Genomic DNA, 72,089 nt, shown 5'->3' with positions numbered 1-72,089 from the left:
ATCATTAAGTTGGGTGTTGTCTCACCGAGTACCCACGCACATCCTAGGCACTTTCATCTCATTTGTGATTTGATCATAAAATGAGTTAATATTAAGAATATCATAATGGACCAGTTCACTAAGCCTTATACAGCAACAGTGTAATCACCATCCTGATTGCATGGGCATCAGGTACAGGGATGATTGGCTTTAGTGCAAATGAAAGATTGAAAGAATAGTGTCCTACAAGTCAATCGCATGGAGATGTGATGGGACATTTCTTTATTATCTTCCTACTCATTAGCATGACATTAGTTATTTTATTTATATGAGGTATTATATTTTATCATTTACTGCATCATATTTTTATGATTATAATAAACTCCATAGATTAGAGCAATGATTTTAGGGTCATGATGAGATCATGTCAGTGAAATTTAAAATCTTAATAGCCCCAATATAAAATATTTTTAGTCATTGGATCATCGAGTCGGAGATTAATGGCTCCGATAAGACTGGTACATCCTATGTATGCTCGATGGAGAGGGTAGTTGATCTCACAACCACTTATGTGGTGACACTAATACAAGGATATAAGTACTCATTAGAGAATGAGTTCACTGAACAGACCCATAGGAAGAACATCTGATGGAGCCTTACAGCATGTCAACAGATGGTTCTTTAGTGGGAGTGGTGCATGTGATCCTTTGACCTGAGATCACCATGGTACCTTATGTACATGAATCCTTACTTTGGTTTATTCTCTAGCACACCACTTTGAGATATGTGTAGGATATTCTGAGTATGGTGAAGTATGCATGAAGATTGTGAGTGATCAATAAGGAATCGATCACTTCTTGTAGGAGGAGAGAATATCCTATGTGATCTCATAAGATGGTGACTCTGAGAGTCTCTGATCAGAGAGAGGATGAACAGTAGAAATAATTTCTACTAGTTCATCAATCGAGTCATCATCATCGGATCGAGATACATATGGTTAGGTATTTGGGTTTGACATATTTCTATATCCAAAGTCTTTTCGGGATGTTGGGTGATCGAAAGATTGAATTGCATGGTAACTCACCATGGAAGGATAATTTTAGTATTTTCATCAAATTTTAAATCTTTCAGATAGTCATGACACATTGCTAGACGTCAATCTTGACTTGTGGACTCATCAGAATTAAAAGAATTTAATTTTAGAATCAATTAGGAAGAGTCCTAGTTGATTGAGACTCTTGAGCTGATGTAATCCAATCAGATTAGGGTTTCATCGAGAGTTTGGATCCACTGCTGGCTAGATTTGGAACCCAATAGGTCATACACAATAGAGATTTGATCTTGATCCAATCAATTTAAATTTATTATAAATTTAATGGGTTAATTGAAGTTTTAGCACATGAATTAACCCAAGTTCTCAATTGGATTCAGTGCAAAGGTGTTTGTGCTAACCTAGACTTGTTGCCTTGACCTAATATGATTAGGTTTCAACCATCTAATTAATTAGTTGGTTTTATCTAGTTTTATGGAAGTGTTCCATGTGGAACCAGTCACCTCCATGCCAAAAGCCATGCTAGGATTAATTGTCACGCCCCATTTATTTTGGTGTTAAGAAGGAACAGTCCTTCTTAACATGGTATCTTAATTTTCTTACATGTTTCATGTATTCCTTATTTTTGTGTGCCATCAGATGGCACCTTGGGATATGGGATGTGGAAGATATGGAGGATTCCTTCTCTAAGAAGGATCTCCATGCAAAAAATAAATGGGACGTCCCTTATTTTTTGGGCGATGAGAGATGGAGAGTCCATTTCACATTGGACTCTTATTTCCTTCCATTTTCTCTCCATGCATTTTTAATTCATCGTGTCATCAGATGACCCTTAGAATTATGGGTGCAGAAGAGAAGGAAGAGTCCTTGTCTAGCAAGGAAACCACACACCAAAAATATTATGGGCGCCCCCTTTGTGCATTGAATTTTTTGAAGAGCCCTTAATGGAATGGACTCTTGGTTTCACGCCTTTTCTCCTTATCCCATGCACCAAGAGTTGGTGTATTAATTTTTTCTCAGTAGAGGAAGAGTCCTTCTACTGGTTAACCTCTTTAGTTTCCACACCAAACTCTTTGGATTATACAAAAAAATTAATTGGAGCGTGTAATAGTTAAGGGACACCAAGAGTTGGCATCCCATGGAGTCACCCCATGTTTTCTTTTTAAAGGGGGTGCTACTTCTTGGTTGGATGTGCTATTTTTTGCTGAGGATGGGTGTAGAAATGAAAAGAAATAATGGGAAAAAATCTGAAAAAAAGATAAGAAAAAAAGGGAGAGAAAATGGAAAGGAAGGGAGAAGGAAATTGGAAAGCATGTAATGCTTGTCCAAAAATCAAGTTGTTCAAGTATTAAATATCTGATTTATTTTTATGTAGTGTGATACTTTGGGAAAGAATTCTTAGAGTGGTCCTAGTGGAGGTCATAAAGGCTTACAAGTGTTGGTGCAATCTGTTCTTACGAAGGACTATCGACAGCACACTTAGGAAGAAAGCTGCAGCACCATGATGAGTTAGGAAGGGTCCTGATCAATCCTATGTAGATCATCATTGGAGGGCTTCTGCTTTGGAGTCTCATGAAGATCTCAAAATTACTAGTTCATGGTCTTCATGGTGGTATATGACTTCTGGTCTTCTCCTGATATACATATTTTTGTGATTTGATTGTAATCATCAAGGGGTTCCTAAGGTTTTGTGTTCTGATGGTCTTGTTTAAATGTTAAACTTTATTTTCATTTATTGAATGTATGTTAAAAATTTTTGAAATCTATATTCTGTTGCATCTCCAGAACCCAACACAAAGTGGTTGTCATATGTGTTGGCAATTCAATCTCATGTAGGAATCTTTCTTTCATGAGTATTAGACTGATTCAAATCAGATTTGAGTTAGGACTCCTATACTTGTTGGGTCATAAAATTTATCTATAAATAGAAAGAGTCTCTACCTATGGATGCATAGCAAACAAATCAGATTGAGAGAAGAGAGAAAGAGAGAGAGAGGCTGAGAAGAGAGAAGCCCTTCTTCTCCTTCTTAGCCTCTCCCCTTTTGGTGCCGCCCCTCCTCCCTTGGGCATGGGCCCTCCTTGGGCATCCCACCTACTGGTGTGAGGTGTCACACCAGTATATCTCTTCCCTCATTTTATTGCGTTGCGAAGGTAATTCGATCAGAGTTCATCCTACTTTTCTGCGGTGTCTAACGTGCATGCGAAGTAGAGGGTCTGCACTTCTAAGTCTCCAAAAAGTTTAATTTAGATTATTTGAGATTTGATCTTTGGTTCTACTACTAATCAGATAATAATTTAATTTTTATTCATGTAGACTAATAAAAAAAATTTTAGATGCAACTTGGATCATCCGAAGAGAAATAATTTTCCTTCCCTTCAATTGGTATCAGAGCAGGTTTGAAATACATACATGCATAACTAAATTTTTTTGGATTAATTACATGAGATATAATTGATATTTTTTATTGGATATTAAATCTAACTTAAATCTATTTATATAAAATTTTTGATCTAATTTTGATTGGATTAGATGAACCTAATTAATTACTAATTAAGATTGTTATAAGTTTATTATAACAGAATTTTGCTGCTGTTAAATTTTGATGGAATAACAATGTGAATTAAAATTTGTTTTAAATTTATTTTAACAAAATTTTAATATTATTATTTCTATTATAAAGTAGAATTTATTTTAGATCTAAATTGAATCTATTTTGATGGATATTTAGATTTGAATCCTATCGAAATTCAGTACTGTGCGAAAATAAATTTGATCAAAAATTTATTCCTTATGCATTCATGTTTGCATCTAATTAATTTTTTATATGATATCAAATTTAAAATTAATATTTTATAATTAGTATAAGATGTATCTCAGATCTGATATGATGTATATAATGCATCAAATCTAATTAGATTAGATGAAGAATATGATTGATAAGATAAAGGATATGTTCATGACATAAATAATTTTATCAATAATTGCATGTTGATATGATTATATATAAAATTAAATTTTAGATCTTAGTAGCCTAATACTTGAATTGATGAGATTATCAGATCGTTCGGTCATAGGAGATTGAAGAGATTAATCTCTCTTTTGTCTATTCGATGGGTTCTCTTATTACGTGTAGGGATGTTATTGTCAACCAGTTTCATGAAGAAGAAAAATGAACAAATTTTTATATATTATTTTGATTATAAATATATTTAGATTAAATTTAAAATAATTTATGATTTATTATAATGAGATAAAATTTAGATATAAAATTATTTTAGATCTAAATTGTATGTTACATAAGATGTAATCGATATTGATCTAAAAGTTGTCATGATGCATGAGATGTATATATGAAGTTTAGATCATACCTATGCATGTTTAATTATTAAACATATTATAAAAATTTATTTTTATGTATTAAAATATATGGTATGCTTTATCTGAAATCCTTGTAGAATAGTTCTACAGACTAAAACACACATTTCACACACTTAATTATGAATTAAGCTTTGAATAATCTAGATTTGAGAATTAAAGATCATTAAGATACCACATAAAATAATGGGCAATGGGTTAGCTTGAATCAAGTCCTTCTAATGGGTTAGACCTAGGATTAGAAATATATATGGATCAAATAGAGAAATTGGTTAAATCTAATCAAGTGTTGAATTAGATTAAATCAAAATTTCTCTAAATCAATCTCAATAGTTGAAGTTTGTTCAAGTCCATGTATTTGACTCTAATAAATGGACCATGATCATGGCTCTGTGGTTGAGCTTGAATCTTCTAGTGGACTAAATCAAAACTAATTAACCAGTTGGTGTCTAAAGTAAGTTTAGCAGATTTGATCAAGTAATTTTTAATTGAGAGTTATTCACCTAAATGCATCTACGATGAGTTAAGGGCACATCCCTCCCACTGATCTCACTAACCTAGCCAATATGGTAGATTATGTTTTGATTAGGTCACTAGTTGATTCGTGCAGACCCATGCCATTAAGGTGAATCAATGTGACTGATTTAGGTATCTTTAGACTAGCTTGTATTTAATCCTCTATATGACTTGGTGAAGTCAATTGGAGGATTTGCAGCTTGCAGGTCGACTTCTTCTCTTATTCTCAGATTAATGAAATCAAATTCTCTAAATTATTAGGTCCATAAAATGATAAAGTTATGAGATAATTTGGTCATAACCTTCTATTAAGGTACGTGATAATGAGTCCAATTTTCTAAATAGGTATTGGAGGTGCTACACGTCCGGTGTCTATTACGTATTGAAATTATCATTCATCATATGACTATCATGATGTACTTTCAGATCAATGCTCAGGTTGATCGAGCCACACTCAGACCTGGATATCCGTTTGTTAAATGTACTTAGTGTTGTCATATTAATAGTTGGACCTAACCAAAATTTTTAGGGAAGGTGCCACACGCCTGCTGAAGGGATGCCTGCGGCAAAACCTATTTGCTAGAAGTTGTTTGGAAAAATAATTGGTTATGAACCTACTCATGGATACACTAGAGTTGGCCGAGCCACACTCGAGCCCAAATGTAGTCATTGTGGATTCTAGTACCCACTAAAAAAATAGTGTAATTCTTCGAGTTGAAAGTAGAGACTACCAATTCATAAAAATAGTGAGAGGATATTTAGACTAAAGTCCATATCTTCAAAATTAAAAATAATTCATATACTAATAGACTTATATTTTTTTTCAGTTATGGCCAACACACTATATCTCTATTCACTGTTGGACAGCGACAAGCTCATCAGACCCAATTTCGATAGCTGGTATCGAAAGTTGAAGATCATCTTGGAGTACGAGAGAATTTTGTACATCCTTACGAATGAATCACTTGAAGAACCTACAGCCAATACTTCTCATGCCGTGAGAGATACTTAGTGAAGTGGCTCAATGACTGCACGACTGTGTATTGTGTGATGAGGGCAGCTATGAATGATGAGCTTAGCCATAAGTTCGAAGATGCATAGCCTGAGGAGATCATTCAAATATTGAATGAGTCCTTCGATACCCCTGAGGATGCGGAGAGATACAAAATCTCTTGCACAGTATTCAATATCCATATGCAAGAGGAGACTTCAGTCACCAATCATGTACTATACAAGATTGAGCAGATTGAACGCCTTAGCAAATTTAACTTTTCATTGCATGAACAGTTAGGCAAAGATGCTATCCTCAATTCACTATCAAAATCCTACCTATCCTTTCTCAGTCATTATAGAATGACAAAGCCTGCAGTGAACTACCATAATTTGGTAGGGTTACTGCAGACTTTTGAGAAGGGTCACCAGCTCCAAAAGGAGCCAGTGAATTTAGTGGGAGGTTCATCTGTAGGGCGTCAATCCTCTAAAAGAGAAAAAAAGAAAAAAGTACAGAAATCCCATGCCACCGATCCTAAGTAGAGTAAATTATCAAAAATTGACAAGAGTCAGGCAGAATACTTCTTCTGCAAGAAGCTAGATCATTGGAAAAAGAATTATCCTGCTTATATAGCCACCCTTGACCCAAACAAGCCTAAAAACAAGAGAAAGAAGTAAATGGTTGTTTCGCAAGATACTTATATGATAACATCTTGTAATTTCTCTGTTTATGATACTACTACTAGGGTATTGGATATTAGAAGTCCTATTAATATATGCAATTCATTGCAGGGACTACAGATAAGTAGGAAGTTTCGAGAGGGTGAGCGGTTCCTTAACGTTGAAGATAAAAGTTGTTGGTGCAAAAATCCGCTTGCATCGGAGAAGCTGGAGTCGAGGGAGTCGCGATCGCCGTCGGGACCTGCAAAAGAAGTCTAAACCGGAGGTGGGGTTGCTCCGGCAAGACCCTCCGATGCTCAAGTCAGTTCTCTACCTCAACAAGAATGGAGTGCTCGAACGAAAATTTTAGCAGAGTTTCTCGGTAAAAATAAGAGCTTAGAGAATAACGTATCTGGGGTCCCCCTTTTATAGGCAGAGGGGGCAACAAACTGATAGCGATGTCTGTAACCGTCTGGCAGTGGGCCACCCAGAGTCAGGAGGAGTTTGTTGCAGAGAGTAGTGGAGTGGACCCGTGGCTATCACCGGGGCATGCCACGTGGAGTCTGCCACGGGGAGCGGAGCGGCGTTCGTTATCGCGACTTGCCAGAGGATGGAAGAATCGTGCGGTATCCATCGTAGGAAGTGGAGCAGGATCGTGACCACTATTATGGCCTGTCAGGGAGTAATGGAGCCGCGTGGAATCCATCACAGGAGGTGGAGCAGAGTCGTGGCTATTGCTGCGGCCTGCCAGGGGGTCCAGGCCTATCGGCCGGAGTTCGGTTGGGGTGTCTGGCGGAGAGAGGTGGCTAGCCATCCATCTGAGAGGAGCTTGGAGTCTGGCTCTCGTAGGAGTCCGGATGGAGTCTTCCTTCAGTTGAAGTTAGGGACGAAGTCCGGCTCTCACAGGAGTCCGGACGGAGCCTTCCCGTAGCTGGGGCTGGAGATAAAGTCTGGCTCCCATAAGAGCTCGGGCAAAGTCTACCTGCAATTAGAGTCAGGGGCAAAGTCCGACTCCTGTGGGAGTCCGGATGAAGTTTACCATCAGTCGAGGTCGGGGATGAAGTCCGGCTCCCGTAGGAATCCGGGCGGAGTCTTCCCGTAGCCGAAGTTGGAGACGAGGTCTGGCTCCCGTAGGAGTCTGGGCGAAGTCTACCTGCAATCAGAGTCAGGGGCGGAGTCTGGCTCCCGTAGAAGTCCGGATGAAGTTTACCATCAGTTGAGGTCAGGGATGAAGTCCGGCTCCCGTAGGAGTCCGGGCGGAGTCTTCCCGTAGCCAGAGTCGGAGGCGAGGTCTGGCTCCTGTAGGAGTCTGGGTGAAGTCTACCTGCAAACACAGTCAGGGGTGAGGTCCGGCTCCCGTAGGAGTCCGGATGAAGTTTACCATCAGTCGAGGTCGGGGATGAAGTCCGGCTCCCGTAGGAGTCCGGGCGGAGTCTTTCCGTAGCCGGAGTCGGAGACGAGGCCTGGCTCCCGTAGGAGTCTAGGCGAAGTCTACCTGCAATCAGAGTCAGGGGCGAAGTCCAGCTCCCGTAGGAGTCTGGAAGAAGTTTACCATCAGTCGAGGTCGGGGATGAAGTTCGGCTCCCGTAGGAGTTCGGGCGGAATCTTCCCGTACCTGGAGTCAGAGACGAGGCCTGGCTCCCGTAGGAGTCTGGGCGAAGTCTACCTACAATCAGAGTCAGGGGCGAAGTCCGGCTCCCGTAGGAGTCCGGATGAAGTTTACCATCAGTCGAGGTCGGGGATGAAGTCCGGCTCCCATAGGAGTCCGGGCGGAGTCTTCCCGTAGCCGGAGTCGGAGACGAGGTCTGGCTCCCGTAGGAGTCTGGGTGAAGTCTACCTGCAAACACAGTCAGGGGTGAAGTCCGGCTCCCTTAGGAGTCCGGACAAAGTTTACCATCAGTCGAGGTCGGGGATGAAGTCCGGCTCCCGTAGGAGTCCGGGTGGAGTCTTCCCGTAGCCGGAGTCGGAGATGAGGTTTGACTCCCGTAGGAGTCTGGGCGAAGTCTACCTGCAAACACAGTCAGGGGCGAAGTCCGGCTCCCTTAGGAGTCCAGACAAAGTTTACCATCAGTCGAGGTCGGGGATGAAGTCCGACTCCCATAGGAGTCCGAGCGAAGTCTTCCCGTAGCCAGAGTCGGAGGCGAGGTTTGGCTCCCGTAGGAGTCTGGACGAAGTCTACCTGCAAACACAGTCGGGGTGAAGTCCGGCTCCCTTAGGAGTCCGGACAAAGTTTACCATCAGTCGAGGTCGGGGATGAAGTCCGGCTCCCGTAGGAGTCCGGGCGGAGTCTTCCCGTAGTCGGAGTCGGAGGTGAGGTTTGGCTCCCGTAGGAGTCTGGGCGAAGTCTACCTGCAAACACAGTCAGGGGTGAAGTCTGGCTCCCTTAGGAGTCCGGACAAAGTTTACCATCAGTCGAGGTCGGGGATGAAGTCTGGCTCCCGTAGGAGTTCGGGCGGAGTCTTCCCATAGCCGGAGTCAGAGGCGAGGTTTGGCTCCCGTAGGAGTCCGGGCTGAAATCTGATAGTTGTAGGAATCTACCGTTGGAGAAGTTCAGCCGTTGATGAAGTCCGGGGGAGTTCGGATTGGAGTTAAACCTGGCTGGAAGAAGTCTAGAAGGGATTCAGGGAGTAGCTGATAGTCGTACAAAGTCGGCTGGCGATGGAGCTTAGTGAGTGCTTAGGGCGGTTTAATAGATGACTGGGGGAACTCATGTTGAAGGAGCTCGGGTGATGTAGTGGAAGTTCGTCCGTCGGGAAAATTCAGTCAGGGGAGGTACCGTCTGCGGTCGACAGTCGGAGGAGTCTCGGGAGGGTCAATCCTGTTAAGAACTTCGGCTGAGGGTATTTTATACCCAACACCAGTCCCCCTACTTTTGAGTTCGAATTTCGAATGAAGGAAGTACAGAAAGACTGTCACAGCCGAAGTCGCTCCCTCGATGTCTGCACGCGATCATCCTCAGATATTTTGGCATTTAATGTGCGTGCGTCGGAGTCTTTTCAAATCGAGGCGATCCGAAGTGGCTCTTTTGGAACCTGCAGCGGAACGGTGCTCAAGGCGTGGCACAATAAAGGCACTGTCAGTCGTCTGCCACTTTTTAACCTTCCGCTGTGGTGAGTGGGACACGCGGTGAAAAGAGACCGGCCAGAGGGGATTCGCAATCGTCATTACGCCGTATCTCAGGGCTTATTTAAACTCGCCCTTCCGCCTTCAGGGGCCCTATTTCGCCTGAAAGTTCTATCGGTGTCTGTCTTTTCTTCGAGAGTCCTGACCCTCCTTGGCATCTTCTTTGGCCCTAGGCATCCTTCGAGTCATCCCTGTCCTCGCCCCTCTGCATCCTTCAGAGCGATCTAGGTTAGTCCCAGAACCTTCATTTTTCTTCTTGCCATTTAGGGGCCTTTTCTCCTCCATTTTCTTCTGTCGTATTCCTCTGATTTGGTCTCTCGCAACCCCTCGTCCTTTGTCCCGTCTGATTTCTTCGGGATCTTTAGGATCTTCATTTGAAGTTATTCGAAATGTCTTCCGGCACCTCCGCCTCTAGCGGCTCCGGGAGTTCTTCCGCCTTAGCCCCCCAGGAGCCCCACTCTGTAGATGAACCCACTTCTGGGACTGGGCTTCGCCCGATTTTTGCGTCGGGTGTCATTCCCTGCTCCCTGACTCCGAATGAACTCCTACTGATAAGGGTTCAGTATGGAGTTCCTTCGGAGTACGACCTGAAGTTTCCTGGCCCCTCCGATTGGGCTAGCACTCCTCCACCCGATCGTTTCTGCCTGTATCAAGAGGCCTTCCGTGTCGGACTCTGGCTTCTGCTTCCACCCTTTGTCGTCGCCCGTTTTCGCTTCTTAGATATCTCTTTAGCTTCAGTTGCTTCAAATTCTTTTAGGTTTTTGATAGGATTCCTCTCCCTTTGCCACGTAGTCGAGGTTCAGCCATCCCTCTCTCTGTTTAGGCATTTCTATACCTTCAAGCGTCACCCTTCGGTGAAGGACTGGTGGTATTTCTCCCCTCAGTTTGGCAAGAAGGGGTTGCTGAAAGGTGCTCCCTCTTCAATCCACAACTGGAAGGGGAAATACCTCTTCGTCCACTGCCCAACTTTGAGGCTGGACCTACCCCCTTGGGGCTCTCTGAGGGACTCTGTCTGTCGGGCTCCCAGTCTGGGGGAGGACGACCTTCAGGCCACCCAGAAGCTTCTTGACCATTCCGCTCCTTCCCTTCCCAATCTTCTGAAGGAGCAATTTTTGTTCAACATCGGCTTGAGCCCCCAGGATCCTGCGAGTATTCCATCTTTTCTTTTCTCTTCTTTTCTTCCGTCCTTCTTCTCTTCTCTTCTCTTTTTTTTCTCTCTTTTTTTTTTTTTTTTTTTTCAGGAATGGACGTCGAAGCAGCAGGGATGCTCGCCAGGGGCCTTAAGGCCCACAAAAGAAAAGGTGCCGCGGCCTCCAGATCAGCAAAGAAGGCCAGAGTGGAGGAGACGAGCTCGGTCGCACCTGTCCAGGCGGCCCTCGCGGTCGATGTTCCTTCGGACGTCGAACCATCGGCCCCCCAGGCCTCTTCAAGGAGTCCCCCCACCGGGGCTCCCATTTCGGGGGTCCGTTCCACAGAGGCACCCAGAATCGAGAGGGGGAGGAGAAGGAAGTTGGTGGCCCGCAGGGCGAGTAGCCGCCGAGCCATCGTTGAAGAGTCCCTTGGTTTCGAAGAAGAGCCGGAGAATCCCTTCAATGACAGGGACTTGATCAAGCGATTGATCGATGGCTGCATTCTGCCTGAAGTCGTCGAGAGGATTGACCGTGCCGATCTTGAGCAGCGGGTTTGGGACTCCCTAGGATCCTTTCTTGAGGTAAACAAGTCTTCATTTAATTGGCTTTCCAACCCTTGTTCGATCCCCTAGCTGCCCTTACAGATTGGGCACCAGCTCCTTGCTAACATCGAGGTGACGAACTGGGCGAGGGACGCCATCCAGGCGGAGGAGCATCGTCGGGCCGAAGTTGCTCGCCTCAAAGAAAAGGCCGCCGAAGTAGTTACCCTCCAAGAGGCCCTGGAGAAAGAAAAGCAAGCCCGGGAGGAAGAGAAGCAGACCTCGGAGGAGACGGTGAGAAAGGCGGAGGCCGAGGTCGCCAATTTGGCAGAGAAGATTTCGGTCTTGGTCTCGGAGGCCAGGGGTCTTGCGGTGGAGGAGTTCAAGGCCTCCGCGGAGATGAGGGACCTGAACATCCGATTCGGCCAAGAAGCATTCATCAAGGGGTTCGAGCTCTTTCAGGAGAAGGTGACCAGAAAATTTCCCGAGCTCAATCACAGCTTCTTGGGCGAGGAGTCTGAAGATGAGGCCGGCCCCTCTCCTGTTGCTACTGCTGCCGCAGCCCCCCTTCCAGGGACACCGAGCTCCCCAACTCCTACCGCTGAGGTCTGAGACCTCCGACCTTGTATTTTTCCTTTAATGCAATTTTCCTTTTCCTTTTGTCTTTAAGAAACATTCCATCAACAAAGTTGAATTTCTCATCGTGGATGGCTTCTTCTTTCTTCCTTTCTCCTTTTTGTTTTTCTTTCTGTAATGAGATGCGCCTTGATGCTTTGGTCTCCCGATGGCAGCGTCCTGCCGAAGTACTTCCCCTGCCCCAGAGAATTCCGCTGAAGTCCACGATCCAGCGGCTGAAGAAGGAAGTTCTTCATTTGACAAAAAGATCAAAGAAGATAGAAGGCGAGCTCCGCAGGTTGAGGGAGGGTCACTCTGAAGCCACCACGGAGGCCATCCGCTTTCGAAATCTCCATGTGAAGGGGATCATGGAGTACAGTCGGAGGAAGATAAACTTCGCAAAGGAGCTTGAGGAACACAAGAAATGCACCAGCGATCGAATTTGGGCTCAAGCTGCCAAGATCAGTTCTCTCAGGGTGGAACTGTCAGCTGCGCAGGAGAGGATTGGCCAGCTGGAGGAAAGTTCATCCCGACTCTTGGCTCGAGCCGACGGCGATCGGGAGTGGTCGAAGAAGGTCTCTGACCTTCAGCAACAGCTTCAGGATGTCGAGGTGGGCTACGACGTGCATCGGGCCGGCTGGCGTAGGCAGGTGGATGAATATAAAGGGAGACTCAGGGTGGCGACCGACGAAGTTGTCCGTCTTCAAGGGCAGCTGGCTGGCAGGGCTCAGCTCGCTTCCTCTCGGGATTCCAGCGAACTCCAATCCCTGAGAAGAACTGTAGAAGAGCTTTTTGTCACCCTTGGAGAGAGGACGGCTGAGGTGCAGTAATTGAAGATCCAGCTGGCATGCGAGCAGCAGGTCATCAAGGATGCGGAGGCAGAATCCGAGGTCCTGAGAAAAAGGCATCGAGAGGCGGAGAGCGAAAGCCAGCGATATCATCAAAGATACATGGAGATATTAATGAGAGAGAGAGAATCGGAAGCAGAAGTCGGACGTTTAAGGGATTCCCTGGCGAGGGTCGAAGCCGAAAGTCTGAGGTCGGAGGAAGCTGGACCCCCTTAGGGCTCTTTTTGTCTTTCCGTCTTCCCATGTATATATTCTTCTTCTGTCGTTTCATCGTATTCTTGTCGTTTTGCTTTTCTTTCTTTAGCCTGCTGGCTTTGTAGTGTATCTTTTGTGAATGAAATGAAAAGAGGATTTTGTGTTACCTCGTCCACGTGTTGTATTAAATTATCATCCGCCGAACTTTTTTTGTCTTTAAGACTTGTCCGACGTCGATGTTGTTTGGAGGTGCCCAATCATCGCCATGCCGATTTGCTTCTCTTGTCGTCCATGGCCGCAAGCTCGAGCTTGGTGGTCCGAACTCCGCATTACCTCGAAGGTGTCGTTGTTTTCTTGACCCGTGTCGAGAGCCTTCTTAGAGGCCGGGAATGTTTGGTAGGAACTTCCCATCTTTGTTGAGACGAGGTTCCTTAGGTCTTTGGTGTGGTTTATTTTTCGTCTGTTGCCGGCGTAATTCATCGCTTTTCTTTTTAATTTTTCTCCTCTTTTCGAGTGAGGGCCCTCCCCTTGCTTTTTGAGGGGTCGCGTAGAAGCGTAGAGGTGCCATTAAGGGAACTTTTCCCCTTATCCAATTTTGTTGGGCAGCCGGGTCCTTGTCATCATTAGGGCAAGGTTCTCCCTCCTGTGCCCAGCGGGGCTGTGGGGGCACGTAAGGGTCGTTGCAAAGGCCTCTCCCCCCATCCGGTCTAAAAGAACCGAACCTTCGACTTTGCTCATGTTAGGACGAGGTTCTCCTCCTGTCCCTAACAAGGCTGTGGGGTCACATGTGGGCGCTATTTGACCTCTCCCCCCATCCGATCTAAGAGAAACCGAGCCTTCGACTTTGCTCATGTTAGGGCGAGGTTCTCCTCCTGTCCCTAACAAGGCTGTGGGGGCACATGTGGGCGCTGTTTGACCTCTCCCCCCATTCGGTCTAAGAGGAACCGAGCCTTCGACTTTGCTCACGTTAGGGCGAGGTCCTCCTCCTGTCCCTAACGTGGCCGTGGGGGCGCATAAGGGCGTTGTAGGGCCTCTCCCCCCATCCGGTCTAAAAGAACCGAGCCTTTGACTTTGCTCATGTTAGGGCGAGGTTCTCCTCCTGTCCCTAACATGGCTGTGGGGGCACGTAAGGGCGTTGCAGGGCCTCTCCCCCCATCCAGTCTAAAAGAATCGGGCCTTTGACTTTGCTCATGTTAGGGCGAGGTTCTCCTCCTGTCCCAACATGGCTCGAGGGGCATCCAAGGGCCGTTATATGGGCCTTTCCCCCGATCCGATCTTAAAATAATCAAACTTTCATTTTGCTCATGTTAGGACGAGGTTCTCCTCCTATTCCTAACATGACCTTGTTTTAATTGTTTGAAGGGGTTATCCCCAATCGTAACAAATCCATGCCAAAAGGGAAAGACATGCAAAGTTGGAAGGAATTTTGATTCAAAGCAAAGTCATGAGCAGTACATTTACAGGTTTTTCAAGTTCCATGGTCGTGGAAGGTCTGCTCCTCCTTGAGGCCCTCCGGTGATGGTGTCGATGGTCTCGATTGGAGGCCGATCTCCAGGCTGCTCCTCCCTCCTTGGCGGTTCAGATTGCGGCAGGACCCTTGGCCGATCTTCTCTACCCTCAGGCCGGTGTCGAATGAACCTATCAAGTCGACCTCACCGGATGAGCTCCTCGATCTCGTCTCGGAGCTGGATGCATTTCTCTGTGTCGTGGCCGTGGTCGCGATGGTAGAGATAAAACTTATTGGGGTTGCATTTTTCGGGGTGGGTGCACATCTTCTCTGGCCTAGGGAGCTGCTCCCTGACCTCCATCAGTACCTGGGTCTTCGAGGCATTGAGGGGGGCGTAGTTGCGGAACCTTCCCGGTGGAGAACCCTGCCGAACCCCATGATCCGGACTTCTCTGCCTACGTACCCAGGGAGGAGTATGGACACGCTTGTGCCCAGGAGGGGATCGAGAATGTGGTCGAGCTTCTCTCGGCCCTTTTTCGACTGCGGGCCTACTCGAGTCTCCCGCCTGCCGCTCTCTTGCAGTCTCCTCATCCTTCATTTTGAAGGCTTCTTTCGCTCGGATGTACCCTTCAGCCCGAGCCAACAAATCAGCAAAATTCTTGGGGTACTTCTTCTCCAGGGAGAACAAAAGGTCATTCTTCTGAAGGCCGCCCTTCAGAGCGACCATTGCTACCGATTGGTCCAAATTTCGAACCACCAGCGCTGCGATATTGAAACGGTTGATGTAGGCCCGAATGGACTCTCCCTCCCTCTGCTTGATATTAATGAGGGACTCCGAACCCTTCTGGGGGTGCCGGCTGCTGACAAAATGGGCCATAAATTGGTGGCTCATCTGATCGAAGGAAAAGATGGTACCCGACTTCAGCGTCGAGTACCAGTTTCTCACCGCTCCCTTCAAGGTGGATGGGAAGGCTTGGCATAGAATGGCGTCGGATGCGCCATGAAGCAGCATCATCATCCGAAAGGCCTCCAGATGATCGACCGGGTCTGAAGTCCCATCGTAGCTTTTGAACTGGGGGAGTTTGAAGTTTGGCGGGATCGGTTCCTGCATGATCATTTGAGAAAAGGGGGGGTCAGTGCAAATATCCTCACCATAAGCGGGAGGAGCGTGGCGGAGTTCTTCGATCTGCCGGTTCATCTCCTGGAGTCTCCGATCCAAGAAATCCTCTCGACTTCGGGTCTCGAGGGTCCTCTGGCAGAATGGGGGTAGAGATCTTCCAGGGGTGGAGTCATGATCCAATTGAGGGCTCTCCACCCTCGGGTTCGTCTTCTCAGGAAAGATGGGGCGGCTGGCCCAAGTGGCCAGTCCTACCATCAGATTCTGGTGTTCCGGTGACACTCTTTCCAAGCGCACTGACACCTGCGGCTGCTGCTGCTGCTGCATGGCCTGCACAGCTTCAGTGAGGCCTCTGACCTGCTGTGCCAGTAGATCAAATTACTCCATGCTGACCGCTATTGCTGGAGGAGGAGGAGGAGGCTGGGAAACTGGAGGTGAGATCGGAGCCTGAGATCTGGCCGCGGAGGTCGTGGATCGTCGTGTGGATGCCTTGCGGGGAGGCATCGGGCAAAGACCAAGTGGAGGAAGGAGGAGAGGGCACCGAAAAAGATGCTTGGGGGCAATCCCGTTGAGCGCTCCTTTAAGAACAAGGGTACTGCGAAGACACAGCCCCTTCCTCTAGCGCCAATCCTATTGGTGCAAAAATCTACTTGCATCGGAGAAGCTGGAGTCGAGGGAGTCACAGTCGCCGTCGAAACCTGCAAAAGAAGTCTAAACCGAAGGTGGGGTTACTCTGGCAAAACCCTCCGACGCTCAAGTCAGTTCTCTACCTCAACAAGAATGGAGTGCTCGAACGGAAATTTTAGCAGAGTTTCTAGGTAAAAATAAGAGCTTAGAGAATAACGTATCTGGGGTCCCCCTTTTATAGGCGGACGGGGCAACAAACTGATAGCGATGTCTGTAACCGTCTGGCAGTGGGCCGCCCAGAGTCAGGAGGAGTTTGTTGCGGAGAGTAGTGAAGTGGACCCGTGGCTATCATCGGGGTGTGCCACGTGGAGTCTGCCACGGGGAGCGGAGCGGCGTCTGTTGTTGCGACCTGCCAGAGGATGGAAGAATCGCACGGTATCCATCGGAGGAAGTGGAGCAGGATTGTGGCCATTATTATGGCCTACCAGGGAGTAATGGAGCCGCGTGGAATCTGTCGTAGGAGGTGGAGCAGAGTCGTGGCTATTACTGTAGCCTGCCAGGGGGTCCAGGCCTATCGGTCGGAGTTCGGCTGGGGTGTCTGGCGGAGAGAGGTGGCTAGCCATCCGTCTGAGAGGAGCTTGGAGTCCGGCTCTCACAGGAGTTCGGATGGAGTCTTCTTTCAGTTGAAGTCGGGGATGAAGTCTGGCTCTCACAGGAGTCCGGACGGAGCCTTCCCGCAGCTGGGGCTGGAGATGAAGTCTGGCTCCCGTAAGAGCTCGGGCGAAGTTTACCTGCAATTAGAGTCAGGGGTGAAGTCTGGCTCCCGTGGGAGTCCGGATGAAGTTTACCATCAGTCGAGGGCGGGGATGAAGTCTGGCTCCCGTAGAAGTCCGGGCGGAGTCTTCCCATAGCCGGAGTTGGAGACGAGGTCTGGCTCCCGTAAAAGTCTGGGCAAAGTCTACCTACAATCAGAGTCAGGGGCAGAGTCTGGCTCTCGTAGGAGTCCGGATGAAGTTTACCATCAGTCGAGGTCGGGGATGAAGTCCGGCTCCCGTAGGAGTCCGGGCGGAGTCTTCCCGTAGCCAGAGTCGGAGGTGAGGTCTGGCTCCCGTGGGAGTCTGGGCGAAGTCTACCTGCAAACACAGTCAGGGGTGAGGTCCAGCTCCCGTAGGAGTCCGGATGAAGTTTACCATCAGTCGAGGTCAGGGATGAAGTCCGGCTCCCGTAAGAGTCCGGGCGGAGTCTTCCCGTAGCCGGAGTCAGAGACGAGGCCTGGCTCCCATAGGAGTCTAGGCGAAGTCTACTTGCAATCAGAGTCAGGGGCGAAGTCTGGCTCTCGTAGGAGTCCGGATGAAGTTTACCATCAGTCGAGGTCGGGGATGAAGTCCGGCTCCCGTAGGAGTCCGGGCGGAGTCTTCCCGTAGCCGGAGTCGGAGACGAGGCCTGGCTCCCGTAGGAGTCTGGGTGAAGTCTACCTGCAATCAGAGTCAGGGGTGAAGTCTGGCTCCCGTAGGAGTTCGGATGAAGTTTACCATCAGTCAAGGTCGGGGATGAAGTCTGGCTCCCGTAGGAGTCCGGGTGGAGTCTTCCCATAGCCGGAGTCGGAGACGAGGTCTGGCTCCCGTAGGAGTCTGGGCGAAGTCTACCTGCAAACACAGTCAGGGGCGAAGTCCGGCTCCCTTAGGAGTCCGGACAAAGTTTACCATCAGTCGAGGTCGGGGATGAAGTCCGGCTCCCGTAGGAGTCCGGGCGGAGTCTTCCCGTAGCCGGAGTCGAAGATGAGGTCTGGCTCCCATAGGAGTCTGGGCGAAGTCTACCTGCAAACACAGTCAGGGGCGAAATCCGGCTCCCTTCGGAGTCCGGACAAAGTTTACCATCAGTTGAGGTCGGGGATGAAGTCCGGCTCCCGTAGGAGTCCGGGGGGAGTCTTCCCGTAGCCGGAGTCAGAGGCGAGGTTTGGCTCCCGTAGGAGTCTGGGCGAAGTCTACCTGCAAACACAGTCAGGGGTGAAGTCCGGCTCCCTTAGGAGTCTGGACAAAGTTTACCATCAGTCGAGGTCGGGGATGAAGTCCGGCTCCCATAGGAGTCTGGGTGGAGTCTTCCCGTAGCCGGAGTCGGAGGCGAGGTTTGGCTCCCGTAGGAGTCTGGGCGAAGTCTACTTGCAAACACAGTCAGGGGTGAAGTCCGGCTCCCTTAGGAGTCCGGACAAAGTTTACCATCAGTCGAGGTCGGAGATGAAGTTCGGCTCCTGTAGGAGTCCGGGCGGAGTCTTCCCGTAGCCGGAGTCAGAGGCGAGGTTTGGCTCCCGTAGGAGGACGGGCTGAAATCTGGTAGTTGTAGGAATCTACCGTTGGAGAAGTTCAGCCGTTGACGAAGTTTGGGGTAGTTCGGATTGGAGTTGAATCTGGCTGGAAGAAGTCTGGAAGGGATTCGGGGAGTAGCTGATAGTCGTAGAAAGTCGGCTGGCGGCGGAGCTTAGTCAGTGCTTAGGGTGGTTTAATAGATGACTGGGGGAACTCATGTTGACAGAGCTCGGGTGGTGTAGTGGAAGTTCGTCCGTCGGAAGAATTCAGTCAGGGGAGGTACCATCTGCGGTCGACACCCGGAGGAGTCTCGGGAGGGTCAATCCTGTTAAGAACTTCGGCTGAGGATATTTATACCCAACAGAAGTCTTATTCCAGTTCTGGCCTTGAGAACTTTGCATCTTGTCTTTGAGTCCAATAGTATCATGTTAGATGATTATCATTATTATCCCTCTTTTATGATAAAAGGCCTTTTGACCAAACTTGGTTACAATTTTATAATAAAGGATGATTTTTATGATATCATTATGAATGATACTGTAATTATGCATAGACAATTAAAACATGGCATATACATAATATCACGGTCTGTTAGTATAATGTACACAGCCAACAAATGTCCTAAATTAGATAATGTCAGTGAATCCTACCTTTGGCATTGTTGGCTTGGTCATGTGAACAAGAATAGGATTGACAGGTTGATCAAGAAATATATCCTTGAGATAGATGATTGTGAATAATTACCAACCTGTGAATCCTATCTACTTGGTAAAATGACTAAGTCACAGAGCCAGTGATGTCTTACATCTAATACATACTGATGTATACGAACCTATGAACATAAGTGCTAGAGGAGAATACTTTTACTTCATTACATTTACAGATGACCTATCAAGATATGGGTATGTCTATCTTATGAAACATAAGTCAGAATCATTTGAAATATTCAAACGATTTCGTGTTGAAGTATAGAAACAAACTGGAAAGAGTATTAAGACCCTTTGGTTAGACCAAGATGGAGAATACCACACCAGCGAGTTCCTGATATATTTGGAAAAAAATGAGATTCTCACACAGTGGACCCCTCCTGGAACACCACAACATAACAGGATGTCAGAGAGGAGGAATCAAATCTTATAAGACATTATCCGATCCATAATGGACTTTATGAGTCTGTCAATCTCCTTCTAGGGATATGCTCTAGAAACTGCTTGCTACATTTTGAATAAGGTGCCCAGCAAGTCTGTCGATAAAACTCCATATGAGATATGGACTGGATGTAAGCCGGTGCTTTCACAACTTAGGGTCTGGGGGTCTCTAGCTTATGTCAAGCATTTAAAGATAAATAAGCTTGGACCTAAGTCTGATAGATGCTTGTTCGTAGGATACCCAAAGAAAATTAAAGGGTACTACTTCTACCTGCTGTAGAGCAAAAGGTGTTTGTCAGCAGTTGGGCAGTCTTTTTGAAAAAGGAGTTCCTTGGTGAAGGAACTAATGCCTATAAAATTGAACTTGACGAAGTTCATGAGGTGGAAGGACCAACACACACAGATTGGATTTGATTGGTGAATTGAATCTGGAGCCAATAGAGGCACCATTAAGGAGATCCGGTACAGTATCGCATTAGTCAGACAAATACTATAGTTTTCTGATCTGGGATGATGATCCTATCGAACTTGATGAGAACGATAAGGATCTGATCACCTATATGGAGGCCATGCAAAGGCCCGACTCTCAGAAATGGCTTGAGGCCATGAAGTCCGAGATGGAGTCCATGGAGATCAATAGTGTCTGGACACTAGTTGATCTATTCGAAGGGATAAAATTCATAGGGTGTAAATGAATTTTCAAGAGAAAAAGAGGAGCGGATGGAAAGGTAGAGACTTATAAAGCCCGTCTAGTTGTTAAGGGTTACCGTCAGTATTATGGTATTGACTATGATGAGACGTTCTCTCCTATGGTAATGCTCAAGTCCATCCGGATTATGCTTGCTATCCTTGTACACTTAGATTATGAGATCTGGCAGATGGATGTCAAAATCGCTTTCCTTAACGGGAAGCTGAAACAAGAGGTGTATATGATACAACCTGAAGGGTTCACATCCACAGATGAGTTGAAAGTGTGCAAGCTGAATAGGTCTATTTATGGACTTAAGCAGGCATTTAAGAGTTGGACATGTGTTTTAATGAGGTAATCAAAATGTATGGCTTCGTTAGGAACGGAGAAGAGCCTTGCGTCTAGAAGTGGACTTGTGATTCTGTAGTCATCTTCCTTGTGTTGTATGTGGATGACATACTATTATTAGGAAATGACATCCTGACTTTGCAGAGTATGAGCTATGGTTATCATCACAGTTCTCCATAAAGGACTTGGGAGAAGCATCCTACATCCTCGGGATGAAGATCTATAGGGATAGATCTAGAAGGTTACTTGGATTGTCCCAATCCACGTACATCGATACCTTGTTGAAGTGGTTCAACATGGATAATTTCAAGAAAGGCTATCTTCCAATAGGCCATGAAATTACCCTTTCCAAGAAAGATTATCCAACAACTCCTGAGGAGAGAGAGCGTATGAATAGAATACCATATGCTTCGACAGCGGGATCTATCATGTACGCTATGATATGTATGAGGCTGGATGTGGCCTATTCACTAGAGATAGTGAGCAGGTACTAGTCTGATCCGAATGAGAAGCATTGGAAGATTGTGAAAGTAATTCTTAAGTATTTGAGAAATACTAAAGACCAATGGCTTATCTATGGAAATACTGATCTGAAACTTGTGGGATATACTGATTTCAATTTTTAGTCAGATTGTGATGACAATAGAAGCATGTCGGGCTATGTATTTACCTGAAATGGAGGAGCTATTTACTGGAAGAGTTTCAAGCAACATACTGTGACTGATTCTGTATGCGAAGTAGAATACAATGTTGTATCAGATGCTGCAACATATTCTGCACCGCTATCACCTGATGCGAGAGATCGTGAACTGAGGTGACGTTGAGCTTTAGAAGATCGACAGAAAGGAGAACATAGCTGATCCTTTCACTAAAGCTCTCAAGATCAAAGAGTTCGATGATTTCAAATAGAAGATGGGTATAAGATACTGTCCCGATTGGTTTTTAAGATTTGACATCTCAAGATTTGGTCTATATTGAGCTTACAGTGATGTCCATGATGAAAAATGAAGTCCAACGAGACCAAGATCATCTCAAACGGAGTCCAGATGGCCAAGATACGTGCAAGAGAAGTCAGCACAGAACTCGAGGCGGCGGAGGACCACCGGTGACGGGCCGGCGGAGTGGCAGTGGCACGGCCGCGCACGGCCCAGGCACAGAGCCCGTGGTTGGGTGCAGCAGGGTGTGGCCCAGCGCGCACCGCCCCACCCAGGCCCGAACGTGCGGGGTGCATCGTGCGCTTAGCCCAGGTGCGCAGGACGCACAGGCTAACCCAGGCCCACGCACGCCCTGGGAGCCCATTTGCTCGATCCATCGTGGACCGGGTGGTGCACAAAGGAGGGATGGATCGTGTGGGTATTTTTTGTTCGTTTCTTATGATCCACGATACTATTCTATGGATCGGTGCACGATCGGAGGGCATGGGTTGATCCCGATCTCGATCCAACGGCTGAAAAATTTTTTTGGGCTTGATTAGGAGTCTTTAACCTAATCTAATTAGGTTTTAAGGCTTTTAAAAGGCCCTAATGCTTAATTGAGATAGTGTGGTGTCTCGTTTTTCATGAGATCATACGATAACCAGAAAATAGAGAATCCCATGAAGAGAGAGAGCATGCGATGTTGAGAGAAAGAGCAAAGAGGCTTTTGGACAGCAGACAGCGGTCGCTTCAGGGGTTCAGGGGGGTCTTCATAAAGAGAGAGCTTTTGTGAGGAAGAACTTTCTGTGAGGGAGAAATTGGGTGTATGAGAGTTGAGGGTGAGATCTCTTCTTATAATATTTTTTTTCTCATAGTGAAGTTTGCATACCCCATGAGGCAAGCATTTTTTTGGCTTATCTACATATTTGATTATTTTCTATTTATTTCTTCTTTCTTTTTGCTGCATCATGCGGTATCGAAAAGGTCTTGGAAGGTGGTGTCCTGGCCAGACATCCACCCTATAAGTGGTATCAAAATGAGATGGTACAAGGATGTAGATTGCAGCGATGGTGAGCAAGACTAAAGATGGAGAAGACAAGATCAATCAATATGAAAATCAATAAGTTTGATGGAAAGAGCAATTTCTCCTTGTGGCAGGCAAGGATGAAGGATGTGCTCATCCAGCGTGGGTTGATCGATGCTCATCTTATGCGAGGACAAGCCGACCATCATGGAGGTGCAGGATTGAAAATGGCTATAGATGCAGGCAGTGAGTACCATCCGCATATACCTAATAGATGAGATGGTGATCCATGTGCTTAGCGAGACTTCTCTGACAGTACCGTGGTCGAAGCTCTAGGAGTTGTACATGACGAAGTCTCTCATCAACACTCTTTTCCTCTAAAGACAATTCTATCAGCTGCAAATAACTGAGGGACAGAGCATACAGGAGCATCTAAGCCACTTCCAGAAGATCCTCACCAACCTCCTCAACGTTGGTGAGAATGTTGAGGAGAAGATCAGAGTGCTAGTTTTGCTGGCGTCGCTTCTTCCTTCGACGAGTCCTTGGTGACTGCTCTTCTAGTGAGGAAGAGCACCATCAAGATGGATGAGGTCACCACAGCGATACTCCATAGCAAGGTTCTCAGGAGGGAGAATCTGGCTTCAAGCTCAGGTGGTGGTAGCTCAACTTTGGTGGCTTCTGGAGGAGTAGGAGGTGGTAAATGGAGCAACAGGAGATCGCGATGAGGATGGTCTAAGTTCAGGAGAGACTTGAGCAAAATCAGGTGTTACCGGTGTAAAGAGTTGGGGCATCTAGCCAGAGATTGTCCTCAACTCAGAAATCGGATGATGGCTGCTGTGGTGACGGCCAGTAGTGATTCAGTGAGAGATGTCCTGGAGATATCTGATAAGATATCTACTTCTTCTCAGTGATGGATATTAGATTCTACATGCACCTATCATGTATGTTGCAGAGAGGAGCAGTTTGACTCCTTAAAGAACAGTGAGGGTACTATTTATCTGTCGAATGGATCGAACTATGCAATCAGAGGCATCGAGATGGTTAGCTGGAGGACACATGATGGTGTAGTGAGGAGATTAGGGGAGGTCCTATATATATCCGATTTCAGACAGAATCTTATCTCACTGAGTAGACTGGATTCAAAAGGCTACAGGACGGTAGCTGGTGGAGGAATCCTGAAGGTGCTACGCATTGATAGGATTATTCTGGAGGGAAAGAAGGAGAGGAGAGGACATTATTACCTAATGGGGAGCCCAATGCAAGGTGGAGCTTCAAGAGCCAGGAGGAGCTCAGAGCGAGGTGGAGCTCCAGGTGGAGGTGGATCGGATATGAGACAGGAGACTCAGGAGGATGAGAAGTGACGTCACAAGGTGAGATTCCTATTACCACAGGATGATACCTCGAGTAGGTCTCAGATCAAGAGGAGCATAGCATACGATGGAGATGAGATCGAGCAGCCTAGCTTGACTCCCATATTTGCCCATCCATGATCAGCAGATGATTGCCCCAGGGTATGGGGGTGAGGAGATCTAGAAGCTCTCAGAGTTAGAAGAAGATCGAATATCGAGTCAAGATAGAGATTGTTAGGATTTGATATCTCGAGATTCGATCTACATTGAATCTACAACGAGGTTCGTGATGAAAAATGAAGTCCAACGAGATCAAGATCACCTCAAACAGAGTCTGGATGGCCAAGATACGCGCGAGAGAAGTCAACATGGAATCCGAGGTGGCGGGGGACCGTCGACGGTTAATGACAGGCCGACAGAGTGGTGGTGGTGCGGTCGCACATGGCCCAGGCACGGCAGTGCACAGTTGGGTGCGGCAGGGCGCGGTGCCTGGCCCTGGCCTAGTCACGCGAGGCACGGCCCAAGCCCAAGCACGCAGCGCTTGGCCCAAGCCCAAGCGTGCGGGATGTGCGGGCCGGCCCAAGCCCATGCGCACCTTGGGAGCCCATTTGCCCGGTCCACCATGGATCGGACGGTGCACAGAGGAGGGCATGGACCGCATGGGCATTTTCCACATGTTTCTCACGGTCCATGGTACTGTTCTGTGGACCTATGTACAATCGAGGGCATAGATTGATTCCGATCTCGATCCAACAGCTGAGGAAGTTTTTTAGACTTGATTAGGAGTCTTTAACCTAATCTAATTAGGTTTCAAGGCCTTTAAATGGCCCTGATGCTCAATTGAGATAGTGTGGTGGCCCATTTTTCTGTGAGGTCACGCGGTAACCAAGAAACAGAGATTCTCTTGAAGAGAGAGAGCACACGATGCTGAGAGGAGCAGAGATGCTTCTGGACAGCGAACAGTGGTTGATACGATTGCGATGTTGTCGTTAGGACACCATGATTATCAATCTAATTTTGATTTTAATAAATATTAAAAATATATAGAAAGTAGTAAGTCAGATCGAATCTACAGAAAAAATAGAATTTTGATTTGAAATCTTTGATTTTGCAAAAAAAATAAAATTTTGAAGAAAATAATTTAAGTCAGAAAATATGAATTAAAAGTATGAAAAATAAATCTGATACTAAGATCTACTAACTAGAACCTAGCATCTACTTATAATAAAAATAAATAATAAAAATTTAAAAAGTATAAAATAAATTGATACTAAGATCTACTAATTAGATCCTAGCATCTAATTACAAAAAAAATAAAAGACAGGAATTTAAAGCATAAAAAAATAAATTTTATATTAATTAAAATTAAAATTTAAGCATAAAAAATTAAAAAAATAATAAAATAAAATAAAAATAAAATTATAATAAGGATCTGAAGTTGATCAGTCCAGTTTTGTCGAGAAGATGGTTGATGATCTCTTCTTCTTCCATCGTACTCTATAGAGCGAATCGACTTCTCTTCTTCTTCTCCTTGGATCCCTAAAGCTCTAATATTTTTTTTTTAATTTTTTCTTAACTTTTCACTCAATTTTTCTACTCTCCAGACTTATTCCTGGACTTTCTATTTATAGGTAAATTTTTCATATTTTTTTGGTAGGAAAAGGAGTCCTAAAATCCTTAGAAATCATATTAAACACTTAAGAATTTTTCTGGCCGTCGGATGGAGCTTGGACCACCCAGATCTGATCAAAATCAACATTTTGAATCCTTCTCATAGTTGGATTCGCTCTTAGCCATCCGATCATGCTCCAGATTGAATTTTGGCCGTCAGATGGTGTAGTTTAACTTTTTATCAAAGTCGGGAATGATGCTGGCTGTCCGATCTGGTTCAGATTGAATTTGGACCGTTGGATCACGCAAAACCTTCCTCCTCACCTGTAAACCACACATGTAGACTACGAAACTATTCTGTGGACCGCGCCCTTGATTCTGTGGACCGAGCGATCGGTCCATCATGCATTGAAGATAATATTTTTTATTTTTTAGGATATTTTGGCTTGATTTTTGCTCCAATTTTTGCCTGAAAAATAAAAAAAATATGTATTAAATTTTTTAAAAATTATTCATTATTTTGGTGCTTAAATTATTTAATTAAATTAACATCTATTTTTTATAAATATATTTTAATTTTATATTTTTTTTAAAATTATTTATTTTTATAAAAAAATCTAATTTATTTATGAAATTAGATTTTTAAGAAAATGTTAGCACCATAAATTATCAAAAATACCTACAATAAATATAAAAATATGTCACTTATCATACCTTTCAACTTGAACTTTGCTCATCCTTGAGTAAAGAAAGAATTTAGAATTAAGTACTGTTTAACTTAAAGTTTTAAATTTTACCAAATAATTTTTAAAAAGGGTCACTGATGTATAGTAGAGTGTGAGTGAGGCATGTCATTAGGGTAATAATACTCATCAAGATGGGAGTTAAGTTAAGAATACTAAACCTTTTTTAAATTTTTTTAAATTATTTCTACCTTTATCTCTAAATCATTAATCTTCATATAGATAACTATATTGTTACTTTTATCCTTCATTTATTGATTGATTTGATTTTTTTTTTTGTTCTTCTTTTTTTGAGTGTCTTAACCCCTTAAGCTTTTTGTTTGACCCATGTAGCGAGTTTTCAGCCAATGACTTCCAAACCAGAGGACTTTAGGGCACTAGATATAGAATATTTCTCGGACCTACTTGCTCGAATCAAATAGGCTACGAGTTAAAACTAGCTTTACAACAAGCTTCTTTGCCCTTCATACCTTTTAATGTGAAACTCAATGCTTGCTTAGGCAAAGAGGCCCGATTACTCAGCATGAAGTACTTGAAAACTCTTTTATTATTATTATTATTATTATTATTATTATTATTATTTTAAATATGAAAAAATATATAGTTATCCTACACAAGCTCATAAGAAATAAACTCTTCTTCGATGCTGGTAGAAAAATTTAAAAATGCTCAAAAAAAATTGTTTAAATTCTAAACTTAACTCTTTATTAGATTTTCTTAATACTTGATCCTTCAATATCTCACAAACTCTCTAGTTTGTGCATCAATTTTTTTAAAAAATATTCAGTTTAACTCAATTTTTAAGTATAATCAGGTGTTTAAATGCTAAATACTAACTTACTTGAGGACTTAAAAAAATTTAAAAAAAATATATTCTCCCCCTAAATTAATCGACATTGTCCTCAATGGAGTAGAAAAAATAAAGGGTGCATGCAAAGAGAAAGAAAAAGAGAGATGTCATCTGATCCAAAAGTCTTTTCAAAAGGTTCTCTTCCAACTTAGCCAATATTATCTTCAGATCCTTACAAAAGACACTAAGCAAGACTCAATTAATAAAATAAAAAAGAAAGCAAAAGCAAAAGAAAAAGCTAGAACTGGGTTGCCTCCCAGAAAGTACTAAGTTTATCGTCTTCAGCCAGACCATGCTGATTCTTTCACCTACCCCGTATCAAATATTGGATTGATAAATTTTAATGATTTTGAATTATCAATCTCAGAAAGATGGCCTATAATAAATTTTAATATGTTGTTGCCAATCTTTAGAACATATTTTACAACCCCCTCCTTAATTTTAGAAAGATAATTTTTAAATCCATTTACATACTCTTGTTTGTTGAGAATTTCTCCTGTTTGTTCTTCTAAAATACTCATGAATTGAATTTTTGGATTAGGAGTTGAGTTTGAAGTAATGGGTGCTGAAAGGATGTCAATTAATTCCTTAGATGTGATCAATGATGACTTCAGTTCTGAAGGAGGTGATTCTAAAGTGAAAGAACTGGCTTCTAGGTCTGAAAGAAATGGAACTCTTAGTTTATATATCTTAGGTAACTCATCCACTCTCTTCTTTTCTTTACTTAAATCAGTAACAATACTGGGCTCAGATTCTTCTATTAGGTTAGTCTCAGTACTAATCTCCTCTTCTAAATTCTCTTTTTGACTAGCATCAGTACTAGCCTCACTCACCTGGATTTGATATGGGTCCTTAAAAATCCTATCACTTTTAAGTTCAGAGATTATTTTGTTATTTTCAAATTGGAGATTCTTAGGTGGGACATTGGATTATTGACTAGGTCCAGTTGGTTGTGGGTTGTTGGGTTGTTTTCAAAATTTGATATTTATTAGCTCAATAATTGTCCTAGTTCTCTCCTCATAGAAGATTCAGCTAATTGACTTATTTGTACTTCTAGCCTGGTGAGAGATTGCTGTTGGATCATAATCATTTGTTAGAGTTGGTTGAATCTATCGTCGGCTAGATTGGTCTATTGAAGAGGTGGGTATGAAAGTTGATTATAATAGGATGGTTGAGTAGGCTGACTAGGCTGACCTCTATTATAGATATAGTTTTGGTATTGGAGTCTATTCTGAAAGTTTTGCATAGAAAAAATTTGGGTCTGAGCCTGAGTCTATTGGGATCTCCAAAAAAAATTGGGTGGTTCCTCTGATCTTGGTTATATGCATTTAAGAATGAGTCATTGATAGGATTAGATAACCTTGAGCCGCTTGAACTTGTTCTTGGATGGAGGGTGAAAACTGTGCAGCCGTAGAATATTCACTAACATGATGTGCTGGGCTAGCACAGATAGAACAAATCTCCTGATAATTGGGAGGTGCGTATTACGCAGGAGATTATAGATCTAGGGCTAGGTATTTATCTATAAGAAGGTCGACTTTATCTAATTTTTGGCTAATAAGTTTAAATCAACCTCAAAACTAGAGTCAGAACATTTGATCTCATAGAATGATGGAAACATCAATGGGTTATAGGTGGAAAAAATAAAATATTCCTTCATCTGCCTAGGTAGTTCTCAAAATTTCTAGCCATTTAATTTTTAGGTGTAATATGGATCAGTTGTTTAATTTCAAGATTAGGTTCAACTAGATCAAGATAAAAATATTATATCGTGCATGTATCAATGCAAACCCTAATGTGTGTGGTTCAGATTTTTTTTTAATTTTGTTTTTTAAGAAGAAGGAGAAAGCAAAAGAGAAGAGAAAGAAAGAGAGAAGTTCTAAAGGTGAGATCCTTAAGAAAGCCCTAGACCTAAAGACGAAAGGTGAGAAGAATTAGTTGTGGTTGAGTGTTAATTGTAATCAAGTTAGCAGATGTTGGTGCAAAAATCTGCCTGCGTCGGAGAAGCTGGAGTCGAGGGTGTCGCGATCGCCGTCGGGACCTGCAAAAGAAGTCTAAACCAGAGGTGGGGTTGCTCCGGCAAGACCCTTCGATGCTCAAGTCAGTTCTCTGTCTCAACAAGAATGGAGTGCTCGAACAGAAATTTTAGTAGAGTTTTTAGGTAGAAATGAGGGCTTAGAGAATAACGTATCTGGGGTCCCCCTTTTATAGGCGGAAGGGGCAACAGACTGATAGCGATGTCTGTAACCGTCTGGCAGTGGGCCGCCCAGAGTCAGGAGGAGTTTGTTGCAGAGAGTAGTGGAGTGGAATCGTGGCTATCGTCGGGACATGCCACGTGGAGTCTGTCATGGGGAGTGGAGCGACGTCCGTTGTCGTAACTTGCCGGAAGATGGAAGAATCATGTGGTATTCGTCGTAGGAAGTGGAGCAGGATCGTGGGCATCATAGCGGTTAGACAGGGAGTAATGGAGCCGTGTGGAATCCATCGCAGGAAGTGGAGCAGAGTCGTGGCCATTACAGCGGCCATGCCAGGGAGTGCAGGCCTGTCGACTGAAGCTCGGCTGGAGTATCTAGCGGGGAAAGGAGGTTAGCTACCCATTCTAGAGGAGCTCAGAGTCCGGCTCTCGTGGGAGTCCGGACGAAGTCTTCCTTCAGCCGAAGTTGAGGACAAGGTCCGGCTCCCGTGAGAGTCCGGACGGAGTCTTCCCACAGTCAGAGTCGGAGATGAGATCTGGCTTCCGTAGGAGCTCGGGTGAGGTCTACCTACAATCAAAGTCAGGGGCGAAGCCCGGCTCCCTTAGGAGTCCGGACGAAGTCTTCCCGCTGTCGGAGTCAGAGACGAGATCTGGCTCCCATAGGAGCCCGGGTGAGGTCTACCTGCAATCAAAGTCAGGGGCGAAGCCCAGCTCCCTTAGGAGTCCGAACGGAGTTTACCAGCAGCCAAGGTCGAGGGAGGAGCCGGGCTCCCATAGGAGTCTGGGCAGGGCCTTCCAGCAGTCGAGGTCTGGGATGGAGCTCGGACGGAGTCTTCCTTCGGCTGGGTCAGAGACGAGGTCCAGCTCCCGTAGGAGTCCGGGCGGAGTCTTCCCGCAGCTGGAGCTGAAGGCGAGATCCAGCTCCCGTAGGAGCTCGGGCTCAGTCTTCCTGCAACGGGAAATGTGGGTGAAGTCCGGCTCCCGTAGGAGTCCGGACGAAGTTTACCTGTGAGTGAAGTCGTGGGTGGAGCTCGGCTCCCGTAGGAGTCCGGGCAAAGTCTGCCTGCAGCCAGAGTAGGGAACGAGGTCCGGCTCCCATAGGAGTCCGGGCGGAGTCTTCCCGCAGCTGGAGCCGGAGGGGAAATCTGGCTCCCGTAGGAGCCCGAGCTGAGTCTTCCTACAACGGGAATTATGGGTGAAGTCCAGCTCCCGTAGGAGTCTGGAAGAAGTTTACCTGTGAGCGAAGCCGTGGGCGGAACTCGGCTCCCGTAGGAGTCCGGGCGAAGTCCGCCTGCAGCCAGAGTAGGGAACGAGGTCTGGCTCTCGTAGGAGTCCGGGCGGGGTCATCCCGCAGCTGGAGCTGGAGACGAGACCTGGCTCTCTTAGGAGCCCGGGTGAGGTCTACCTGTAATCAAAGTCAGGGGCGAAGCCTGGCTCCCTTAGGAGTCCGGACGGAGTTTACCAACAGCCAAGGTCGAGGGCGGGGCCCAGCTCCCGTAGGAGTCCGGGCGGGGCCTTCCAGCAGTCGAGGTCGGGGACGGAGCTCGGACGGAGTCTTCCTTTGGCCGAAGTCGGAGATGAGGTCCGGCTCCCGTAGGAGTCCGAACGGAGTCTTCCCGCAGCTGGAGCTGGAGGCAAGATCCGGCTCCCGTAGGAGCCCGGGCTGAGTCTTCCTGCAATGGGAATTGTGGGTGAAGTCCGGCTCCCGTAGGAGTCCGGATGAAGTTTACCTGTGAGTGAAGTCATGGGCGGAGCTCGGCTCCCGTAGGAGTCCGGGCGAAGTCCGCCTACAGCCGGAGTAGGGAATGAGGTCCGGCTCCCGTAGGAGTCCGGACGGAGTCTTTCCGCAGCTGGAGCTGGAGACGAGATCTGGCTCCCTTAGGAGCCCGGGTTGAGTCTTCCTGCAATGAGAATTGTGGGTGAAGTCCGGCTCCCGTAGGAGTCCGGACGAAGTTTACTTGTGAGTGAAGTCGTGGGCGGAGCTCGGCTCCCGTAGGAGTCTGGGCAAAGTCTGCCTGCAGCAGGAGTAGGGAACGAGGTCCGACTCCCGTAGGAGTTCGGGCGGAGTCTTTCCGCTGCTGGAGCTGGAGACGAGACCTGGCTCCCTTAGGAGCCCGGGTTGAGTCTTCCTGCAATGGGAATTGTGGGTGAAGTCTGGCTCCCGTAGGAGTCCGGACGAAGTTTACCTGTGAGTGAAGTCGTGGGCAGAGCTCGGCTCCCGTAGGAGTCCGGGCGAAGTCCGCCTGCAGCTGGAGTCGGGAATGAGGTCCGGCTCCCGTAGGAGTCTGGATGAAATCTGGTAATCGTAGCAATCTACTGTTGGAGAAGTTCAGCCGTTGACGAAGTCCGGGGTAGTTCGGATTGGAGTTGAACCTGGCTGGAAGAAGTCTGGAAGGGATTCGGGGAACAGCTGATAGTCGTAGAAAGTCGGCTGGCGGCGGAGCTTAGTGAGCACTTGGGGCGGCTTAATAGATAACTGGGGGAACTCATGTTGAGGGAGCTCGGGTGGTGCAGTGGGAGTTTGTTCGTCGGGAGAATTCAGTCAGCGCTGTGGAAATCCGATTGTTGGAGAAGTCCGGAGAGATACCATCTGCGGTCGAAAATCGGAGGAGTCCCGGGAGGGTCAATCCTGTTAAGAACTTCGGCTGAGGATATGTTATACCCAACACCAGTCCCCCTACTTTCGAGTTTGAATTTTGAATGAAGGAAGTACAGAAAGATTGTCACAGTCGAAGTTGCTCCCTCGATGTCCGCGCGCAATCATCCTCAGATATTTTGGCATTTAATGCGCGTGCGCTGGAGTCTTTTCAAATCGAGGCGATTCGAAGAGGCTCTTTTAGAACCTGCAGCGGAACGGTGCTCAAGGCGTGGCACAATAAAGGCACTGTCAGCCATTTGCCACTTTTTAACCGCCCGCTGTGGTGAGTGGGATATGCGGCGAAAAGAGACTGGCTAGAGGGGATTCGCAATCGTCATTATGCCGGATCTCAGGGCCTATTTAAACCCACACTCCTCCTCCAAGAGTCCTGCTCTATCCGACGGTCTCGTTCTGGCATCCTTCTTCTCCCTGAGAACTTCAATTTTTCTCAGCGCCCTTTCCAGCCTTAGGCGTTCCTCGAGCCGTCCCCATTTCCGCACCTTCGTACCTCTCTGAATCGCCTAGGTTAGTCTTGAAACTCCTTCCTCTTTTTGTTCTACCTTTTGCCGTTTGATCTTTCTTCCTCTTGCTCTGCACACCAGTCTCCCGAGACCTTGTCCATAATTTTCCCCAATTTTTAGGGATTTCGCCTCTGTAAGTGGTCTCCGTGTGATTCTAGATATCTTCCAGGGGTTCTTCTTCTAGCGGCTCTAGGAGTTCGTCTGTCTCGGTCTCCCAGAGTCCTCAGGTGGTAGATGAACCGGTAGGTAGAGTTGAACCTCGTCTGGTTTTTGCACCGGACGCCATTCCTTGTTCTCTGACTCCGGACGAACTCCAACTAATAAGAGTTCAGTATGGGATTCCTCCAGAGTACAAACTGAAACTTCCTGGCCCGTCCGACCGGGCTAGTGCCCCTCCCCCCGACTACTTCTGCTTGTACCAGGAGGCCTTCCGTGCCAGACTCCGGCTTCCTCTTCCGCCTTTTGTCATTGCTCTTTTTTGATTTCTGGACATTTCTCTGGCTTCGGTTGCACCGAACTCCTTTAGGTTTTTGATAGGGTTCCTCTCTCTTTGTCATGTAGTCGAAGTCCAGCCCACCCTTTCCTTGTTTAGATACTTCTACACCTTCAAGCGTCATCCCACGGTGAAGGATTGGTGGTACTTCTCCCCACAGTTCAGTAGGAAGGGGTTACTGAAAGGTGCCCCTTCTTCTATCCATAACTGGAAGGGGAAGTTTCTTTATGTTCGATGCCTGACCTTAAGGCTAGAGTTGGCCCCTTGGGGCTCCCTGAGGGACTCCATCCACCGGGCGCCCAGCCTGGGGGGGGATGACCATCAAGCCTTTCAGAAACTCCTCAAATATCCAACTCTTTCTCTCCCCAACCTCCTGAAGGAGCAGTTTCTGTTCAACATCGGCCTGAGCCCCCTGGATCCCGCCAGTATTTTATCTCTCCCTTTTTTTTTCTTTCTTTTTCTTTACTCTCTTTCTCCTACTTCTCCTCTTTTCTTCTTTTTCACACCCTCTTTCTCTTTTCTCTCTTTTCTTTCTCTCTTCTTTTTTTTCTTTTTTTTTTTTAGGCATGGACGCCGAAGAAGCACAGATGCTTGCCAGGGGCCTGAAGGCTCTCAAAAGAAAGGGCGCCGCGGCCTCCGGGCTGACGAAAAGGGCCAGAGTGGAGGGGACGAGTTTGGCCGCACCCGCCCGACCGACCTCCGCCGCCGACGTCCTTGCAGACACTGAGCGTCCCGCCGCCCGGGCTTCCCCGAGGGGTTTGAGTTCCCCTACCGAGGTCCCTGCTTCGGAGATCCATCCTTAGGAGGTGCCAGGGGGTGAGAGGAGGAAGACCTTGGCCCGCAGGGTCGGCAGTCGTCGGGCTGCCACTGAAGAATCCCGCGGCTCTGAGGAGGAGCAGGGGGATGATCCCTTCAGTGACAGGGATCTAATAAAAAAGCTGGTGGATGGGTGCTCACTGCCCGAAGTCATCCAGAGGATCATCCACGTCGATCCTACACAACGAGTCTGGGACTCGCTAAGGGCCTTCCTCGAGGTTAGTAGATTCATCCTCCTTTTTTCTTTTGCTTCTTCATTTAATTAACTTCCTAGCTCCCATTCTGACCCTCCGATCGTCCTTGCAGCTCGGGCACCAACTCCTCACCAACATCGAGACGACAAACAAGGCGGTGGAAGGCCAGCAGGCCGAGGCTGCCCGCCTTAAGGAAATGGCCCTCGAGGTGGCCGGTCTCCGAGAGGCGCTTGAGAGAGAGAGACAGACCTCGACGGAACAGAAGGCCGACCTAGAGGAGATGGTGAGGAAGGCGGAGGCCGAGGTCGCCAACAGGTGGAACAGATCCCGACCCTGGTCTCGGAGGCCAGGGGTCAAGCGGTGGAGGAGTTCAAGGCTTCCACCGAAATGAAGAAGTTGAAGGTTGAGTTCGGCCAAGCCGCATTCAATAGAGGGTTCGAGCTCTGCCAGGAGAAGATGGTCGTGAAATTCTTCGAGCTCGACCTCAGCTTCTTGGATGAGGCATCCGAGGATGAAGCCGGACCCTCCATCACCATTGCAGCCACCGCGGTCCACCCCCCAGAGGTGCCGAGTCCCCCCGTTGATCCAGAGGTCCAAGACCTCTAACCTTGTATTCTTCCTTTATTGCCATTTTTCTTCTTTCTTTTGTCTTCAAGAAATGTTCAGTCAATAAAATTGGTCTCCTCCTTGTGGGGGACCTTTCTTCTCTTCTTTTTTTTTCTTTCTTTCTTCTTCTTTGTAATGAGCTGCGTCTTAATGCGTTGACCTCCCGATGGCAGTGCCCTGTCGAAGCGCTTCCCTTGCCTCAGGGGATTCTGCTGAAGTCTACAATCCAGCGGCTGAAGAAGGAAGTCCTCCATTTAACAAAAAGGTCGAAGAAGATAGAAGGCGAGCTTCACAGGTTGAGGAAGAGTCATTTCGAAGCCACCGCAGAGGCCACCTACTTTCGAAATCTCCACGTGAAGGGGATCATGGAGTACAGCCGGAGGAAGGCAAACTTTGAGAAGGAGCTTGAGGAACACAAGAAGCGCGCCAGCGATCAAATTTGGGCTCAAGCTGCCAAGATCAGTTCTCTCAGGGTGGAACTGTCGGCTGCCCAGGAGAGGATTAGCCAGCTGGAGGGGAGTTTATCCCAGCTTTTGACTCGGGCCGACAGTGATCGGGAGTGGTCGAAGAAGGTCTCCGACCTCCAGCAGCAGCTCCAGGATGTCGAGGCGAGCTACGATGCGTACCGGGCTGGCTGGCGCAAGTAGGTGGATGAATACAAGGGGAGGCTCCAGATGGCGACCGACGAAGTTGTCCGCCTTCGAAGGCAGCTAACTGAGGGGGCTCAAACTGCCTCCGCTCGGGATTTCGACGAACTCCAATCCCTGAGGAGGATCGCAGAAGAACTATCCGTCGCTCTTGGAGAGGGGAAGGCCGAGCTGCAGCAATTGAAGATCCAGCTAGTATGCGAGCAGTAGGCCATCAAGGATGTGGAGGAAGAATCGAGGTCCTGAGAAAAAGGCGTCGAGAGGCGGAGAGCGAAAGCCAGTGATTTCATCGAAGATACATGGAGATATTAATGAGAGAGAGGGAATTGGAAGCAGAAGTCGGACGTTTAAGGGGTTCCCTGGTGAGGGTCGAAGCCGAAAGTCCAAGGTCGGAGGAAGCTGAGTCCCCTTAGGGCTCTTTTTGTCCTTCCATCTTCCCATGTATATTTTTTTTCTTCCATTATTTCATCTTGTTCTTGTTGTTTTGCTTTTCTTTCTTTAGCCTGTTGGGCTTTGTAGTGTATATTTTGTGAATGAAATGAAAAAAAAAAATTGTGTTACCTCGTCCACGTATTGCATTAAATCGTCGTCCGCCAAACTTCTTTTGTCTCTTGACTTGTTCGATGTCGGTGTCATTCGGAGGTGCTCGATCGTCGCCACGTTGATTTGCTTTTCTTGTCGTCCATGGCCGTAGGCTCGAGCTCGTGGTCTGAACTTCACATTACCTTGAAGGGGTCATTATTTTCTTGGCCCGTACCGAGAGCCTTCTTAGAGACCGGAGATGTTCGGTAGGAGCTCCCGTCTTTGTTGAGATGAAGTTCCCTATGTTTTTGGTGTAGTTTATTTTTCATCTGTTGCCGATGTAGTTCATCGCTTTCCTTTTTAATTTTTCTCTTCTTTTCTGAGTGGGGGTCCTCCCCTTGCTTTTCGTGGGGTCGCGTAGAGGTGTAGGGGTGCCGTCGAGGGGACTTTTCTCTTTATCTGATCATGTTGGGCGATCGAGTTTTTATCATCATCAGGATGAGGTCCTCCTTCTGTTCTTGACGTAGTCGAACTCAGCTCAGGTTAGGACGAGGTTCTCCTTCTGTTCCCAACGGGGCTGTGGGGGCATATAAAGGTCATTGCGAGAGCCTCTCCCCCCATCCGGTCTAAGAGAACCGGATCTTCGACTTTGCTCGTATCAGGATGAGGTTTTTCTCCTGTTCCTAACATGGCTGTGGGGGCACATTAGGGCATTGCAGAGCCTCTCTCCCCATCTGATCTAAAAAAATCGGGCCTTTGACTTTGCTTATGTTAGGGCGAGGTTCTCCTCCTGTCCCTAACATGGCTGTGGGGGCACATTAGGATATTGTAGGGCCTCTCTCCCCATCCGATCTAAAAGAACCGGGCCTTTGACTTTCTCATGTTAGGGCGAGGTTCTCCTCCTGTCCCTAACATGGCTGTGGAGGCACATTAGGGCGTTGTAGGGCCTCTCCCCCCATCCGGTCTAAAAGAATCGGGCCTTTGATTTTGCTCAAGTTAGGGTGAGGTTCTCCTCCTATCTCTAACATGGCTGTGGGGGCACATTAGGGCATTGTAGGACCTCTCCCCCCATTCGATCTAAAAGAATCAGGCCTTTAACTTTGCTCATGTTAGGGCGAGGTTCTCCTCCTGCCCCTAACACGGCCATGGGGGTGCTTAAGGATCGTTATATGGGCCTCTCCCTCAATCCGATCTTAAAATAATCGAACTTCCATTTTGCTCATGTTAGGACAAGGTTCGCCTCCTGTTCCTAACATGACCATGGGGGTACTTAAGGACCGTTATGTGGGCCTCTCCCCCGATCCGATCTTAAAATAATCGGACTTTCACTTTGCTCATGCTAGGATGAGATTCTCCTCCTGTTCCTAACATGACCATGGGGGCACTCAAGGGCCGTTATATGGGCCTCTCCCTTGATCCGATCTTAAAATAATCGGACTTCCATTTTGCTCATGTTAGGACGAGGTTCTCCTCCTGTTCCTAACATGACCATGGGGGCACTTAAGGGCCGTTATGTGGGCCTCTCCCCCGATCCGATCTTAAAATAATCGAACTTTCACTTTGCTCATGCTAGGATGAGATTCTCTTCCTGTTCCTAACATGACCATGGAGGCACTTAAGGGCTGTTATATGGGCCTCTCCCTCGATCTGATCTTAAAATAATCGGACTTCTATTTTGTTCATGTTAGGATGAGGTTCTCCTCCTGTTCCTAACATGACCATGGGGGCACTTAAGGGCCGTTATGTGGGCCTCTCACTCGATCCGATCTTAAAATAATCGAACTTTCACTTTGCTCATGCTAGGACAAGATTCTCCTCCTGTTCCTAACATGACCATGGGGGCACTCAAGGACCGTTATATGGGCCTCTCCCCCGATCCGATCTTAAAATGATCGGACTTTCATTTTGCTCATGTTAGGACGAGATTCTCCTCCTGTTCCTAACATGACCTTGTTTTAATTGTTTGAAGGGGTTATCCCCAGTCGTAACAAGTCCATGCTAAAAGAAAAAGACATGCAAAGTCGAAAGGAATTTTGATTCAAAGCAAAGTCGTGAGCAGTATATTTATAGATTTCTCGAGTCCCATGGTCGTGGAAGGTTTGCTCCTCCTTGAGGTCCCCCGGTGATGGAGTCGATGGTCCCGATTGGAGGCCGATTTTCGGGCTGCTCCTCCCTCCTTGGCGGTTCAGGTTGTGGCAGGGCCCTTGGCCGATCCTCTCTGCCTTCAGGTCGGTGTCGAATGAACCTGTCGAGCCGACCTCGCCTGATGAGCTCCTCGATCTCATCCCGGAACTGAATGCACTCCTCTGTGTCGTGGCCGTGGTCACGATGGTAGAGGCAGAACTTGTTAGGATTGCGCTTCCCAAGGTGTGTGCGCATCCTTTCCGGTCTTGGCAGCTGCTCCCTGACCTCCATCAGCACTTGGGTTTTCGAGGCATTGAGGGGGGCATAGTTGCAGAATCTTCTCCGTGAAAAACCCCGCCGAACTCCGTGGTCTGGACTTCTCTGCCTATGTACCCGAGGAGGAGTATGGACACACTTGTGCCCGGGAGGAGTTCGAGAACGTGGCCGAGCTTCTCTCGGCCCTTTTTCGACTGCGGGCTTACTCGAGTCTCCTGCCTACCGCTCTCTTGCAGTCTCCTCATCCTTCATTTTGAAGACTTCTTCCGCTCGGACGTATCCTTCGGCCCGAGCCAACAGATCAGCAAAATCCCTGGGGTACTTCTTCTCCAGGGAGAACAAAAGGTCGTTCTTCTGAAGGCCACCCTTCATAGCGGCCATTGCTACCGACTGGTCCAAATTTTGGACCTCCAGCGCTGCGACATTGAAACGGTTGATGTAGGCCCGAATGGACACCCCCTCCCTCTGCTTAATATTGATGAGGGACTCCGAATCCTTTCGGGGGTGCCGGTTGCTGACAAAGTGGGCCACAAATTGGTGGCTCATCTGATCGAAGAAAAAGATGGTACCCGACTTCAGTGTTGAGTACCAGTTTCTCACCGCTCCCTTCAAGGTGGACGGGAAGGCTCGGCATAGAATGGCGTCGGGTGTGCCATGAAGCAGCATCATCATCCGGAAGGCCTCCAAATGATCAATCGGGTCCGAAGTCCCATCGTAGCTTTCAAACTGGGGGAGTTTGAAGTTTGGCGGGATCGGTTCCTGCATGATCATTTGAGAAAAGGGAGGGTCAGTGCAAATATCCTCACCATAAGCGGGGGGAGCGTGGCGGAGTTCTTCGATCTGTCGGTTCATCTCCTGGAGCCTCCGATCCAGGAAATCCTCTCGACTACGGGTCTCGAGGGTCCTCTGGCAGAATGGGGGTAGAGATCTTCCGGGGGTGGAGTCATGGTCCGACTGAGGGCTCTCCACCCTCGGGTTCATCTTTCCGGGAAAGACGGAGCGGCTGGCCCAAGTGGCCCGCCCTACTGTCGGATTTTGGTGTTTCGGTGACACTCTTTCCAGGCGCACTGATGCCTGCGGCTGCTGCTGCTGCATGGCCTGCACAGCTTCAGTGAGGCCTCTGACCTGCTGCACCAGCAGATCAAATTGCTCCACACCGACCGTCGTTGCCGGAGGAGGAGGAGGAGGCTGGAAAACTGGAGGTGAGGTCGGAGCCTGAGATCTGGCCACGGAGGCCGTGGATCATTGCGTGGATGCCTTGCAGGGAGGCATCGGGCAAAGACCAAGTGGAGGAAGGAGGAGAGGATGCCGGAAAAGATGCCCGGGGGCGGTCCCATTGAGCGCTCCTTTAAGAACAAGGGTACTGTGAAGGTTCAGCCCCCCTTCCTCTAGCGCCATCCTGTTGGTGCAAAAATTTGCCTGCGTCAGAGAAGCTGGAGTCGAGGGTGTCGCGATCGCCGTCGGGACCTGCAAAAGAAGTCTAAATCAGAGGTGGGGTTGCTCCGGTAAGACCCTCCAATGCTCAAATTAGTTCTGTGCCTCAACAAGAATGGAGTGCTCGAACGAAAATTTTAGCAGAGTTTCTAGGTAGAAATGAGGGCTTAGAGAATAACGTATCTGGGGTCCCCCTTTTATAGGCGGAAGGGGCAACAGACTGATAGCGATGTCTGTAACCGTCTGGCAGTGGGCCACCCAGAGTCAGGAGGAGTTTGTTGCGGAGAGTAGTGGAGTGGAATCGTGGCTATCACCGGGACATGCCACGTGGAGTCTGTCGTGGGGAGTGGAGCGGCGTCCGTTGTCGCGACTTGCCAGAAGATGGAAGAATCACGCGGTATCCGTCGCAGGAAGTGGAGCAGGATCGTGGGCATCATAGCAGTTAGCCAGGGAGTAATGGAGCCGCATGAAATCCATCGCAGGAAGTGGAGTAGAGTCGTGGCCATTACTACGGCCACGCCAGAGAGTACAGGCCTGTCGGTTGAAGCTCGGCTGGAGTGTCTGGCGAGGAGAGGAGGTTAGCTAACCGTTCTAGAGGAGTCCGGAGTCTGGCTCTCATGGGAGTCCGGACGAAGTCTTCCTTCAGTCGAAGTTGAGGATGAGGTCCGGCTCCCGTGAGAGTCCGGACGGAGTCTTCCCGCAGTTGGAGTCGGAGACGAGATCTGGCTCCCATAGGAGCCCGGGCGAGGTCTACCTGCAATCAAAGTCAGAGGCGAAGCCCAGCTCCCTTAGGAGTCCGGACAGAGTCTTCCCACAGTCAGAGTCGGAGACGAGATCTAGCTCCCGTAGGAGCTCGGGCGAGGTCTACCTGCAATCAAAGTCAGGGGCGAAGCCCGACTCCCGTAGGAGTTCGGACGGAGTTTACCAGCAGCCAAGGTCGAGGGCAGAGCCCGGCTCCTGTAGGAGTCCGGGCAGGGCTTTCCAGTAGTCGAGGTCAAAGACGGAGCTCAGATGGAGTATTCCTTCGGTCGGAGTCGGAGATGAGGTCCGGCTCCCGTAGGAGTCCGGGCGGAGTCTTCCCGCAGCTGGAGCTGGAGGCGAGATCCGGCTCCTGTAGGAGCCCGAGCTGAGTCTTCCTGCAATGGGAATTGTGGGTGAAGTCCGACTCCCATAGGAGTCCGGATGAAGTTTACCTGTGAGCGAAGTCATGGGCGGAGCTCGGCTCTCGTAGGAGTCCGGGCAAAGTCTGCCTGCAGCCGGAGTAGGGAACGAGGTCCGGCTCCCGTAGGAGTCCGGGCGGAGTCTTCCCGCAGTTGGAGCCAGAGGGGAGATCTGGGTCCCGTAGGAGCCCGAGCTGAGTCTTCCTGCAACGAGAATTGTGGGTGAAGTCTGGCTCCCGTAGGAGTCCGGATGAAGTTTACCTGTGAGCGAAGCCGTGGGCAGAACTCGGCTCCCGTAGGAGTCCGGGCGAAGTCCGCCTGCAGCCGGAGTAGGGAACGAGGTCCGGCTCCCGTAGGAGTCCGAGTGGGGTCTTCCCGCAGCTGGAGCTGGAGACGAGACCAAGCTCCCTTAGGAGCCCGGGTGAGGTCTACCTGCAATCAAAGTCAGGGGCGAAGCCCGGCTCCCTTAAGAGTCCGGATGGAGTTTACCAGCAGCCAAGGTCGAGGGCGGAGCCTGGCTCCCGTAGGAGTCCGGGCGAGGCCTTCCAGCAGTTGAGGTCAGGGACGGAGCTCGGACGGAGTCTTCCTTCGGCCGGAGTTGGAGACGAGGTTCGGCTCCCGTAGGAGTCCGGACGGAGTCTTCCCGCAGCTGGAGCTGGAGGCGAGATCCGGCTCCCATAGGAGCTCGGGCTGAGTCTTCCTGCAATGGGAATTGTGGGTGAAGTCTGGCTCTCGTAGGAGTTCGGACGAAGTTTATCTGTGAGTGAAGTCATGGGCGGAGCTCGGCTCCCGTAGGAGTCCGGGCGAAGTCCGCCTGCAGTCGGAGTAGGGAACGAGGTCTGGCTCCCATAGGAGTCCGGGCGGAGTCTTTCTGCAGCTGGAGCTGGAGACGAGACCTGGCTCCCTTAGGAGCCCAGGTTGAGTCTTCCTGCAATGGGAATTGTGGGTGAAGTCCGGCTCCCGTAGGAGTCCGGATGAAGTTTACTTGTGAGTGAAGTCATGGGCGGAGCTCGGCTCCCGTAGGAGTCCGGGCAAAGTTCGCCTGCAGCCAGAGTAGGGAACGAGATCCGACTCTCGTAGGAGTCCGGGCGGAGTCTTTCTGCAGCTGGAGCTGGAGACGAGACCTGGCTCCCTTAGGAGCCCGAGTTGAGTCTTCCTGCAATGGGAATTGTGGGTGAAGTCTGGCTCCCGTAGGAGTCCGAACGAAGTTTACCTATGAGTGAAGTCGTGGGCAGAGCTCGGCTCCCGTAGGAGTCCGGACGAAGTCTGCCTGCAGCCAGAGTCGGGAACGAGGTCCGACTCCCGTAGGAGTCCGGATGAAATTTGGTAGTCATAGGAATCTACTTTTGGAGAAGTTCAGCCGTTGATGAAGTCCGGGGTAGTTCGGATTGGAGTTGAACCTGGCTGGAAGAAGTCTGGAAGGGATTCGGAGAACAGCTGATAGTCCTAGAAAGTCGGCTGGCAGCGAAGCTTAGTGAGCACTTAGGGCGGCTTAATAAATAACTGGGGAAACTCATGTTGAGGGAGCTCGGGTGGTGCAGTGGGAGTTCGTCCGTCGGGGGAATTCAGTCAGCGCTATGGGAATCCGACCGTTGGAGAAGTCCGAAGAGATACCATCTGTGGTCGAAAGCCGGAGGAGTCCCGAGAGGGTCAATCCTGTTAAGAACTTCAGCTGAGGGTATTTTATACCCAACAGTAGATAATTAAACTTAGACACCTACGAGTTTCTTAGACTTAATAGTTCGATGTAGAGTGGCCTAGCCTAGATATAAATTGGGTTTATTCTCGCTTTCTTCAACTAGCCAGGTAAAAGGTAGGGTCGTGGGGGTCCCCCCATTGCTTATCTTAGACACTAATTAGATTGGCCAGGTTAGCTAATGGAACCAATTAAATAATCACGAGTCTACTTAGGCTGAGCCTTTATAACCTCTTGCCTTAGACACCAGTTTCAGGGAGAAGTCCAAACTTACTTTGCACTTGACTTCATCACAATACTCAAACTGAACTCAATTAATCCTAAGAGCCAATGTCTACTTGATTTTAGTTAGGTTTGTGTTAATGCGGGATGCTGGTTGGTCATTTTTAGGCTAAGAAAGGGTGATGAAATCTCCATCTTATCTTGTTATAGGTGCTTCCCTTAAATTGATTTGAGATGAATATGCACAACCAATTTCAAACAAGAGAGTTCTATGCAACTAAATTAGATGTATGAAATTAATCAAATTTGAAAGCTTACCTTGTCTCCAGTGATCACCAAAAGAAATTTTAAGATGATGAATGCTTCTAACAATTAAGTTTCTACTCTTGTCATGCAATTTTTATTAGGTTTATGTGGGTGAATTTTAGGTTAATTTGAAAAAAAATAGTAATTAATACTAAAAAATAGTTAGGGTTAGGGTTAGGATTGATCTCACCAAGTAAATTGGAAGCTTTCTATCTCTTTTTATAAAAAAGTTAGTAAGCTATATTCACAAAAAAATCAAAGAAATTAAACATTAAAATTGTTACCTTCCCCGGCAACGGTGCCAAAAATTTGATACGATCGCGATGTTATCGTTAAGACACCGTAACTATCAATCTAATTTTGACTTCAATAAAAATTAAAAATACATAAAAAGTAGTGAGTCGGGTTGAATCCACAGAGAAGGCAAGATTTTGATTTAAAATCTCTGATTTTACAAAATAAAATAAAATTTTGAAGAAAGTAATTTAAGTCGAAAAACATGAATTAAAAGTATGAAAAATAAATCTGATACTAAGATCTACTAACTAGATCCTAGCATCTACTTGTAATAAAAATAAATAATAAGAATTTAAAAAGTATAAAATAAATTGATACTAAGATCTACTAATTAGATCCTAGCATCTAATTGTAAAAAAAATAAAAGATAGGAATTTAAAGTGCAAGAAAATAAATTTTGCATTAATTGAAATTAAAATTCAAGTATAAAAAATTTAAAAAAAATAATAAAATAAAATAAAAATAAAATTATAATAAAGATCTAAAGTTAATCAATCTAGTCTTGTTGGAAAGATGGTTGATGACCTTTCCTTCTTCTGTCGTACTTCGTAGAGTGAACTGGCTTTTCTTCTTCTTCCCATTGGGTCCCTAAAGCTCTAATATTTTTTTTATTTTTTTCTTACTTTTCACTTAATTTTTTTGCTCTCCAGACTTATTCCCAGACCTCCTATTTATAGGTAAATTTTTCATATTTTTTTGGTAGGAAAAGGAGTCCTAAAATTCTTAGAAATCGTATTAAACACTTAGGAATTTTTCTAACCATCGGATGGAGCTTGGACCGCCTAGATCTGATCAAAATCAATGTTTTAAATCCTTCTCACAATCACATTTGCTCTTAGCCATCCGATTGCACTCCAGATTGAATTCTGGCCATCGGATGGTGCAGCTTAACTCCTTATCAAAGTCGGGAACGATGCTGGCCATCCGATCTGGTTCAGATTGAATTTGGACTATTAGATCATGCAAAACCTTTCTCCTCGCCTGTGAACCACACCTGTAGATCGAGAAACTATTATGTGGACCGCGCCCTTGATTCTGTAGACTGAGCGGCCAGTCCACCATGCATTGAAAGTAATATTTTTTTATTTTTTAGGATATTTTGGTTTGATTTTTGCTCTGATTTTTGCCTAAAAAATAAGAAAAAATATGTATTAAATTTCTTAAAAATTATTCATTATTTTGATGCTTAAATTACTTAATTAAATTAATATCTATTTTTTATAAATATATTCTAATTTCATATATTTTTTTAAAATTATTTATTTTTATAAGAAAATCTAATTTATTATGAAATTAGATTTTTAAGAAGATATAAGCACCATAAATTATTAAAAATACCTATAATAAATATAAAAATATATCACTTATCAGTGATCACTTCAGGAGTTCAGGGGGGTCTTCTTAGAGAGATAGCTTTTATGAGGGAGAACTTTCTGTGAGGAAAAAATTAGATGTACGAGGGTTGAGGGTGAGATCTCCTCTTGTAATATTTTTTTTCTCATAGTGAAGTTTGCATGCCTCATGGCGGTGAGCTCTTTTTTGACTGATCCACATATTTAATTATTTTATATTTATTTCTTTTTTCTTCTTGCTGCATCATATGGTATCGAAAAGGTCTTGAGAGATGGTGTCCTGACCAGACATCCACCCTTCATTGGCTTTAGTCCAAGTGGGAGTTGTTGAGAATTATGTCCTAAAATTAATCGTATGACGATTGAGTTCTTCTTTGTATATGAATTATTAATTATTGAATAAAAATTATTCTGATATTTTGCATCACAAAGTAACATCTTCCTTAAACTCTTGTGCTGTGATGAAGTCCTTAGAACTATGCTAGTGTATGATAAAGAGAGGATTTATTGTATAGTTTTTAAATATGTTTGTGATCAAATCATACGTCATTATAGGATGATGATGTTTATCAAGTGGAGATCATTGTGTGCCATATGGGTTGGTTGTCCGCTTAATCAAGGAGTGTGGTGACACTGGTATGACATGCAGATAAGATGTAAGGGTACATCATCACTGAACAAGTGACTCACCTGCTGAGCATTCTACTGTCAAGAGCTACTCACGAAGCATATGGGTATAAGTGTCCTTCAGATCTTAGATCACTATAGTGACTTGCAAGTAACTCATTGTTCTTTGGTGCCGGACTATCTAGATTTCTAATGCAATGATGGAAGGCTACTGGGTACCATCAAGTACTTGTGAAGTCTGTGTGTGAATCAAGATGGGATTGACCCCTCGAATTATTGGAGTTGATGTATTGCTGTATTTTAATTTAGCAAAGTTTTGATCAGGATAATCCATGAGATGGATTTGAAAGGTTGAAATACAATATGGATGAAGCAATCTCGATTGACTGTTAACCTGAGATCATCCTAAAGCATTCAGGGTCAAAAGGATGAATTATGTGGTAACCATGTATATGAGTTCTGAAATATCTTTTTGTGATAATTCAATCTATTTGAATGTTAGAAATCATTGCTAGATGGTATCTCAATTAGTACAGAAATTAGATTCTGTGCTACCGACTTAGTGTTTGAACTTATGGAGTCACGTATACAAGTCAAACAAAGTAAGAAGGAATTGACCTATATTTATATGTCCAATCTGAAAGTACTTAACTTGATTGAATATATAAGCTAATTTAATGAAGAATTAAGTTATGGATCAAATGAGATTGAAGAGTTGACTGTGTCTAGCTAACACTGCATATGAGGTTCAGGTTCGATCCTGAGGATGAACAGTTTCTGATCTATGATCCATAAAGCATATGAAAGATTAAATTTAAATATTAATTAATTTTATATTAGATCTAAATTAATTAAACTTAATTGGATCTAAAAATTCAAATTAGACTTGGAATAAAAGTCTTAAAGAGTTTGAGATTGACAGTATTTCAAAATTATTTCGAACCAGCTTCGAACTGGATTCGAATCGGATCCATTTTGGATGATATATGAGAAATCCTTCTTGCACTGAGATTCTTCTCTCATATGGGCCGACCAACACCTAAAATGGTGCTGGTTTGGGGCATCCCATGTGGGTGAGCGATTGGATGCAAAGTGGTTGTCATATGTGATGGCAATTCTATCTTATGTAAGAATCCTTCTTTCATGAGTATTGGGCTGATTCAAATCAGATTTGAGTCAGGACTCCTATACTTATTGGATCATGAGATTTATCTATAAATAAAGAGGATCTTTACCTATAGATGCATAACAAACAAATCAGATTGAGAGAAGAGAGAAAGAGAGAGAGAGAGGCATGAGAAGAGAGAAGCCCTTCTTCTTCTCCTTAGCCTCTCCCCTTTTGGTGCCACCCCTCCTTTGGGTGTGGGCCTTCCTTGGGCGTCCTACCTACTGGTGTGAGGTGTCACACCAACACATCTCCTTCCTTGTTTGATTGCATTGCACAGGTGATTCGATCGGAGTTCATTCTGCTTTTCTGTGACGTCTGACGTGCATGTGAAGTAGAGGGTCTACACTTTCAGGCCTCTATAAAGGTTTAATTTAGATTATTTGAGATTTGATTTCTGGTTTCACTGCTAATCAGGTAAAGATTTAATCCTTATTTATATAGATTAATAGAAAAATTTTTAGATGCAACCTGAGTCATCCAAAGAGAAATAGTTTTTCTTCCCTTCAAGAAATTCCATGGTCTATCGGAAGATAGTCTTTCTTGAAATTCTCCATGCTGAACCACTTTAGCACAGTATCAATGTATGTGGACTGAAAATCCAAGCAATCTTTTAGACCTATCTTTATAGATCTTCATCTCTAGGATGTAGGATGCTTCTCCCAAGTCCTTCATGGAAAACTATGACAACAGTCAAACCTTTATTCCCTATAATGCAGAGATGTCATTCTCGATTAAGAGAATATCATCCACATACAAAATAAGAAATACTATCATAGAATTATTAACCCACTTGTATATGCAGAATTTTTTTTTGTTCTTAACAAAGCCATACGTTCTGATCACTTTATCAAAATGCATATTCTAACTCCGAGATGCCTGCTTCAGTCCATAAATAAATCTCTGAAACTTGCACACCTTAAACTCATCTATGGATATGAAACCTTCAAGTTGTATCATATACACCTCTTTTTCCAGCTCTCCATTTAAGAAGGCTATTTTTACATCCATTTACCAGATTTCATAATCCAGGTGTGTTGCTTCGCAAGCATGATCCGAATGAACTTGAGCATCGCCATAGAAGAAAACATCTCATCATAGTAAATACCATAACACTGATGATAACCCTTGATAACCAGACAGACTTTAAACATCTTCACTTTTTCATTTGCATCCTTCTTCTTTTTGAAGATCCACTTACACCCTATGAACTCTATTTCATACTTTTAGTTAACTAGTGTCCATACACGTTGACCTTCATGAACTCTATTTCAGACTTCATGACTTTTAGTCACTTATCGGAGTCAGACCTCTGCATTGCATCCATGTAGGTGATCAGATCCTTATTGTTCTCATCGAGTTCAACAGGATCATCATCTCGGACCAAAAAATTGTAGTATCTATCCAACTAATATGGTACTCTATTGGATCTCCTTAAAGATGTCTCTATAATAAATTCCGAGTTTGATCTAATCAAATCCAACTCTATGAGTTTGCTAGATTATGTCAATTTTTTTACCGATCGAACTTCATCAAGTTCGACCTTAAAGGCATTAGTTTCTTTCTCAAGGGACTCCTTTTCCAAAAACACTGTCATATTGCTAATGAACACCTTTTGTTCATTAGCAAAGTAGAAGTAATACCTCTTAGTCTCTTTCGGATACCCTATAAACAGACACTTATCAGACCTAGGTCCAAGCTTGTCTGTCTTCAAATGTTTGACATAAGTCGGACACTTCTAAACCCTAAGGTGAGAGAGTAGTAGCTTACGCCCTGTCCACATCTCACGTAGTATATTATTTATAGACTTACTTAAAATTTTATTAGGTATATAACAAACTGACTCGAGTGCATTCCTCAAAAGGAGATCGACAGACTTGCAAAGCCCATCATAGACCAAACCATGTCTAATAGGGTTTGATTCCTCCTTTTTGATACACCATTACGCTATGGTATTTTAGGAAGAGTCCACTACGAGAGAATTCCATTCTCTTCTAAATATGTCAGAAATTCACTGGAAAGGTATTCACCTCCTCAGTCAGACCGAAGAGTTTCAATATTCTTCTCAGTTTATTTCTCTACCTCATTACGAAACCGTTTGAATATTTCAAATGATTCAGACTTATGTGTCATTAAGTAGATATGCCCATATCTCGATAAGTCATTTGTAAACATAATGAAGTAATCATGCTCACTTCTAGCACTCGTATTCATGGATCCACATACATCAGTATGTATTAGACCTAGAACTTCACTGGCTTGTTAACCTTTTTCAGTAAAAGATGACTTGATTATTTTTTCAAGGAGACAGAACTCACAAGTTGGAAGTGATTCATAATTATTGACTTCAAGAATTCTCTCTTAAGTCAACCTCTTTATTCTATTCTTATTAACATGACCTAACCTATAGTGCCAAAGGTAGATATCGGAGATATCATCAATTCTAGGGTATTTACCAGATGTGTACATTATACTAACAGATTGTGATAATATATAAATTCTATTGTTCAATTATCTATTCATCACATTAACACCATTCATAATAATATTAAAAAAAAAATTATTAAAAACTCATAACTGTTCATGGTCAAAAGGCCTATAGAGATAATATTCAATAAAAATGAAGGACAAAAGTAACATTCATTAAGAATAATTACATTAAACTTGAATACAAGCTTAACAATCTCTAACACTAGAACTGGAACTGGTCTTCCATCTTCAACATTAAGGAATATCTCACCTTCTTCAAATCTCCTACTAACCTGCAGACCCTGCAATGAATTGTATATATTAAAAAGACTTCTGATATCTAATACTCAAATGGCAGAATTACAAATAGAGAAATTATAAGATGTTATCATATAATAACCTTATCTGGCAACAGCTTGCTTCTTTCTCAACTTGTTCAGTTCTAAGAAGGTAATGTATCGAGGACAGTTTCTCTTTCAGTACCCCTGCTTCTTGTAGTAGAAGTATTCTATCTGACTCTGGTCGGACTTGGATTTCTTGATCTGATTGGGCTTGGACGCCCCAGCACTTTGCACCTTCCTTTTATTCTTTTTGTTTTTCTTTCCTTTCTTAAAAGATCGATGCCTAGAGGAAGACTCTCCCACTATATTCACTGACTCCTTGTGGAGTTGGTGATTCTTCTCAAAATTCTGCAACAATCCCAGTAAATCATGGTAGTTGACTGCAGACTTTATCATTCTATAACGAGTAAGAAATAAGAGGTAGGATTTTGGCAAAGAGTTCAAAATTGTATCCTTCCCCAGCTGCTCATGCAGGAGAAAATCGAGCTTGCTTAGGCGCTCAATCAACTCGATGATGTATAGTACATGATCAGTGACTGATGCCCCTTCCCTCATTTGAGCGTTGAAAATAGCACAACTCATTTTGTGCCTCTCAACATCATCAGGTGTGTCAAAGGACTCGTTCAATATTTGAAGCATGTCCTATGGCTGAGCATTCTCAAATCTATGGCTGAACTCATCATTCATAGTCGCTAGCATTGTGCAATGCACCATGGTTTGGTCATTGAGCTACTTCTGGTAAGTATCTCAAATCATACCATGGGCATTCAGAGTTGGCTCCTCAGATACCGGATCTGTCAACACGTACAAGATCCGTTCATGCTCCAGAATAATTTTAAGTTTTTGATACCAACTATCGAAATTGGATTCCTTCAATTTATCACTATCTAATAGTGATCGGAGCGATAAAGTAGTAGCCACAACTGTAAAAAGAAAAATCAAAAACCTAATTAGCATATGAACTGATTAAGCCTAAAGACATAGACTTTAATCTAAAGATTCTCTCACTATTTTATTTGAATTGGGAGACTCTACCTCCACTTCAAGGAGTTATACTAATTCTTTAGTGGGTACTAGAATCCTTACAGGCTGCAAATGGGCTCGAGTATGGCTCGGTCAATCCTTGTGTACCCTGGGTAGGTTCTTAATCAATTATTTTACCAAACAATTTCTAGCAGTTAATTTTGCTTCAGATTCTTCTTCAGCAGGTGTGTGGCACCTTCACTGAAAGTCCTAGTTAGGTCCAACCATTAACATGTCAGAATTCAGTGCATCTGACAAACGAATAATCAGGCCTAAGTGTGTTTCGACCAACCTGACCATCATTAGAAAGATAAAACTAAATCAACATATTATGAATAATAATTTTGATAGCCAGATGAGCACCAAACGTGTGGCATCTCCAATGATCATCTAAACTGTTGGACTCATTATCATTCAACTTAATGGAGGCTATGATCTAGTTATCACCATAACTATTTTACTTTTAGGGACCTAATAATTTTAAAAAATTTAGTTAGATATATTGAGGAAAAAGAAAAGACTGATCAGCTAATCATAATCCTCCCACTGACTTCATCAAGTCAGATCAAAGAAGACTAGATATAAGTTGGTCCAACCGACTAGTCACAAATCCTTCCACTGAGTTCACCAAGTCATAAACAAGACTACAGACTAGTCAAACTAGGGGCACTTAAATCAATCATACTGATTTCTTAGCTATCATGGGTCAACCCTAATCATTAAGTGATCTGATCAAAATATGATTCACTACATTGATCAGATAAGTGAGATCGATGGGAGGGATATGCCATTAACTTGCCATAGACTCAATCTATGTGAGTAGCTCCCAATTAATGACCATCGATCAAGACTGCCAAACTTACCTTAGACACTAGCTGATTAATCAATTTCAATTCGATCAACTTATAGACTTGAATTCGACCATGGAGCTATGATCAAGGTCCATCTTGGTTTAATCAGAGACATAGACTCTGACCAACTACAACTATTGAGAATTGATCAAAAGAAGAATTGATCCAATCAGAATTAACCATTAATTAGATTTGATCAATTACTAACATAGTCCATTATCAATGATTTCTAATTTTAGGTCAAACTCAGTTAAATGGACCTAACTCGAGCTAACCCATAAACCTATGATTTATGAAAAATAGGTCTTAGATCTTTGATTCTTAAATCTAGATCACTTAATTCTTAATTAAGTTTTGGGCTGACATGGGTTGGGGTTTAGTTTTTGAAAACAGTTTCAAATTTTATAAAATATTTTTATAAATAGTCATACAATCAACTGAAAATTAATTTCAGATCTAACATATAATATATCAGATCTAAAAAAAAAATTCTAAGCTCTTTTCATTGTTCATCTTCATGAGTATTAACCATGCAGTACTCCTACACGCCATAGGAGAACCCCATCGAATAGGAGGAGAGGGTCATGAAATCTTATTTTCTCCTATGACCAGATGGCTATGGCGATCTATCCAATTCAACTACTATACTACTCAGAATTAAGATTAATTATTTAGATCTAATCTAAATAATTAAAATCAAATTTTATGCATAATATATATGTCATAAGAAATACGGCTTTGATACCATTTGAAGGAAAAATCATCCGTTCAAAGCATGCATTTTCAAAAATTTTTAGTAGAAGACTATAGATTAAACAATTTAATCTATTTGCATGTCCTAGATCTGATCTAGAAACTACTAAATTAGGATCACATGACATAAAAAAATACAACATTTGATTTCTATAAGTGATTGATCATATCAATCATTCAAGCAGATCGAATCTGTAACATATATAGTAATCAAGAGCAAATCCTATCTACTAAGATGATCACCACTACTGATAGATATAGTAATGGATTCTTCTTGATATCGAGTAGCCGCACAGTATGTCCGGCATCTACAGGATTCCACTCGAAGCCCTGATCCAATCATGCTTCCTCGAGAGTACTAGCTTGCATGAAAGGTATTGGATGGCTGATCTGTGCTCTTTCCTTTAGATCACCTGGACTCTTTCAGATTTGAAGATGGAATAATAGGAGGAGGTGGTGGTGTAGGAAGAACAAAACAAGACACATATTTTTTTTCTCACAAAATCTAGAGTAGAAACCCTAGAACCCCACCCTGGAACGCATGCTCAAGGAGCAAACAAATTTCCTCCTTTTGTCGCACAAAGTGACCCGCCCCATCTCTATTTCACGCCCCCTCTCTCTCAGGAACAATTTTTCATGATAAAAGTATGATCATTTGTCACACAAAAATGAGAGTTTTTAAGCTTGGTGTGGAGATGAGATAGGATAGGATAAGGTGGTTTGATTTAGTTTGAATTCAAACTCAAACCACTTGATCCTTCTCCAAGGGAGGCATCAGAAGGGTTGAGGTGTGAGATATTTCTCATGAAATTTTCTTCTCATTTGTCGCACAAATGATCAACCCTCTCATGGAGTTGGCGATAAGGATAGGATAAGGATAAGAACTAGGTAGTTCTAAGTCAAATTCAAACCATTTGAATTCGAACATGAACCAAACTTATCCTAATCCAAAAGAGACCAGAGAGTGGGCGATAAACCTCTTCTGGGTATGAGAAACCTTCATGTAAAAAATATTTCTCACATGAGGAAGAGATGGGCGCAGAGATAAGGTGGCGTAAGGGCTTAGGTTTAAATCGATTTGAACTTGAAACTGATCCAATTAGATTTTCAACCAAACTAAGTTAGGTTAGACCCAGTCTGACTATTGAACCTAATCTAATTTGATAACAAATTATCTTGATTATATCCTAATCAAATTAGAAATTAATCAAGCTCAAGTTTCGATCAAATCAGAAATCGAACATCCTTAGCTATTAGGTCATCTCATAACCTAATCGGGTCAAACCTACTTGAATATAATTCAATTAGACTTGATCCAAATCTTAATGCTCAATCAAATTAAGCTAATTAGTAATTTAATTATTAATCAATCCTTCTATAATTCACCAACTATTAGCAAATTAATTTATTTTTACTTTTGTGTAAGGTTAATCATCAATCGAATTAACGATTATATCTCGAAATGATTCTCAATCATCGATCAGCCACATGATCAGTCAAAAATTTTTTTTGAGTGTAACCCCATAGGTTCGAACCTAAGCCAATAGCATAGAAATAATTTTTTTATACCAATCAAAATAACCATCTAGCAATGGTATTCAATGTCCAAATAGGTCGAATGATTGCTAAGCAACATTCAAGAATCCATTGGTATATGGTTACCGTATAATTCATCACTTTGATCCTAATGCTTAAGATGATCTAGGATTTAATTGTCAATCCTAAAAAAATCAATCACATTATATTTCAACTTTTCAAATCTATCATATGGATTACCTCGATCGAGGTTTTACTGAATTGAGGTACACTAATGCATTAACTCCTACTTATTCGGAGGGGTCAATTCTATCTTGACTCACACACCGACTTTCTAAGTACTTGATCATACCTAGAAATCTTTTATCACTGAATTAAAAATTCAGATAATCTAACATCAAAGCATAGTGAGTTGCTTTCAAGTCACCATAGTGATCTTAGATTGGAGGGACACTTATATCCATATCTTTCGTGAGTGATTTTTGACACCAGAGTACTCCATAGTTGGTCATATTCAATAAGATGTATTCCTACATCTCACTTGCATGCCATGCCAGTGCCTTCACACTCTTTGGTTAAGAAGATAATTAATGTACATGGCATACAATGACCTATAGTTGATATAGCTATCATCCTAATAATAGCATATCATTGGATCGTGAATTAGATTTAAAGACTAAATGATATGTCCTTCTATATCGATTCAAAAAATCTTAAGGACTTCATCACAACATAGAAGTTTAAAAAAGATGTACACAAAGTGATGAAAAAATCAAATAATATTTATTATTTAATAATTTATATATAATTTATAAATATAAGCTCAACCATCAACGAATTGACGATTGACTTTTGGACACAATTTCCAACAAAAGATGCATCCAACTAAAGGATGAAATCAAAGTTCATATCTGTCGAGGACAACTTAGTCGATATATAGAAGATCGATGTTGAGAAAAGGGAGCACGATGAGACAGGCACTCATCCGAGAAGTAGGAGCATCACCAATTTATGGTAGGAGTCATTAACACAATCTCAAGGTGACCTATAGCCGAGAGTCAAGCTCACTAGCTTGGAAGAAATATGCCCAAGTAGCTTGAACAGTCCCAAAAGACTGAGATCCAAGGAGGTATTATATTCTTTTCAGATGTTGACTTCTATTTGCATTAATCCATGTCTTTCTGTACTCAATTCCCTTCCTCTTCCATTATATTGTTTAACTAGTTTATAACCCCATATGATACATGGGATGTAATTTTTTAAAAATAATATTTAATTATTTATCTATTTTATTATATCATTCTATATATATTTAAAATTAATTAAAATAATTTAAAAATATATATTTTATGTATAGTGTGTATTAAAATAATTTAAAATAATGGAAAGGTGGAAGTAGGATCCCCAATGGAATCCAAGCTGTCAACGGTCCACAGCCTATGAGCCCCCATCCCTTTCCCCAAAATCCCAGCTTTCCATATGCTCACCCATTTTCTCCCCCATGTCTCCATCGGTTCAGAAGGACCCCATATAAACCATATGTCGCCCAAAATGTATGGGACCTACGACCATTGGGGGTTTTTATATGGGTGCATTTGAATGTTGTGACCAAAATATAACTTTTTTTCCAAAAATCTATCTCAAAAAACCCAATCGCCTTCCTCCTAAAGATCCTGCCCCCAGCCTGTAGGGTTATGATAGCACAACAGAAGTTTAGATTTCAAAAATTTTTCATTATGAAATCCTAACCATCGAACCCGAATCCAAGACCTCCTTGATGATTAATAAACATATATATAATATTTTCATAATATCATAGTAAGTATAGAAGAATACCTGTAATGCTAAATCCAAATTTTGGTAGAGTTTTCACTAGGCACCCAAGTGTTCGCCCTCCAACATTGATCCATATGGGAACAAAATTCAAGACACTAGCTCTTTCCTTTGATTCCTCTTTGCAAAACTCGTTCACAAAGAATCTTCTAGGCTTTAATGGCAGCAAAACCCTTCTCAAGAGTTTAGCCTTCTTTCTTTCTCTCCTAGCTTCTCTTTCCTACTTTTTATTTCTCCTTATCTTTCCTATTTCTCTTCCTAAGTCCTTGTCTTAAAGTAGACTTTTGTCCTTAAAAGAACCTTGTCTTAACAAGAGAAGAAAGAGAAGTATTTGGACAATAGTGGAGATGTGTAGGAAAGAAAGGATTGAAACTGATACCCTGAACCCTCGGGAACACCACCAATTTATATGTGGTGTGCGAATGCTTATCCACATTTTCTCATGCCCATCCAAAGCATCTCATGCCCATTCCCTCCATCTCACACCCCCTCAGCTAAAATCCATGCAATAAAGGAATTTAAATTTGAATAAGGTGGCACTAACCACCCTTATCCAATGCCAAGAGACGCCATAAGGGGTTAGCAAGGAGGGGTTCATCCTTATCTTTTCTTTCGAGCACTCAAGGGGTGCTTTAGAGTCAGGAATACTCTTCGGTGCTCCTTGGTAATCTTAATTCCATGCCTAATCAGATGTCTCTATTGGGCCTTATGTGGTGCTCCCAAGGTTCAGGGGATCAAGGCTAAGGCCAAGGTCTAAAGTCCATGAGGTGGTAATGGGATTTTTAGGACTAGTTTGGGTCCTAGGACGAAAGACTGTCAGCCTTTCAGATCTTGAGGTTTAGAAATTTTGGATCTTGAGGGGCTAACTTATATTTGAGCTAGAATTGAGTCCAAGATTATGAGATTAGGTCAAATCATGAGTGTACACAATCTTGGATGAGCACAATCTTATATTGAGTTAGCCAGGAGAGTTTTTTAGGTTGGGTCACATTAACCCTGTATATAAAGATACATTGTATTCTGACTCGAAAAATTGAAGAAATACTAAATCATTTTCTCCCTAACCTTCTCTCTCTTCCTTCCTCTCTCTGGTCTTCTCCACATCCTAGCAGTAGGAAACCTTAGGGTTTCTTGGCCACCCACCTCAAAAAGGAAAGAAAGGAGGCGCTACGGTTTCTAGCGCACTCCTTGTGCACACCCTCTTTTTGCATGCCCCCTCTTGGCCGCCCAAGAGGAGTCCCATGCCTCATCTTTTATTTTTTGAAAGCTTCGTCAAGGTTACTTCCATGTCTTAAAAGATAGATTTCAGATCTGATGAAGAAGGAGTTCAAATCATAGAAAGAAATCCTGACGATAGGATTTACAAAGCTGCTAAAATCCTGAAGGCTGTTTTTGTTTTACTTAGTTGCTGGCCTTCAAGGATCTCCACGATCTGATCCTTACTATTTTCTAATATCTATAATTTAGAGAAGTTGCTCCAATAATTGGTATCAGAGCACAGATTGTGTGGAGAAAGAAGAAGACTCCAGAAATTGAAAATCTTCGAAGGCTGAAATTTCAGCAAAGACCCTCTCATGGTATTTCTCAAATCCCTTAGAGTTTTGTTGTGTTTTTAGTTTGAATCCAGCCATGGGATGCAACATGAAGGTTGATTTTAAAAAATTTGATAGGAAAAAAACTTTTTCATATAAAAAATTTGGGTAGAAGATCTTTTGGTTCAAGCAGATCTAGATCGGATATTGGAGGAGAAGCCTGAAGGGATGACGGATCGTCAGTGGATGTCCCTAGAGAAGAAGGGTTGTTCTATGATTAGAGGATGTTTGGCGGATGTAGTGCTCTATTTGGTGTTAGAGGAGAGGATTTCAAAAAGTTTGTGGTTGAAGTTGCACACCATGTATATGAAAAAAAATATATGCAACAAGCTGATGTTGAAGAAGAGACTGTATAGCCTTCAAATGTAGGAAGGTGGAGATATCTTGGGTCACATCCAGAAATTTGATCAGGTGTGCAATGAGTTGCTGAACATCAGAGTAAAAATAGAGGAAGAAGATAAGTCGTATGCTTGGTACCCCCTTCCTATGATCCATCGGTGATGATGCTGCTCTACGGTAAGGAGATCCTGGAGTATGAAGACATGGTCTTGGTGCTGCGGTTCAATGAACAGTGGGAGAAGTTGACCAAGGAAGGTGCTCCCTAAGAGGACATAGCCATAGGAGAGAGATCAAAAAGAGAAAATAAAAGAGGTAAGTCAAGAAGATGGTCAAAGTCTCAGAAGAGCAAGAGCAAGAAGGAAGCTAGGTGCTACAAGTACAATGAGATCGGGCACTTCAAATGAGATTGCCCATAGTGAAAGAACAAGAAGAGAGATAAGGAAGGATCTGATATATTGAGTATGGTGGTTGATAGTGAGGTGGAGGATGATCTCTTGGTGGTATCAAATGGTCACAGGCAAAACACAAATGTATGGACCCTGGATTCAGCCGTTCGTATCACTACACCCCAAATTGATCTTGGTTCGCTACATACACCAGGATGGATGAAGAGAGCATGACACTTGAAGATGATCACCCATGTTGAGTTACTGGTATTGGGGGCATTCGGATGAGGATGTTTGATGGGATGGTGCGGACTTTCACTAATGTGAAGCACGTCCTGATTTGAAGAAGAATCTCGTGTCACTTGGTTATTTGGAGCGGAGCGGCTACAGCTTCAGCAATCGTGCTAAGAGTAGGGTGTTGAACATCTCAAATAGAGCCATGATAGTGATAAGAAGTAGAAGGATGGAGAACAACCTCTACAGGATGGAAGGATCTGTGATGACTGAAGAATCTGATGCTGCAGCAGTGCAGGATAGTAGAGGACTCACTGGTTGTGGCACTACCACCTAGGCCACATGGGAGATCATGGGATGAAGGAGCTAAGCAAGCATGGTTTGATTACAGATATGGATGAAGGGATCTCAGAGGTATGTGAGCCATGCCAGATGGAAAAGCAGAAGAGTGTGCAGTTTGTCAGCAGTTCAACCCACAGTGCAGCCCCACTGGAACTAGTTCATACTGAAGTGTGAGGACCAGCCCCGATTTCAGTCAAAAACGGGATGAGATACTTCTTGACCTTCATAGATGATTTCTCAAGGAAGGTATGGGTTTACTTAATGAAGAAGAAATCAGAAGTTTTCACCAAATTCAAGATATAGAAAGCTGAGATGGAGAAAGAGACAGGTCGGAGCTTCAAGTGTTTGTAGTCCGACAATGGCAGGCAGTACACCAGCAAGGAGTTTCAAATTTTTTATGAGGAGTGTGGCATCAAAAGGCACTTCTCGGTGAGAGATACTCCTCAGCAAAATGGCATGGCTGAGAGGATGAACAGAACCCATATGGAAAAGGCACGGTGCATGAGGCTGCAGGTAGGGCTTCCTAAGATGTTCTAGGTTGATACAGTGGATGCAGCCTATTATTTGGTGAATCGATCACCTCATACTATGTTAGATGGTGCTATTCTAGAGGAAAAATGGTCTAGAAGGAAGATTGGGCTGAGCCATCTAAGGGTGTTTGGGTGCACGGTATTTGTGCATATCGGTGCTGGTGAGCGGAGCAATTTGGATGCCAGATCATAGAAAATGGTATTCTTGGGATATCTGTGAGGAGTTAAGAGATACTAGCTATGTGATCTCTTGAAGAAGAAGGTTGTTATCAGTAGGAATGTAATATTTGATAAAAATTTATTCTCCAAAGGCGAAATGGCATAGAGGAGCAGCAGGAGCAGCAGGAGGTCCAGCAGGACAGCACTAACAACTAACATCCTATTCTATTTTGTCACTTGCAGGTGCATCATGAGGACTTGGGATTTAGGTGAAGCACTCCCCAAAGGTGTCTCCATAGGTGGAGAGAGTTTGGATGGATGAAAGAATCTAGGAGATCCAACAGGAGCAAATAGGACTTAGGATGGATAATGGGGTTGCACTGCACAAGTCCAAAAGGAACATCAGGCAACCGGAATGATATGGCTTTGAAGAGATAGTGTCATATGCCCTGGTGATAGTGAATGGGGATCCCTACACCTATGAGGAGGCTATGGAGAACCAGGATAGAGAGAGATAGGTCCAAGCAATAACTGAGGAGATGCAGTCTCTCCACAAGAATGAGACGTGGTGATTGATATAGTTGCCACAAGGAAAGAAACCCATTGGTTGCAAGTGGGTTTACCAATGCAAGAAGATGCCTTCGGAGCAGGAAGGTATCAGGTACAAGGAAAAGCTAGTGGCCAAGGGATACTCCCAAAAAGAAGGCATCGATTTCAGTGAGATTTTCTCTCCTGTCGTCAGGCAAACTTCTATCAGGATGCTGCTGAGCATCGTAGTAGCTCAGGACTTGGAGTTAGAGCAGATGGATGTCAAGACGGCATTCCTCCATGGACATCTAGAAGAGAGCATCTACATGGAGCAGCCACCTAGATTCTGAGAGTCAGGAGTAGAAGGGAAGGTCTGTTTGTTGCAGAAATCGCTGCATGGGCTGAAACAATCGCCGAGGCAATGGTACAAGTAGTTTGATTCTTATGTGAGGAGCATCAGACTTTTCAGGTGCAAGATGACTCTTATTTTTATGTTAAATCTTTGAAGAATGGGTTTAGGATATTTCTACTCTTGTATGCAGATGACATGCTTATAGCATGCAAGAGTAGGAAGGTTGTGCAAGAACTGAAGGCAGCCTTGTCTCGGGAGTTTGAGATGAAAGATTTGGAGTTTGCGAGGAAGATCTTATTGAAAAATATGTTCCAAAGTCAATCATCAGTCTGTTGATGATTGTGTTCATCTTATAAATTGTATATAAATTTTTATTAATAAAAATTATTTGATATTTTCATTATAAATTGACCATCTTTGAACTCCTGTGTTGTAATGAAGTCCTTAGGACTATAATTAATCGACAAAGGAAGATTTTATTAAAAATTGTGTCCTAAAATCAATCGTGTGTTGATTGAGTTCATCCTTGTATATGAATTATTGATTATTGAGTAATAGTTATTCTGATATTTTTCATCATAAAGTGACATCTTTCTTAAACTCTTGCACTATGATGAAGTCCCTAGAACTATACTAGTGTACGATAAAAAAAAGATTTATCGTATAGTTCTTAAACAAGTTCACGATCAAATGATACGTCATTACGGGATGATGATGTTTATCGAGTGAAGGTCATTGTGTGCCATATGGGTTGGTTGTCCTCTTAACCAAGGAGTGTGGTGACACTGGTATGGCATACAGATGAGATGTAAGGGTACATCATCACTGAACAAGTGACCCACCTGCTGAGCATTCTGCTGTCAAGAGCTGTTCGTGAAACACATGGGTATAAATATCCTTCAGATCTGAGATCACTATAGTGACTTGCAAGCAACTCACTGTGCTTTGGTGTCGAACTATCTGAATTTTTAATGTAGTGACGGAAGGCTACTGGGTACAGTCAAGTACTTGCGAAGTCTGTGTGTGGATCAAGATGGGATTGACCCCTCCAGATTATTAGAGTTGATGTATCATTGTATTTTAATTTAGTAAAATCTTGGTCAGGATAATCCATGAGATAGATTTAAAAGGTTGAAATACAATGTGGATGAAGCAATCTCGGTTGACAGTTAACTTGAGACCATCTTAGAGCATCCAGGGTCAAAAGGATGAATTATGCAGTAATCATGAGTATGGATTCTGAAATATTTTTTTATGATAATTCAATCTATCTGGATGTCAGAAATCATTGCTAGATGGTATCTCGATTAGTGCAAAAATTGGTTCCTGTGCTACCGACTTAGTGTTTGAACCTATGGAGTCACACACACAAGTCAGACAAAGTAGGAAGAAATTGACCTATGTTTATATGTCTAATCTGAAAGTACTTGACTTGATTGAATATATAAGCTAACTTGATTGAGAATTGAGTTATGGATCAAACAGGATTGAAGAGTTGACTATGTCTAGCTAGCACTACGCATGAGGTTCGGGTTCAATCCCGGGGATGAACAGTTTCTATCTATGATCCATGGAATATATGAAAGATTAGATTTAAGTACTAATTAATTTCAGATTATATTTAAATTAATTAGACTTAAATAGATCCAAAATCTAAGTTAGACTTGGTACAAAAGTCCTAAAGAGTTTAGGATTGACGGCCTTTCGAAATTATTTCAAACTGATTTCGAATCGGATTCGAATCGGACCTATTTTGGATGAGATATGAGAATTTCTACTTGCACTGAGAATACCCATTCATGAAGTATGATCAAAAATTAGTTTGATATTTATTTGGGGTGTCCCAAGTGGGTGTGGGAGTGGGTGCAAAGTAGATGTCATAAGTGATGGCAATTATATCTCATGTAGGAGTCCTTCTTTCATGAGTATTGGATCAATTCAAATCAGATTTGAATAAAGAGTCCTCCTCTCATTAGATCATGAGAATCATTTATAAATAGAGAGAGTCTCTACCTATGGATGATAGAAGATAATAGAACAGCAAACAAATCAAATTGAGAGAAGAGAGAAAGAAAGAGAGACTTCATCTTCTACATCTCTCCCTTTGTTGTGCCTCCTCTCCTTGGGCGTGGATCCTTCTTGGGCATCCTACCTGCTGGTGTGAGATGTCACATCATCACATCTCATCTCTCAATTGATTGAGTTGCGAAGTCAATTGGATTGGAGTTCATCCTGCTTTCCTACGACGTCTGACGTGCATGCGAAGTAGAGGGTCTACATATCCAGGCCTCTGTGAAGGTTTATATCAGATAATTTGAGATTTGATCCCTGATTCTACTATGATTCAGGTAAGAATTTGATCCTTAAATAAGTAGAATATTATAAAAAAATTTTAGATGCAACCTAGGCATTCTGGAGGGAAACTATTCTCTTTCCTTCAGCTGGTATCAGAGCAGGCCTGAAATATATACATGTAAAATAAAATTTTTTATAATTATTTACATAAGATATAATTAATATTTTTTATGACATTAAGTCTCATTTAAGTCTATTTATATAAAATTTTTTATCTAATTTTGATTGGATTAGAGGTGCCTAATCAATGGTTGATTGAGATTGTTATAAATCTGTTATAATAGAATTCTGTTATTACTGAATTTTTTATGAAAAATAACATGAATTAAAAATTTATTTTAAATTTATTTTAATATAATTTTATTTTTATTTTTTTTATGATGTGAAAATTATTTTAGATTTAAATTAGATCCATTTTGATGGATATTTAGATCTGAATCCTATCATAATTTAGCACTACGCGAAAATAGATTTTATCAAAAATTAATTTCTTATGCATTCATATTTGCATCTAATTATTTTTTTATTTGATATCAAATCTAAAATTAGTATTTTATAATCAGTATAAGATAAGTTTTAGATTTGATATGATGTATATGATACATCAAATCTAATTAAATTAGATGAAGAACATAATTGATGAGATCAAGGATATGTTCATGACATAAAATAGTTTTGTTAATAATTATATATTAATATAATTATATAAAAAATTAGATTTTAGATCTTAGTAGCCTAGTACTCAGATTGATGAGATCATCAGACTATTTGGTCATAAGAGATTGAAGAGATTAATCTCTCTTTTGCCTATTCGATGGGTCTCTTATGACGTGTAGGGATGTCGTTGTGATCTAGTTTTATGAAGAAAAAAAGTGAACAGACTTTTATGTATTATTTTGATCATAAATATATTTAGATTAGATCTAAAGTGATTTATGATTCATTATAATAGGATAAAATTCAGATATAAAATTATTTTAGATCTGAATTATATGTTACATATGATGTAATTGGTATTGATCTAAAAGTTGTCATGATACATGAGATGTATGAATGAAGTTTAGATCATACCTATGTATGTTTAATTATTAAACATATTATAAAAATTTATTTTTATGTATTGAAATATATGGTATGCTTCACTTGAAACTCTTGTAGAATAGTTCTACAAACTGAAACACACATTTCACACACTTAATTTTGAATTAAGTTTGAATGATCTAGAATTAAGAATTGAAGATCATTAAGATATCACATAATATGATGAGCAAAGGGTTAGCATGAATCAGGTCCTTTAATGAGTTAGACCTAGGGTTAGGAACACATATGGACCAAATAGAGAAATTGATCAAATCTAATCAAGTGTTAAATTAGATTAGATCAGTATTTCTCTAAATCAATCTCAATAGTTGAAGTCTGATCAAGTCCGTGTGTTTGATCCTAATAAATGGACCATGATCATGGCTCCGTGGTTGAGCCCAAATCTTCTGGTGTGCCAAATTGAAACTAATTAATCAGTTGGTGTTTAAGGTAAGTTTGGCAGATTCGATCAAGTGGTTTTTAATTGGGAGCTATTCACCTAGATACGTTTACGGTGAGTTAAGGGTAGATCCCTCCCGCTGATCTCACTTACCTAGCCAACATAGTAGATTATATTTTGATTAGGTCACTAGTCGATTCATGTAGACCAATGCCATTAAGGTGAATCAGTGTGACTGATTTAGGTATCTTTAGACCAGCTTGTGTTTAATTCTTTACATGACTTGGTGAAGTCAGTGGAAAGATTTACAGCTTGCAGGTCGACTTCTTCTCTTATTCTCAGGTCAATGAAATCAAATCTTCTAAATTATTAGATCCATAAAGTGATAGAGTTATGAGATAACTTGGTCATTTTCTTCCATTAAGGTGTGTGATAATGAGTCCAATATTCCAAATAGGCATTGGAGGTGCCACACGTCTAGTGTCTATTACGTATTGAAATTGTCATTCATCATATGACTATCATGATATACCTTCATATCAATGCTCAAGTTGGCCAAGCCACACTCGGACCTAGACATCCGTCTGTTGGATGTACTTGATGTGTCATGTTAATGGTTGGATCTAACCAGAATTTTCAGTGGAGGTGCCACACGCCTACTGAAGGGATGTCTGGGGCAAAACCCAATGCTAGAAGTTGTTTGGAGAAACAATTGGTTATGAACCTACCCATGGATGCACTAAGGTTGGCCGAGCCACACTTGGGCCCGAATGTAGTCCGTGTGAATTCTAGTACCTGCTAAGGAATTAATGTAATTCCTCGAGTTGAAGGTAGAGGCTATCAGTTCATAAAAAATATTGGAAGGACCTTTAGACTAAAGTCCATATCTTCAGGATTAAAAAAAATAATAATAATAATTCAATACTAATAGGCTAATATTTTTTCCTTTCAATTATGGCCAACACACTATCCCTCCATTCGTTGTTGGATAACGATAAGCTCACCGGACCCAACTTCGATAGCTGGTATCAAAAGTTGAAGATCGTGTTGGAGCACGAGAAGATTTTGTATGTCCTTATGGATCAGGCACTTGAAGAACCTATAGCCAATACTCATGCGGTGAAAGATACTTACATGAAGTGGCTCAATGATCGCACGACTATGCGTTGCATGATGAGGACAGCTATGAATGATGAACTTAGTGATAAGTTCGAGAATACGCAGCCTGAGGAGATGATTCAAATGTTGAATGAGTCCTTCGACATCCTTGAGGATGCGGAGAGACATAAAATCTTCTGTGCAGTATTCAATGCCCGTATGCGAGAGAGAGCTTCAGTCACCGATCATGTATTATACATGATTGAGCGGATTGAACACCTTAGCAAACTTGGCTTTCCATTGCATGAACAGTTAGGCAAGGATGCTATTCTCAATTCGCTACCGAAATCCTACCTATCCTTTCTCAGTTATTATAGAATGACGAAGCCTGCAGTAAACTACCATGGTTTGCTAGGGTTACTACAGACTTTTGAGAAGGATCACCAGCTCTAAAAAGAGCCAGTAAATTTAGTGGGAGGTTCATCTGCAGGACGTCGATCCTCTAGGAAAGGAAAGAAGAAAAAGGTACAAAAATCCTGTGCCACCGATCCCAAGCAGAGCAAACCATCAAAAATTGACAAGAGCCAGGTAGAGTGCTTCTTCTGTAAGAAGCTGAGTCATTGAAAAAGGAATTGTCCTGCTTATATAGCCACCCTTGACCCAAACAGGCCTAAGAACAAGAGAAAGAGACAAGTGGTTGCTTCACAAGGTATTTATATGACAACACCTTGTAATTTCTCTGTTTGTGATACTGCTACCTGGGTATTGGATACCGAAAGTCTTATTAATATATGCAATTCATTGCAGAGATTGCAGGCAAATAAAAAATTTCGAGAGGATGAGTGGTTCCTTAACATTGGAGATGGAAGTCTTGTTCCAGTTCTGATCTTGGAAACTTTGCAGCTCGTCTTCGAGTCCAGTAGTGTCATGTTAGATGATTGTCATTATTGTCCCTCCTTTATGATGAATGTCATCTCTGTAGGCCTTTTGGCTAGACTTGGTTACAAGTTTATAATAAAGAATAATTTTTATGATATCATTATGAATGATACTACAATTATGCATGACAATTAAAACATGGCATATACATAATATCATTGAAGGAAAAACTATCTTTTTTCTTGTAGGATCTTCCAGATCTAATGAGATCTGGACAGAATATTTTAAAAAAAAAATTATCTTACTTTATTTCAGATTTAAGGTCCATTAGATCTAATTCTTATTATCTAATATTTAATCTAAAATTAAATCTAAAACTTGAGGATTAGAGAAATACCTCTAGGGTAACTAGATTACCCTGTAGATGATCGCAGCAACGCTCGAGGTTCTAAAATAGCCACACAGTCGTCTGGCCTCTACCGGTATCCACTCGAGCAGAATCTAGATCATCTTCTCCTTGCAAATCTCTGCTCTAAAAATTAGATCTGGATCTGATCTAAAAAAATCTTAAAACGATCTTCTGAAGCTGGAGCAGCAGCTTCTCGACAACTCTCTGCAGCCTTCTGATCAGGGAGCCACCATGCCTTGGACAAGCACCAGATGGATGCCCAACTTCTTGAATGTGAAGAGGGGAGAGAGAGGACCAGAGGGGATATAGAGAAGTGGAGGGATATCAGGCTTTTGCTGGGTATTGAGCAGAGACACTACCCTAGGCACAAATAGGGTTTAAATAGACCCTGCTGCGCCATGCAGTGCCACATCATTCGACCAATTAGAAAATTTCAATTAATTCTGAAAAAATTTTGATTGGTGGAGTGATATCATCTAATCATATCAGATAAAAATTCCCACAATCCCTCCTACTGTTGGCGCCAACATTGGATAAGCACAGTGAGATTGGCGCCCCACAGTCCAAGTTGATCAAGGAATCAGAGTCCTCATCTTATGGGACTATCCTTATCCACTTGGGGTGCACGCTCAATCTGAATATGGCACCCACTTTGAGACCCAATTTAGCAGATTCACTCCAAAAAAAATCTCCAATGACCTCTTGCCAAGTGACCTTCAGTCCAAGATCCATGGGTCAAGTGACCTCTTGTCAAATCATATTTGGCTCAGTCGAGATAGAAAAGATTACACGAGGAGAAAGTTAGGCTCAATCATGTGCTAGCACGATTCTTTTGAACCTAATTGGATCTAATCTAAATCAATCGAACTAGGCTAGCTTAATTGATGACATCTAGACCCTAACTCTTGTTTGTGTGACCCAGTTAGGTTCATTTTCGTATGATAATGAGACATATCATGATCTTATCATTGACGTCATCAAAACTTCTTTCGATGGATCAGAACTCTTTTGATTCAGACAATTAGAATGATCGATCATCAATATCATTCTAATTGCTCCCAAAATTCATCAGTGACACCTAGCAGTATATGATGGCAACCTATCAGAAATGAAGATGAACCTCTCGGTGCAGCTACCTGTGTGATTGAGTTCTTCTATCATGAGTCCCGACTGAATTAGGGTTAAGGTGAACTCATCAAACCCAACATCAGTAATATGAATCAATCGATCGATCCAAATTTGATGTGAAACCCCAATGAAAAACTCTTTTCCATTATTTTACTCTGCCATGGCTATGGGCTTAAGGACTCGATCTTTCGATCATCATAGGACTACTCCTCTCATCTACCGAGGTTGATAGATCCCATCTTGATGCAATCTGGTTCCTACAATGAATATGCTACAGCCAACATACACCTCAGAGTTTTGAATGGCTAGGAGACCAAGTTATGGTATAGTCAAACTATAACATACTCAAGGTGAACTATCGATGCACCTCAGGTCAAAGAACTAGATACATAGCTGCAGCATCGAGCTAGTCATCGACGAGAAGGTAGATTTCCTTATGACTGCCCGAGGTGGTCACACTCAGTACTCTCATTCTCAACGAATATCTGTACTCTCGCTCCTGTGTCTCCACACCGTAGACTCAAGACACATTTATCCTAAGAAAGCGATCGTACACCAACCTTCCGGATCGATCACCATCCTCGTGATAATTCTATGGTCAGGAGCTGTTTATGAGTTAGTTATGCAAATTCATGCCTTAAATTTTTAACTCTTAAAAATATGAATTAACATTCCTACTCACTCAAAGGATGTATCATAGACATAATGTACACAATGTGATAGTAGAATAACCCTTTTATTTATTTATAGTCAAAATTACAAATTTGTTCTTAGATTTGTACAGGAATGTGTCAGCCAATCTGGCATCTAGGGCACGCATCTAACAAACTCCCACTTGACCTAATGCCAATTGGCTACATATCTAAGTCCCATCTTCTCAAGGTGGGCTTCGATTTTCTACTGGCCTAATGGCTTTGTCAGCGGGTCCGCCACATTGTCTGTAGAATCGACTCTCTTAACCTCGACATAACCCTTTTCGAGGTAATCACGGATCAGATAGAATCGCCGCTCGATATGCTTGGACTTCTGGTGAGATCTTGGCTCCTTAGCTAGGGCTGCTATGGCGCCATTATTGTCGCAGTAAAGAGGGATGGCATCTGATGACATCACTCTAAGCTCTGTGGCAAATTTTTTGTACCAGAATGCCTCCTTCATAGCTTCCGATGCAGCAATATACTCTGCCTCCATGGTGGAATCAGCAATCACCGTCTGCTTGAAACTCTTCCAGCTAACTGCACCACCATTGCAAATGAATAGACTCTCAGATGTCAACTTTCAATCATCTATATCAGACATAAAATCTGAGTCTGTAAATCTCTGAACCTGGAGTTCTCCATTTTCAAAGACTAGAAACATATCCTTAGTGCTTCTTAAGTACTTAAGGATACTTTTCATAGAAGTCCAATGCTCTTCATCTGGATTTGACTGATACCTGCTTGTGACACTCACAGCATGGGCTATATCAGGTCGTGTATATAGCATGGCATACATGAGGCTCCCTATTGTCGAAGCATAAGGGATCTTGCTCATGCATTCAATCTCTTCAGATGTGCTAGGGCACATCTTCTTGGAGAGATGAATGCCATGTCTAAAAGGTACTAAATCTCTTTTGGAGTTTTTTATGCTAAACTTTTTTAGCACCTCCTCTATGTACATCTTTTGTGAAAGTCCCAGCATCTTATTTGGTCTATTTCTATAGACCTTAATACCCAGTATAAAGGATGCTTCTCCTAGATCTTTCATAGAGAACTCCTTAGACAACCATATTTTGATTGAGGTCAATATGAAAATATCATTTTCAATTAGGAGGATGTTCGTACAGTATGAGGAAGACAACTGCGCTTCACTGACCTTCTTGAATACACATGGTTCCTCCTCATTCTTGATGAAATCAAACATTTTGATCACATCATTAAAATGAGTATTCCAGCTTCGAGATGCTTGCTTAAGTCCATAAATGGATCTTTGCAGCTTGCAGACCTTGTGATCATCATCACTGGATGTGAAACCAAGCGACTGTTCCATATAGATATCTTTCTCAAGATATCCATTTAAGCATGTTGTTTTCATGTTCATCTGCCATATTTCATAAGCGAAATAGGCTGCAACAGCAAGCAATGTGTGGATGGATTTTAGCATGGCTACGGGCGAAAAGGTATCCTGATAGTCAATGCCTTCGCACTGACTATAACCTTTCACTACGAGCCTAGCCTTGAATATCTCTACATTCCCATCTGCACCTATCTTTCTCTTGAAGATCCATTTACACCTAATAGGTACAATATCTTCAGGTAGATCTACCAAGGTCCAGACTTGGTTTGAGTGCATCGAGTCAATTTCTGATCTCATTGCCTCTAACCATTTCTCGAAGTCGATATCTGATATCGCCTCGTCATAGGTCTTGGGGTCATCACCATGAGCCCCATTTCCCGTAAGGAACATTTTCTCTACTTCTTCTTGTATAATACCTAAGTACCTTTCAGGAGGACAAAAAATCCTAGTCGATCTACGAGATGGAAGAGGTTGTGTTAGGACTGGTTCTAATTGATTGAGTTCCTCAGATTCTTTAGCTCGTTGCTCTTGGGAGACATTCTCCTTGAGCTTAATTATTCTTTCGATGCCACTATCTTGAATAAACTATTTTTCAAGAAAAATAGCATGTCGATTCACAATCACATTGTGATCTTCCAGAATATAGAAATAGTATCCTAATAACTCTTTAGGATATCCTATAAACCGAGCTCTAAAAGACCTGAACTCTAACTTGTCCGCCTGCTGTCTCTTGACATGAGCCGGACAACCCCAAATTCTGAGATGACTTAGACTTGGCTTCTTACCATGCCATATCTCATACGGTGTGGTAGGAACGATTTTAGAGGAAATCCTATTCAATACATATATTACTGTCATGAGACAATATCCCCAAAGAAACTCAAGGAGGTCCGTGAAGCTCATCATGGAACGGATCATATCTAATAGGGTCCGATTTCTCCGTTCTAAAACCCCGTTGAGTTGTGACGTTCCAGGTGGAGTCCATTGAGAGACTATGTCATTATCCTTAAGATAGTCTAGAAACTTTCGACTAAGGTATTCACCTCCTCGATCTAATCGAAGAACCTCAATGGGCTTTTCTGTTTGTTTTTCTACCTCATGCCTGAATTCTTTGAACTTTTCAAAGGCTTCAGACTTGTGTTTCATTAGAAACACATACCCGTACCTAGATATATCATCGATAAAGGTAATGAAGTAGACATAGTTGCCTCTAGCCGACACATCAAATGGGCTGCACACATCCATATGTACTAGGGCAAGTAGGTCTGTGGCCCTTTTCCCATGTCCCATAAAAGGGAGCTTAGTTATTTTGCCTTGAAGGTATGATTTACAAACTGGATATGACTCAAAAGTCAATGGACTCAATAGTCCGGATTTCTTTAATTTGTTAACCCTGTCTTTCGCTATATGACCTAGCCTTAGGTGCCACAGATACCTATCATTTAGACTATCTCTAGGCCTTTTAATTCCTATGGCATTCACATTTTGCTCGATATTAAATACAGATACATCAATATGTAGCTGATAGAGATCATTAATAAGAAAACCATTTGCAATTTTATTATTTTCATAAAATATGTTATAATGGTTCTTATGAAAACTAATCACATAGCCTTCTTGTGCTAAACATGAAATAGAAATCAAATTCCTGCTTGCTGTAGGCACATAATAACAATCTCTAAGAACTAAATCTAATCCTAACAGTAATCGTAGAGGATAGGTTTCCACGACCACAGCAACAACTCTTGCTCTGTTCCCAATGCGTAGGATCATATCCCCATCCCTCAGCCTCCTGCTCTCCTCAAAACCCTGCATAGAAGTGTACAAATGAGCACTAGAACCAGAGTCAAGTACCCAACTAGATGCAGAGGAAACCGTAAGATTAGATTCTATAACGAGCATACCTCCAGAAGGACCATCCTTCTTGTTCTTCAGGGTGGCCAGATACTGAGGACAGTTCTGTTTCCAATGGCCATTTGAATTGCAGTGGAAACATTTTTCCTTTTCAGCAGCCTTCTTCTTTGGTTCCGTCTTCTTCCTTTTTCCATCCACATTCTGCTTCTTCGTAGATTTTTTCTTCTTTCCAAAAGACTTTCTCTTGGAAGAAGTCTGCTCCATAGTAAGGACTAAGCCTTTTGAACCCTTCAAAGAAAGCTCAGTCGTAACCAACATGTTCATTAACTCAGCAAGGTATACTACATCTTATGCATATGGAAGTTCATGATGAACTGACCATATGCATCGGATAAGGACTGAAGGATCACATCAATCTAAAAATCCTTGTCTAAGATAATACTGAGCTTCTCAAGGTCCTTGATCATTATCAAACAATGATCTTAGACTAACTGCCCATTACGCATTTTAGCCTTAAAAAGTCTTTGGTAGACTTGATACTTGGCTGCGCGACTTTATTCACCAAACAACTCTTGTAGGTGAGCCAACATTTGGCGGGTAGTCATAATATTCTTATGCTGGTGCTGTAAGTCATCAGACATTGCACCCAACATGTAGTACCTGGCTTTGTTATCTTCATCCGTCCACTTTTTCAGAGACGCTCTCTGTTCAGCAGTCGGACGTGCTGGCATGACAGGTGGATCTTGGTCCAAGATATAAGTCAATTTCTTGAAACCCAGAACAATTCTATAGTTGCTCAACCAGTTCTTGAAATTGGGTCCAGTCAATCTATGGGTGTCTAGTATTTTGGTCAGGGGGTTGGACGCAGACATGTTTCCTGTAGAGAGTCAAAAGTTTCTAGTTAGATTTTATAATCAGACTTAACCAATTTATTTAGGAATTTTATTTTTAAACAAATTATGCTCCTACTATTTTCTCAGATCCCTACACTCCCTAGGTAGAGATGTGAAAATCTCCATGATTAGTGATTTCTAGTGGGTGGTGCGGTCTCACCAACTGGCTCACCATCTCACCTAACAGTTATT

Source organism: Elaeis guineensis, chromosome 1 (genome assembly GCF_000442705.2).
Source record: "Elaeis guineensis isolate ETL-2024a chromosome 1, EG11, whole genome shotgun sequence".
NCBI classification, from domain to species: domain Eukaryota; kingdom Viridiplantae; phylum Streptophyta; class Magnoliopsida; order Arecales; family Arecaceae; genus Elaeis; species Elaeis guineensis.
This window is presented reverse-complemented; position numbering follows the sequence as displayed.